The 72,089-nt window shown below is 45.8% G+C and overlaps 1 protein-coding gene across 1 annotated transcript; it reads left to right on the forward strand.

Moving 5' to 3' along the window:
• The first annotated feature begins 14,682 nt into the window (after positions 1-14,682).
• Positions 14,683-34,565, forward strand: SLC39A13 (solute carrier family 39 member 13). Its single transcript, XM_040409212.1, has 10 exons — positions 14,683-14,832; positions 18,153-18,373; positions 20,167-20,280; positions 22,097-22,230; positions 24,976-25,068; positions 25,154-25,243; positions 29,446-29,496; positions 29,576-29,708; positions 31,218-31,317; positions 32,916-34,565. Exons 2-10 carry the CDS (start codon positions 18,154-18,156, stop codon positions 32,989-32,991), a joined length of 1,011 nt encoding a protein of 336 aa, XP_040265146.1. The 5' UTR covers positions 14,683-14,832; position 18,153; the 3' UTR covers positions 32,992-34,565.
• Positions 34,566-72,089: the final 37,524 nt, after the last annotated feature.

Below are 72,089 nucleotides of genomic sequence, written 5' to 3' on the forward strand. Positions count from 1 at the left end.
GTGAGACTGAGCACATGTAGCTCTTCTCATTTCCCCAGCTAACACTATAAAGACCTATAATGAACTAGGTGGCGGACATAAGTCCATCGCCTAGCCTCCTACAGGGACAAAGTCAGGATTGTTAACCCTGATGTATCCATACAAAACTATAGGGGTAATACATCAAAACATTAAACAGCAATAAAAATTTGGAAGTACCCTGTTCTGGGGTACTGCATTTGTTGTGAGGGTATTTTTTTATTTTCAAGAAATAATTGACATTTGCAATACTAAATTAAGTACTGATTGGTTCTTTCTCCTTTAATTATTTTATATTACCTTGTATATTCCTTGTAATATAGAGATTTATGGATTTTTAGTTAACATATACAAAGCCATTAATCTGTGTCAGATGACCACCAGGCCACATTCCACAGTGGTTAACTCACAAGACATACATACTGCACACTGGACATCCTTGGGAGGAGGGGCTGAAAGGTATAAACTTTTGTGGAAAAAGACAACGAATACACCTCGAATGAGAACATCCAGGTAGGATGCTGTAGGTCACTATCTTTCTAAATGTTAGGTATATATATATATATATATACAGTAGCAAGAGAAAGTATGTGAACCCTTTGGAATGATATGGATTTCTGCACAAATTGGTCATAAAATGTGATCTGATCTTCATCTAAGTCACAACAATAGACAATCACAGTCTGCTTAAACTAATAACACACAAAGAATTAAATGTTACCATGTTTTTACTGAACACACCATGTAAACATTCACAGTGCAGGTGGAAAAAGTATGTGAACCCTTGGATTTAATAACTGGTTGAACCTCCTTTGGCAGCAATAACTTCAACCAAACGTTTCCTGTAGTTGCAGATCAGACGTGCACAACGGTCAGGAGTAATTCTCGACCATTCCTCTTTACAGAACTGTTTCAGTTCAGCAATATTCTTGGGATGTCTGGTGTGAATTGCTTTCTTGAGGTCCTGCCACAGCAAAGCCATCACGTGTTACAGAGGCACTGATGCACCCGCTGGCCAACACATTCACCCCCAGTCTTGCCAAAATCTCAACGTGTGCTAATAAGCAGCAGCAGGAGACTAACCAGTTGCTGCTACAACACGTGATGGCTTTGCAGACAGCAGGAGCAACTCTGAGCGTCCATGATGCCTGGAAAGCAGGTCAAATACCGGTCTGGATTTTAAGTGCCGGTCCGGGTTTTGGCAGTACCTGGCTGTCCTTAAATAGGCAGCTGGGCTAAGAAGCCATGTCTCTGTGTTGGGATCTGGGAGCCTTGTGTCTGGATGAAGGCTTGCTACCTGTTTGGCGTGAAAACAGGTTGGTGCCGCTATCAGCAAGGACTCTTTAAGGCAGAATTGCCACATGGTGTGAATTATTACCAACACCGCAAGGTGACCTTTTGTTTGAATATGACTGCTTGTTTTGTAACTTGCCTGAAGTGTGAATAAAACACTGAACTGTTTGATCAAAAGAACTTGTTGTTGCCTTTATACTGCGTCCGCTAATCCTGTCTACCAGAGCAAGTCTCCACAATATATATATATATATACAGTGCCTTGCAAAAGTATTCACCTCCTTGATTTTTTTGGTATTTTGGTGCCTCACAACCTGGAATTAACATGGATTGTTTGAGGATTTGCATCATGTAATTTACAGAACATGTCCGCAGCTTTGAAGATGTTTTTTTTTTTTTTTTTTTATTGTGAAGCAAACAACAAATGGGACAAAATAACAGAAAAGGTCAATGTGCAGAACTATTCACCCCCCTAAAGTCAGTACTTTGTAGAGCCACCTTTTGCGGCAATCACGGCTCCAAGTCGCTTTGGATAAGTCTCTATGAGCAGTCGCCACATCTTACCACTGGGATTTTTGCCCATTCCTCCTTGCAGAACTGCTCCAGCTCCTTCACGTTGGATGGTTTGCGCTTGTGAACAGCGATCTTTAAGTCTGACCACAGATTGTCTATTGGATTGAGATCTGGGCTGTGACTCGGCCATTCCAACACATTTACATGTTTCCGCTTAAACCAGTTGAGTGTTGCTTTAGCCGTGTGTTTGGGGTCATTGTCCGGCTGGAAGGTGAACCTCCGTCCTAGCCTCAGATCACGCACACGGTGGTACAGGTTTGACTGAAGAATATCCCTGTATTTAGCACCGTCCATCTTTCCCTCAACTCTGACCAGTTTCCCAGTCCCATCCCCCCAGCATGATGCTGCTACCACCACCATGTCTGTGGGGATGGTGTTCTTTGGGTGATGTGATGTGTTAGGTTTGCAAATAGCGTCTTCTTTGATGGCCGAAAAGTTAAATTTTAGTCTCATCGGACCGGAGCACCTTCCTCCATACATTTTGGGAGTCTTCCACAGGCCTTTTCGCAAACTCACAACGTGCCTTATTGTTTTTAGCTGAAAGTAATGGCTTTCTTCTGCCCACTGCCATAAAGCCCAACTCTATGGAGCGTACGGCTTATTGTCGTCCTATGTACAGATACTCCAGTCTCTGCTCTAGACTTCTGCAGCTCCTCCAGGGTTACCTTAGGTCTCTGTGCTGCCTCTCTGATTAATACCCTCCTTGCCCGGTCCGTGAGTTTTGGTGGGCGGCCGTTTCTTGGCAGGTTTGCTGTTGTGCCATGTTCTTTCCATTTGGTTATGTTATATTTGATGGTGCTCCTGGGGATCATCAAAGATTTTGGTAATTTTTTTATAACCTAACCCTGACTTGTTCTTCTCAACAACATTGTCCCTTACTTGTTTGGAGAGTTCCTTGGTCTTCATGGCAGTGTTTGGTTAGTGATGCCTCTTGCTTAGGTGTTGCAGCCTCTGGTGTGTATATGTAATACCAGGTCATGTCACACTTAGATTGCACACAGGTGACATCATTTCATTAATAATGTGACTTCTGGAGGTAATTGGCTGCACCAGAGCTTTTTATGGGCTTCCTAATAAAGGGGGTGAATACATACGCACATGGCAATTTTCTGTTTTCTATTTCTAAACAATAGTTTTATTTATATATTTTTCTCATTTCACTTCACCAACTTAGACTATTGTGTTCTGATCCATCACATAAAATTCAGATTAACAAAACATTGAACTTAATGCTGTAATGTAACAAAATATGAAAAAAGTCTATTTTTATCACTTAGCCTGTGTATTTATTCTCAAAATAGATTTTCAGAACAGCTGGCTAGAGCGGATTTGGCAGTGAATCTGCGGCATGTCCACAATAAATATGTGCAGCGAGAACCTGAGGAGTCAGAACCAAGGATGGGCGCGGTAGTAGTTCCGAGGATGATGTGTCACGGTGTACTGCCTTAGGCCATTGCTCCCTGGGGTCGTGCAATGAAGAAGGGGAACCCTGTAGCTGTGGGCTCCCTGCCTGATGGTGGTTCTGGGGTACCATTGATGTTGGTGGTTGTATGGGTGCTAGGCAGGGCATGTAATGGTGTAGTGGCCAACATGTGGTGTTGTAGGAGTCAGTAAACCAGGTCAGGTTTAACAAAAAAATGTTCTTCATTTGAATGCAAAATAGGAGTTGTAGTACATCCAACAACAGTCTGTACACCGTGCAAATCCTTTTCCCAGATGACATTGCATGGGTTAGGCAATGCTGGAAACTTTAGCCCTCTTTACACACTCTCTTGCTAAAGTTTCTCTACAGAATCTCAGTCTGGCAATTACTGTAAGCAATTGCAAAATGTCTGTAATTAGCATGGTGGTGTGCAGATCCAAATGAGACCACTGGCCCAGTCGTTCCTGAAGTGCATAGGGTGTCTTAACATGTTTCCTCTCCATGGCAGCAGGGTCTGAAAAGTTTTACACAGGTTACCTTGCTGACTGACTCCTCACATGGCCATGCAGATTCTCTATCTTGTCAAGGAGTTGGCAGAGATACAAGTGGCCCCAGGGACCTGGAGACCCGGAGGAGAGGAGCACATTGAGTCTGCTCCCTACCTCCTTGCTGTCTACCCCAAACTTATTAGAATCCCCTAAAACTCTCTAGCCAGGGGGTGGGGTCAGCTCACACCCTGAACTCCTAAGAGGGCCAGGATTATTAACTCTAGCCATGCCTACCTCAAGCATAGACACACTGGATGTGCATTACATAAAGTGCATAACATGACATAACATGAAGTTACACCACTAACAATTGCAGATACTTCCTGTACTGGAGTACTGTATATGCAACAAAATCATCATCTCTTACTTGTAGAGTTGCTGTACCGAAGGTCTGCAGGGTATGAACATACCCTCACAGTTCTGTGGCTTTGTTCACACTATGTTGCAGTGTACATTCAGCATATTTACCAGAAACTTCTTGACAACAGATGATGCCAAAGGCCATATAAACGCAATAGATGCAAAAAAGTGTTCTTGAGGCCTCTGCCAGGCAGTTATATGTTTGTGTACCTTTATTGACTGACCATAAAGGGTGGTCTACAACACCGTGTGTCAGTGCAGAAAGGCATACCTCGCCTTCTACATTTTTTTTAATATGGGGCCTATGGATGACATATGTCACTGTCTGGTATAATATCATGGCATAATTCAGGGCTAACATTTGCTTACTCCAGGAAATCTCCCAGGCATATCCACCAACCATAAAGCCTGAATGCATTGTGAGTAGGGTTGCCACCTGGCCGATGTTCCACCAGCCAGGGCGGTATTTTGCTTAGATTGCCAGTACCAGTAATTTTTTGTTATTACTATTGCCGGTAATTTCATCAGACAACTTCAATGGTTCCTCAGTCAGCCGCTTCTAAGCCCCTGACTGAGGAAGTGGAAGGAACAGAGCCCAGCACATCTTAGGAGGAAAACCAGCGTGCAGACATCGTCAGCTGCTTAGGAGTCCCTGCTCTGACGCCATGTATGGCTTAAGAGTCCCTGCTCTGACTCCATATATAGCTTAAGAGTCCCTGCTCTGACTCCATATATAGCTTAACAGTCCCTGCCCTGACTCCATATATAGCTTAAGAGTCCCTGCTCTGACTCCATATATAGCTTAACAGTCCCTGCCCTGACTCCATATATGGCTTAGGAGTCCCTGCTCTGACTCCATATATGGCTTAGGAGTCCCTGCTCTGACTCCATATATAGCTTAACAGTCCCTGCTCTGACTCCATATATGGCTTAAGAGTCCCTGCTCTGACTCCATATATGGCTTGGGAGTCCCTGCTCTGACTCCATATATGGCTTGGGAGTCCCTGCTCTGACTCCATATATGGCTTAAGAGTCCCTGCTCTGACTCCATATATGGCTTAGGAGTCCCTGCTCTGACTCCATATATGGCTTAGGAGTCCCTGCTCTGACTCCATATATGGCTTAGGAGTCCCTGCTCTGACTCCATATATGGCTTAAGAGTCCCTGCTCTGACTCCATATATGGCTTGGGAGTCCCTGCTCTGACTCCATATATGGCTTGGGAGTCCCTGCTCTGACTCCATATATGGCTTAAGAGTCCCTGCTCTGACTCCATATATGGCTTGGGAGTCCCTGCTCTGACTCCATATGTGGCTTAAGAGTAGGGTGGCCACTGGCTTCACCTCAGAAAGCTGGACCTCAACGACCACGCCATCAAACTAATAAACGGCTACCCCCATGAAGCTACACACCCCCATTGTCAGCCAGGAAAAAAAAGGGGGGAGGAGAAGGAAGAAGTTTCTGAATGGAAGGTGAGCTGGGGGCAGCCGGGGTGCTTCTATCCCCCTCAGTCAGCCACAGGGAGCCATGTCTGCAGCTCTAGTGACTGACTGGGGGTGAGAGAAGCATCAGTCAGTTGCTGCAGCTCACGCTCAGACAGCGCATTGCTGCTGTCTGAGCGTGAGCTACTGAAAGGGTGGACATCCCTGTATCCATCCAGGCCCTGCACCGGACGGAGGACAGGGAGTCTGAAAACCGGACTGTCCGGACTAAAACCGGACGTCTGGCCACCATACTTAAGAGTCCCTGCTCTGATTTCATATATGGCTTGGAAGTCCCTACTCTGACTCCATATATGGCTTAGTGTAGTGTCCCACATATGTGTGTATGGGCCACTCCAAATTGCTATATGCCCTTTCATGTCATATTGCACTAATCACTGTCATTTCCTTTGTAAATGCTGCTAAATTCCTCACTGGCTGTTAGAATGCATTACACACTACCAACACTAGAGGTCACTATAGCATCGTTTATATAGGTCAGCCACAGTTGGGAAAAGAGTTGAGGGAGGAGAGGAGTCTAGGAGACTGACTTGTTCTCCTAGGGCAGGGGTAGGCAACCTTCGGCTCCCAGCTGTTGTGAAACTACAACTCCCAGTATGCATACTTGCTCTGCTCTTCTAAGAACTCTCTTAGAAATGAATGGAGCATGCTAGGAATTGTAGTTTCACAGCAGCTGGGAGCCGGAGGTTGCCTACCCCTGTCCTAGGGGAGTTAATCTACTTGAATTTGTGGAGATTAGAGCAGTCCCAGCTTATGGACTCCACAGCACCAAGTAACCGGAAGAAAGCACCTGGTCACCGTCTGACAACTAAGTACAAAGTTGTTTGTTACCATTTCTTTATGGATCATAGTTCAGACAACCTTTTCAAAGAATGGAGCAGAGAGTTTGCCTGCCATGAGGGAGACGGCCCTTGGGTTGTATACTATTAGTACCAGAGGATCCATATTATTGCAAGACTAAAAAGCCTGAACGAGATCAGGAACCAAGTAGAGTATTTACCACTCTTGCATAAGTTGAGCTGGGGCCTATATACATTACCTCTTAGAGCCTGCTGATTGGGATTTGCAGCTTTATAATTTTTGTCAACTTCATGTAACTCAAAGTACTGATATCCATTGCTATTTACTACAAGACTGCAACTGACCAGTAAAGTTCCTGTTTGGTTCAACTACTGCCTCTTTCATCATTCCATTTCATCTCCTCATTGCACCTCACGGTGCTGACGTCACGAACACAGGGACCCAGCCACCAAAGCACCCTAAGTGTTACCCAATTACCATCAAGGGCACCTCAAGCAAACATCTGGCTGGTGTTCCCTGCAACAGAGAGTGCCCTGGAGGATTTAGTGCTGTCTTTCAATCCACTACACACCGGCCCAGGGGACAACTAAACTGTGAGTACTACTACCCCCACTCGGCACATCATCACTAGTACACTCACCACCATACCCCTAGGGTATCCGGACGCTGCATTAGGAGACCCTGCTCTATGTCCATATATGAAGTCAGTGCTATGAGGATGAAGGGGGTATCCCCAGCTTGGGGACACCCTGTGTATTTACGTTTTATTTAGCCTTTATCTTAAGTGTTTCTGCCTGGTTTTGAACTCCCAACCATCTACAAAGGCAAAACCCTTAACAAAACCCTTAACGACTGAGCAATACAGCTCAACGTTAATAAGTAAGGCTACTTTCATACCTCCGGTGTAAATTCCGGCAGGCTGTTCCGGCAGAGAACAGCCTGCCGGAATTCACTGGATCTGGTACTGCCGGATGCGGACGTAATGTCCGCCGGCCCCATTAAGTATAATGGGTTCCGGGGGAGATCCGTACGCATTTTGGCAGACAAGCGTAGATTCGGTTGGACACAAACCGCTGCAGTCTGCCTTAACAGCCATACCAGAGCTGTGAAACTACCCTAAGCGATATATTCTGGCTAAAAATCTCAGTAGTAGTTTCCCATGTATTATGTATTCCTATATAGTAGAAGTATATATATATTTTTTGTTTATTAGCCTTGAGTTCTATAGCTCAGTGGTTAAGGTTTTTTCCTTTAATGTAGATGGAGATGAGTTTGAAACCGGCCAGAAACACTTTAAAAATAGAGGCTAAATAAAACTTAAATACACAGTGAAAAGTTTGATTTTATAAAAAAAAAAAAAGGGGGTGCAAAGCCTAAATTATGATCAAATATCACCCAGTTTTAAGCCACGCCCCTAACCACACACCCTTTTACCTGTATAAACTTGGCCAGTAAGTCTTGTTGGGAAAGGTGGCAACTAGATATGAGCAAAGCGAGCTACGGACGTTACATACGAATTCGCTTAGTTCATAACTTCAGATTAACCACCTCCGGACCGCCTAACGCAGGATCGCGTTCCGGAGGTGGCAGCGCTGCGCACAGTCACGCATATACGCGTCATCTCGCGAGACGCGAGACTTCCTGTGAACGCGCGCACACAGGCGCGCGCGCTCACAGGAACGGAAGGTAAGAGAGTTGATCTCCAGCCTGCCAGCGGCGATCGTTCGCTGGCAGGCTGGAGATGTGTTTTTTTTAACCCCTAACAGGTATATTAGACGCTGTTTTGATAACAGCGTCTAATATACCTGCTACCTGGTCCTCTGGTGGTCCCCTTTGTTTGGATCGACCACCAAAGGACACAGGTAGCTCAGTAAAGTAGCACCAAGCACCACTACACTACACTACACCCCCCCCCCCCCGTCACTTATTAACCCCTTATTAGCCCCTGATCACCCCTAATCACCCCTGATCACCCCTGATCACCCCATATAGACTCCCTGATCACCCCCCTGTCATTGATTACCCCCCTGTCATTGATCAACCCCCTGTAAAGCTCCATTCAGACGTCCGCATGATTTTTACGGATCCACTGATAGATGGATCGGATCCGAAAAACGCATCCGGACGTCTGAATGAAGCCTTACAGGGGCGTGATCAATGACTGTGGTGATCACCCCATATAGACTCCCTGATCACCCCCCTGTCATTGATTACCCCCCTGTCATTGATTACCCCCCTGTAAAGCTCCATTCAGATGTCCGCATGATTTTTACGGATGCACTGATACATGGATCGGATCCGCAAAACGCATCCGGTCGTCTGAATGAAGCCTTACAGGGGCATGATCAATGACTGTGGTGATCACCCCCCTGTCATTGATTACCCCCCTGTAAAGCTCCATTCAGATGTCCGCATGATTTTTACGGATGCACTGATAGATGGATCGGATCCGCAAAACGCATCCGGACGTCTGAATGAAGCCTTACACGGGCGTGATCAATGACTGTGGTTATCACCCCATATAGACTCCCTGATCACCCCCCTGTCATTGATCACCCCCCTGTCATTGATCACCCCCCCTGTCATTGATCAACCCCCCTGTCATTGATCACCCCCCTGTCATTGATCACCCTCTGTAAGGCTCCATTCAGACATTTTTTTGGCCCAAGTTAGCGGAATTTATTTTTTTTTTTCTTACAAAGTCTCATATTCCACTAACTTGTGTCAAAAAATAAAATCTCACATGAACTCACCATACCCCTCACGGAATCCAAATGCGTAAAATTTTTTAGACATTTATATTCCAGACTTCTTCTCACGCTTTAGGGCCCCTAGAATGCCAGGGCAGTATAAATACCCCACATGTGACCCCATTTCGGAAAGAAGACACCCCAAGGTATTCCGTGAGGGCCATATTGAGTCCATGAAAGATTGAAATTTTTGTCCCAAGTTAGCGGAACGGGAGACTTTGTGAGAAAAAAATTAAAAATATCAATTTCCGCTAACTTGTGCCAAAAAAAAAAAATTTCTATGAACTCGCCATGCCCCTCATTGAATACCTTGGGGTGTCTTCTTTCCAAAATGGGGTCACATGTGGGGTATTTATACTGCCCTGGCATTCTAGGGGCCCCAAAGCGTGAGAAGAAGTCTGGTATCCAAATGTCTAAAAATGCCCTCCTAAAAGGAATTTGGGCACCTTTGCGCATCTAGGCTGCAAAAAAGTGTCACACATCTGGTATCGCCGTACTCAGGAGAAGTTGGGGAATGTGTTTTGGGGTGTCATTTTACATATACCCATGCTGGGTGAGAGAAATATCTTGGTCAAATGCCAACTTTGTATAAAAAAATGGGAAAAGTTGTCTTTTGCCAAGATATTTCTCTCACCCAGCATGGGTATATGTAAAATGACACCCCAAAACACATTCCCCAACTTCTCCTGAATACGGCGATACCACATGTGTGACACTTTTTTGCAGCCTAGGTGGGCAAAGGGGCCCATATTCCAAAGAGCACCTTTAGGATTTCACAGGTCATTTACCTACTTACCACACATTAGGGCCCCTGGAAAATGCCAGGGCAGTATAACTACCCCACAAGTGACCCCATTTTGGAAAGAAGACACCCCAAGGTATTCCGTGAGGGGCATGGCGAGTTCCTAGAATTTTTTATTTTTTGTCACAAGTTAGTGGAAAATGCTTATTTTTTTTTTTTATTTTTTTTTCATACAAAGTCTCATATTCCACTAACTTGTGACAAAAAATAAAAACTTCCATGAACTCGCCATGCCCATCAGCGAATACCTTGGGGTCTCTTCTTTCCAAAATGGGGTCACTTGTGGGGTAGTTATACTGCCCTGGCATTCTAGGGGCCCAAATGTGTGGTAAGGAGTTTGAAATCAAATTCTGTAAAAAATGACCTGTGAAATCCGAAAGGTGCTCTTTTGAATATGGGCCCCTTTGCCCACCTAGGCTGCAAAAAAGTGTCACACATCTGGTATCTCCGTAATCGGGAGAAGTTGGGGAATGTGTTTTGGGGTGTCATTTTACATATACCCATGCTGGGTGAGAGAAATATCTTGGCAAAAGACAACTTTTCCCATTTTTTTATACAAAGTTGGCATTTGACCAAGATATTTATCTCACCCAGCATGGGTATATGTAAAAAGACACCCCAAAACACATTCCTCAACTTCTCCTGAATACAGAGATACCAGATGTGTGACACTTTTTTGCAGCCTAGGTGGGCAAAGGGGCCCACATTCCAAAGAGCACCTTTCGGATTTCACAGGTCATTTACCTACTTACCACACATTTGGGCCCCTAGAATGCCAGGGCAGTATAACTACCCCACAAGTGACCCCATTTTGGAAGGAAGAGACCCCAAGGTATTCCGTGAGGGCCATATTGAGTCCATGAAAGATTGAAATTTTTGTCCCAAGTTAGCGGAACGGGAGACTTTGTGAGAAAAAAATTAAAAATATCAATTTCCGCTAACTTGTGCCAAAAAAAAAAAATTTCTATGAACTCGCCATGCCCCTCATTGAATACCTTGGGGTGTCTTCTTTCCAAAATGGGGTCACATGTGGGGTATTTATACTGCCCTGGCATTCTAGGGGCCCCAAAGCGTGAGAAGAAGTCTGGTATCCAAATGTCTAAAAATGCCCTCCTAAAAGGAATTTGGGCACCTTTGCGCATCTAGGCTGCAAAAAAGTGTCACACATCTGGTATCGCCGTACTCAGGAGAAGTTGGGGAATGTGTTTTGGGGTGTCATTTTACATATACCCATGCTGGGTGAGAGAAATATCTTGGTCAAATGCCAACTTTGTATAAAAAAATGGGAAAAGTTGTCTTTTGCCAAGATATTTCTCTCACCCAGCATGGGTATATGTAAAATGACACCCCAAAACACATTCCCCAACTTCTCCTGAATACGGCGATACCACATGTGTGACACTTTTTTGCAGCCTAGGTGGGCAAAGGGGCCCATATTCCAAAGAGCACCTTTAGGATTTCACAGGTCATTTACCTACTTACCACACATTAGGGCCCCTGGAAAATGCCAGGGCAGTATAACTACCCCACAAGTGACCCCATTTTGGAAAGAAGACACCCCAAGGTATTCCGTGAGGGGCATGGCGAGTTCCTAGAATTTTTTATTTTTTGTCACAAGTTAGTGGAAAATGCTTATTTTTTTTTTTTATTTTTTTTTCATACAAAGTCTCATATTCCACTAACTTGTGACAAAAAATAAAAACTTCCATGAACTCGCCATGCCCATCAGCGAATACCTTGGGGTCTCTTCTTTCCAAAATGGGGTCACTTGTGGGGTAGTTATACTGCCCTGGCATTCTAGGGGCCCAAATGTGTGGTAAGGAGTTTGAAATCAAATTCTGTAAAAAATGACCTGTGAAATCCGAAAGGTGCTCTTTTGAATATGGGCCCCTTTGCCCACCTAGGCTGCAAAAAAGTGTCACACATCTGGTATCTCCGTAATCGGGAGAAGTTGGGGAATGTGTTTTGGGGTGTCATTTTACATATACCCATGCTGGGTGAGAGAAATATCTTGGCAAAAGACAACTTTTCCCATTTTTTTATACAAAGTTGGCATTTGACCAAGATATTTATCTCACCCAGCATGGGTATATGTAAAAAGACACCTCAAAACACATTCCTCAACTTCTCCTGAATACAGAGATACCAGATGTGTGACACTTTTTTGCAGCCTAGGTGGGCAAAGGGGCCCACATTCCAAAGAGCCCCTTTCGGATTTCACAGGTCATTTACCTACTTACCACACATTTGGGCCCCTAGAATGCCAGGGCAGTATAACTACCCCACAAGTGACCCCATTTTGGAAGGAAGAGACCCCAAGGTATTCGCTGATGGGCATAGTGAGTTCATGGAAGTTTTTATTTTTTGTCACAAGTTTGTGGAATATGAGACTTTGTATGAAAAAAAAAAAAATAAATCATCATTTTCCACTAACTTGTGACAAAAAATAAAAAATTCTAGGAACTCGCCATGCCCCTCACGGAATACCTTGGGGTGTCTTCTTTCCAAAATGGGGTCACTTGTGGGGTAGTTATACTGCCCTGGTATTCTAGGGGCCCAAATGTGTGGTAAGGAGTTTGAAATCAAATTCAGGAAAAAATGACCTGTGAAATCCGAAAGGTGCTCTTTGGAATATGGGCCCCTTTGCCCACCTAGGCTGCAAAAAAGTGTCACACATCTGGTATCCCCGTACTCAGGAGAAGTTGAGGAATGTGTTTTGGGGTGTCTTTTTACATATACCCATGCTGGGTGAGATAAATATCTTGGTCAAATGACAACTTTGTATAAAAAAATGGGAAAAGTTGTCTTTTGCCAAGATATTTCTCTCACCCAGCATGGGTATATATAAAATGACACCCCAAAACACATTCCCCACCTTCTCCTGAGTACGGGGATACCAGATGTGTGACACTTTTTTGCAGCCTAGGTGGGCAAAGGGGCCCATATTCCAAAGAGCACCTTTCGGATTTCACAGGTCATTTTTTACAGAATTTGATTTCAAACTCCTTACCACACATTTGGGCCCCTAGAATGCCAGGGCAGTATAACTACCCCACAAGTGACCCCATTTTGGAAAGAAGAGACCCCAAGGTATTCGCTGATGGGCATAGTGAGTTCATAGAACTTTTTATTTTTTGTCACAAGTTAGTGGAATATGAGACTTTGTAAGAAAAAAAAAAAAAAAAAAAAAATCATCATTTTCCGCTAACTTGTGACAAAAAATAAAAAGTTCTATGAACTCACTATGCCCATCAGCGAATACCTTAGGGTGTGTACTTTCAGAAATGGGGTCATTTGTGGGGTGTTTGTACTGTCTGGGCATTGTAGAACCTCAGGAAACATGACAGGTGCTCAGAAAGTCAGAGCTGCTTCAAAAAGCGGAAATTCACATTTTTGTACCATAGTTTGTAAACGCTATAACTTTTACCCAAACCATTTTTTTTTTACCCAAACATTTTTTTTTTATCAAAGACATGTAGAACTATAAATTTAGAGCAAAATTTCTATATGGATGTCGTTTTTTTTGCAAAATTTTACAACTGAAAGTGAAAAATGTCATTTTTTTGCAAAAAAATCGTTAAATTTCGATTAATAACAAAAAAAGTAAAAATGTCAGCAGCAATGAAATACCACCAAATGAAAGCTCTATTAGTGAGAAGAAAAGGAGGTAAAATTCATTTGGGTGGTAAGTTGCATGACCGAGCAATAAACGGTGAAAGTAGTGTAGGTCAGAAGTGTAAAAAGTGGCCTGGTCTTTCAGGGTGTTTAAGCACTGGGGGCTGAGGTGGTTAAGGGTGCATTCACACGTCAGTATTTTTACCTTTCCAGATAAACGTTCCTGAGGATGCTTTTAGCATGTCATCCGATTTTTTGACGGATCCATTGACTAGAATGGGATAATGGAACGCAAAATAGGACAAATAGTAGGACAGGGTATATTTTTTTTCCAGGATCCGAATAACGGAACCCACGGAACGGAATCGCGGAATCGGAGAGCACCATGAGTGCTCTCCGATTATTTGCGGATTCCATTGAAAATGAATGGATCCGCATAACGTTCCGTTTTTAATCGGAACGGATGCGGAACACCAAAACGGATGTGTGAATGGACCCTAATACTGTACGGAGATCTGTCTCATCACAGTATTAGAATGTATGGGCTCTAATGAGCCGAAGTTAGTTATTCGCGAAGTCACGCGTGACTTTGTTGAATAACTTCGGTTATTAATTTTTAAAATGGTAAACCACTTTCAAACTTGAAACCGAACTAGGGTTAGATACCAGTCTGAACCGAACCCACGTTCGGTTTCAAGTTTGAAAGTGGTTTTCATCTCCAGTGGCAGCAGAGCCTAGTTTTCTTTATAGAAGTTATAAAATCTCATTGTGGGCTTCATAGCGTTACATACTTGAAGAAGTGAAACATAAAAATAAAATAAAAATGTATATGTACAATTTTTTTCTCATTAGAGAGCTACGAAAATAAAAGCGATGCAGTTCACATACTGTCCACAAGATGTCAGCAGCGTGCTCAGACCTCCTGACTCGATGTGTTTCACATTATTTACATTCCCCCATGGCCTTGTTTTTTTTTCAGGCGGAAGTGCTTTGATAAGAATGCTTTCCTCCGGGCGCAGAAACTCTGAAGCAATGGTTCCGGGGGAGGTGACACGTGGCTCCGGCAGAGGGGCGGGGAGTGAGGCGTAGGAGGTCGGGAATGGCAGAGGATGAGAAGACAACGGAGAGCCGTTACCTGATTTATTTTGGTATGTATGGAGGAGGAGGAGAACTGGGGCCGGGGCATCGATTCTAGCAGTGCTAGCCTATGGACGACTACTGAACAGAGTTATAGCAGAAAAGTTGCTGCAGTGCATTCCTTGGGGAGGGGGGTTAGTGCATTCCACAGGTGTTGTGGGACTACAAGTCCCAGCGTGCCTGGCATACTTTACATAGCATCCACCACAGGCCATGATGCACCCCCCTGCTGTTGTGGCACTACATGTCCCATCATGCCTGACAACAACTAGAAAGTTCTGTGCGCTTCCCTCCTATTTTTTTCTGGAACTACAACTCTCAGTTGGGCATCAGCCACTGTGGAGCTGCAGGCCCTTGAAGTCCTAAGCTGTTGTGGAACTACAAGTCCCATCGTGTCTGGAATACTTTTACAACGACCTTAGAGATAGGTAAGTCGTTTTGCATTCTCCAGCTGGTGTGGAACTACAACTCTCAGCATGCCTGGCACACCCGGACACCAACCCTGGAGCCACGGGTATGGACTGAAATAAAACTCGCTTTGCGGACCGTAAGTCAGGACGGGATGCTTGGACTTGTAGTTCTACAGCCAGTTGGGCATCCCCCTTGTGCCGGTGTATCGAGAATCTGCATTCTGCCCGCCACGTATGGTGGAAGCGCACGGAGCTGGCATAGGTGAGACTCGCGAACTGTGAGGGCTAACCTCTGGCAATCCAGATGTGGTAAAACTACACGACTCCCAAGATGCCTCCCTTCCTTGGCTGTTCTCAGAACTCCATAGGAATGAATGGAGCATGCTGGGAGTTGTAGTTTCACCACAGGTGGAGTGCCGGAGGTTAGCCATCAGTGCCCTAGAAGTTGCTGGGATGTGGCAGCTCGGGAGATGAGGAGGTGGTTGGAGACAGTGATGACTTCATGCTCCACGGCCACGTGGATTCCTCCTCCTAACATTCTTCTGAGGACAGGCATTGGGAAGATTTTCCCACAGCAGATTTTTATTGCCCCCTCATGGAATGTGGCGGGGGGTGTAATACTGGCTGGGAATGGCCATTTGTTTGAGCAAAAATTTTAGTTTCTACCGAGGTTATGTGACGTCTAGGATGTGTGGTTAGAGGGTGTCCTGTCTGATCTGTGGCTAAAGTTTTTATATATATCGTATTTTTTAGAGGATTGGTGTCGTATAGGGTCCGTAGCTTTGTAGGATACACTTTTGTGTCAATGTTCTAAAGTTCTGGCTAAGAGGGTGGGTGTCGCCGGAACTGCCTGCCGGATCCGTCAAAACGCATGCAAACTGATGGCATTTGCCAGATCCATTTTGCCGGAACACTCGGGGCCAGATCCGGCATTAATGCATTTCAATGGGGAAAAATCACGGCAAGTGTTCCGGATTTTTGGACGGAGATAAAATCTCCGTCCTGAAAAGGCAAAAAGACTGAACTGAAGACATCATGATGCATCCTGAACGGATTTCTCTCCATTCAGAATGCATTAGGATAAAACTGACCGGTTCTTTTCCGGTATTGAGCCCCTAGGACGGAACTCAGTGCCGGAAAAGAATAACGCAAGTGTGAAAGTACCCTTATTTAGTGAAAACACTTTGAGGTGACAGCTTAACTATCAGACAATTACCTGGCAGTCTAGTCAGAACCAGTGAGAAAAGTGTCCGTGCAGTCACTGCCCCAGGAGTGTGACCTGTGCTGCACTGTGGAGGAGAGTGCAGATCTCCACCACTAATAGGCAGCGTATGTGTATCATCAGCTGTTTGTAGGGAACAGGAAGTTTTAAACATTTTGTTAGGCTCCTGGTCTTTTAATACACTAATAAAAGTAATTTTTTAGGGTTGTATTTTGATCTGGGTCAAGTGAGGTAATGAGCCTCTGAGGCCTAACTGTGGTTTCTTGTATTAGTACACCTCTGCCCAGATCTGGGTCCCCCCCGCCCCTTTTTTTGCTATTATGGCTGGCTGTAGGTGTGTTATATAAGGTTTATGGTTGGCCCTAGATCCTAGAGGGTTGGTGAGATAACCCGATGAGTCCTGACTGGAATTACAGCAAGCACGTAATTTTAAGTGGCTGAGCTGGCGAGCCCGGGGGTATTATTTCAGAGCAATTACTCTTGGTACTGGGTGTGCACCGGTATATTAATATATCAGACGTATATTTTAATGCCCTGAAGGTGCATTCCCTGAGCTTTGAACCGGTTTTGTAAGATTACAGCAGGAAGTACAGTCCCCGGAGTCTTGTTAATGGCAGATTTTTGGAAGACGGATTAGGGAAGGTGCGTTTATAAATGGGATCTTGTGCTGTCGTCGGTATAGCCTGCAGATACTGGCAGTGGTCTGTGCATCCTCGGGTCTGAACCTTTTCTCCATTTCTCCCTGTTCTCCTTCCTTCTGTTATGGAGGAACAGTCTCGCTGTCCTTTTTAGATTACCGTACATCAGTTCTCTGCGGGCTCTGGGTATCCTCAGAGTTCCCAGTCTGGTTTGTTTTATTACTACGTCCCTGTGTAATATTACTAGTGATTAGAATGGGCTGTGATTGTGTATTAGGATTGTGTCTGTTGTGCATTTGTAGTATTTCGGGGGGAAAGTCCAGACTAGGTGACAGCTTTAGCATTGCGCTTTCTTTTTTAGATCCTGAGTTGTACAAAGTTGTTTTCTGCAGTCTTTATCAGAAGATGAAGCTGCTAAGACTGAGCACTGCAGAGTTGTTCAGGGACTGAGATTACGTGCCGTGGGGTCTCACGAGTGCTTAGGCTGCACCCCGCTGGGTTACTTAGAGGCAGAGGTTGCGGCCCAAGGGCTTGCTCAGGGACTGTGGATTGCTCCCCTGGTGTTATCTGACTGCCGAGCTTGCACCCCGCGGGGTCACCCTGCGGCCGAGCTTGCACCCCGCGGGGTCACCCTGCGGCCGAGCTTGCACCCCGCGGGGTCACCCTGCGGCCGAGCTTGCACCCCGCGGGGTCACCCTGCGGCCGAGCTTGCACCCCGCGGGGTCACCCTGCGGCCGAGCTTGCACCCCGCGGGGTCACCCTGCGGCCGAGCTTGCACCCCGCGGGGTCACCCTGCGGCCGAGCTTGCACCCCGCGGGGTCACCCTGCGGCCGAGCTTGCACCCCGCGGGGTCACCCTGCGGCCGAGCTTGCACCCCGCGGGGTCACCCTGCGGCCGAGCTTGCACCCCGCGGGGTCACCCTGCGGCCGAGCTTGCACCCCGCGGGGTCACCCTGCGGCCGAGCTTGCACCCCGCGGGGTCACCCTGCGGCCGAGCTTGCACCCCGCGGGGTCACCCTGCGGCTGAAATTACTCTTAAATTTTTGTTTTTTTCCCACGTAGGATGATGTGGGACAGGATTGGAATCTGTCTGCTCTTTACGTGTGTGGGGTTCCACTTTAGCGCCGCCTGTGTCCCAGGAAGTCGTACCTGTGAAACTGCCAACACTACCTCTCTGGATGCCTGGATCTGCTCTCTGATTGGCACTTTGTTGGTGGGACTCAGTGGGGTCTTTCCACTCCTGGTGATTCCTGTTGAAGCAGGCGCCACGCTCAGATCTGAAGGTACAGTCAGTTTGGAAGCATTTCTATGTTCCATGTTGTCTCCAGATTTATTTTTATCATACAGAGCTGTAATATGGCATCTATAGAAGTCTATGAGGCCCCGGACAGTACATATGGCTTCTTAGTACATGCCGGCCCTGTGCACATGACTCTGCTTTGTGCATAAGACCTTACCCTGCTACGTAGGGCTTTCTTCAGGGGGCCAAACACCTAACAATGTCTGTTTGTTCTTCTGACTTATGTCTATTTTAGCCGTCTGTTTATTCACAAATTTCCAGGAGGAATTACAGAGGTACCGCACAATGCAAAGTTCTGAGAAAAGATGCTCCAGAATTATCTTGTAGAGGTTTTAAAGTGTAACTAAGAACTTGCTGTTAAAGGCGTTATCCAAGACTGAATAACCCACCCTACAGTGCCCAGACCCTGGACACTTGGCATACCTACCTGGTCTCCAATGCAGATTTTTTTCCTGGATCGCTCCACGGCTGTCTTCGCATCTACCCTGCCTGCAGAAAGCAGCATCTAGGGGAGGGGGGCCTCTGCGGTGACCTGCGCCCTTGCATCACATGTGCCATCACGAGTGACACAGGGTGGCAGGTCACCGCTGCGGCCTGCTTTGGCTGCAACCCCCTCCCTATGCAGGGGAGTTGCAAAGACAGCAGTGGAGCGATCCGGGAGGAAGCCAGCATAGGAGACGTCACGGGTCCGGGCATTGCAAGGGGGAGTTATTTAGTCCTGGATAACCCCTTTAAGCGATTTCAAATGGCCTAAAAATCATTTTTGTAATCTATTTTATGGGTTGATTTTACTTCATGTCAAAAAAGGCCCCCAAAGAAAGTGAAATATTGGTGACCTTTCCTCACGATAGGTCATCAGTATCAGACTGGTGGGGGGCGGACTCTTAACACTCCCACCAGTCATCTGTTTGAAGAGACCAAGGTGCTTTGGTGAGCGTTGCGGCCTCTTCCTAGGCCATTGATGTCACATTCATCAGTCACGTGGCCCAGGTGCTGCTCAGTCCCATTCTAATAAATGGGGCCGAGCTGCAATACCAAGCACAGCCACTATACAATGTACAGCGCTGTGCTTGGTATACTCTGAGGAGGCCACAGTGCTCACCAGACCTCTTCAAGTAACTGATCGACTGGGGTATCGGGGGGGTTGAACCACCACAAATCAGACATTGATGACCTGTCCCTGGGATCAGCGTGCTTTGGTTCTCCAGCTGCTTTGAAACTACAACTCCTAGCATGCACACTCAGCTGTTCTTGTAACTCCCATAGAAGTTGAAAGGAGGACTCTGGGAGTTGTAGTTTCAGAACAGCTGGAGGTTGTTGATCCCTGACCTATTCCGAGGACAGGCCATCGGTCATAACTCCAAGAAAACCCCTTTTAAAGGATATTGTGGTTGTTTAGGACCTGGGTAGTTATTTACTTCCAAGCCGTCTCCGATATGGTGGGATGCAGAGACAACCTTCACCTCTGCCTATAGCTCTTGGCTGGTTATCACAGGGTGAAATATAACCCATGTGCTGTGGACGGCCCTAGGATAGCAAAGAAAACATAGATCCTAGAAAGTTAATGCGATCTCTAAAATTCTCATCCAGCAGAATAAAAAAACGGCCAGTCGACGTCCCTGTATATAGCATTACTCGAAACCATGACCCCCGACTAATCTGTCGGATTCACACTTGTAAAAAACCTCTATTACGAGCGCCGTCAAGTCTTTTGCTATGAGTACCTCCATTCATACACACAGAAGAAGGGTATTCATTCAGTTTTTCCATTTCCAGAGGGCTCCAAGAGGCTGAAGCAGCTGCTGAGTTTTGCTATTGGTGGTTTACTGGGCGATGTGTTTGTTCATCTTCTGCCGGAGGCCTGGGCTTACACCTGCAGCCCCACAACAGGTAGGTACACGCTCCGGCCTGCTCCATGTCTCCTGCCTATAGGTAAATTGTTGCTTTTATTTGCAGTAAATTTAAGAGTTTTGTGAACCTTTACAACAGATGACCTATTCTCTGTATAGGTCATCAGTATCTGATCGGTGGGGGTCTGACACCCGGGACCCCCACTGATCAGCTGTTTGAGAAGGCACCGGCGCTCGCAGTAGCCCTACGCCTTCTCCCTGCTCACCAAGCACAGCACCGTACATTGTATAGTGGCTGTGCTTGGTATCGCAGCTCAGCACCATTCACTTCTATGGCACTGAGCTGCGCCTAGGCCATGTCACCGATGAACGTGGCGTCAAGGGAAAACCGAGAGAAGGCTGCGGTTGTAAACTCTTGCAAAACCCTTTTTATGCCTCTTTATGCCAATACATAAAAGCCAACTTACTCATTTTAACAAGTTCTCTTAGCTTAGCGGAGCAGGCAGAAGCAGGAGGCTGCACCGCTCAGCTAATCCTGGCCTAAAGAAGTTATCCTATGTATTCACAGGATAAAATGAATACTTTTCAGCATGCTGAGAGTTGTAGTTCTGGAGAGCTACAAGTTGGTGACCACTAGTAATGAGCGCTGCCCATTCATACATTTCCATACTCCGTACACCGCTGAGCTGTCAGCGGTGTACGGAGAACTGCGTTTTAAGCGCACAGGGAATGGTTCTCTTTAGGGATGTAAAAGAGTAAAAAAAAATAAAAAATTGAATAAAGTATATTAGGGCATTAGGGACATCATATAAAAAATTGTTATAAAGGTTTAGTTTTCTTTAAACATTTGCTTTCTTCTACAAAGTAATTGTTTCATAGTGTATAGTCAGTACAGGCGTGTGCAACGTGTAACTGCGCGTTTGTGGCCGGTCTGGGCTGGAAAGAGCGTGTGCAAGCGACAGGTGAGAATGTGTGAACGTGCAGCACGCTAGTACCAGGTGGTGACTATGGGGAATATCCTCACGGGGAAGGATTTATACACTAGCTTCTTATCAGCAGCCTTGTGTCGTGAAGAGGGGCAAAAGTGCCAGTGATGTGTCAGGTGCTGGTGGCGCTGCTTGTTACTAGGCAGCAATCCAAAACTACATCCTATACTTGCAACCTTAGGCCCCATTCAGACGACTATATTTTTGCTCTGCATATTTTGCGGATTGGATGCAGATCCATTCATTTCAATGGGACTGCAAAGAATGCGGACAGCACACCGTGTACTGTCCACATTACTGTGTCCGTTCTGCAGCCCCACAAAAAAGATAGAACATGTCCTATTCTTGTCTGTTTTGCGGACAAGAATAGGCATTTCTACTATGGGTTTGCAAGAAAAACACGGATCCCGTCCTTTTTTTTTTTGCAGGTCTACGTTTTGCAGACCACAAAATACGGTCGTGTGGATGCACCCTAATGCTCAGTGTATACGGCCTCTGAGCACCACGTTTGGAGTGTATGCAGGAACACACATTATATGTATACATAGGGCTCCATTCAACCGGGTGTCAGGGTGGGATGTGTCTGCACATGTATAGGAAAGCACATTAGGCTGCATGTTCCTATACAGAGGGCGCGCAGAGAAAATAAAGGTCACCTTGTGGTGCACAAAAAGACAACACCCAGTGTGCATATAGACTTACGAGCACAGCATTTGCTAAAATGCTTCATGAGGTCCTGCCAGATTCCTAATGATCGTTACAGTCGGAAAATCTGTCCTTCCTCAGATATTCTATGTCGCCTCATATTTCATCTTGTATAGTAACTCCTGTGCATGTTCCTGTATATAATATGACTTCTCATCACTGCAGGGAGCTCTCAGTCCCTCCAGCAGCAGCGTCTCCTCGGCCTATGGGTTATCATAGGATTCTTCACCTTCCTAATTTTGGAGAAAACGTTTTCCAGTGGGAAAAATGAAGAACAGACGGCAGTTAACTCTGTTCAGGTGAGTGACACATGCCCAGTAAAAGACTTTAGTGACCTGGTCATAGACATAGACCTGTATAGCCAACGGCAGCTTTCCCTAGGGATCATATTAAAGGTGTTGTCCTATGGAGGCAGCTTATCTCCTATCCACAGGATAGGAGATAAACGCCTGATCAGCGGGGGTCCGACCGCTGTGGCTCCTACCGATCACAAGAACAAGGGCTGTTCTCCCCAGTTTGAATGGAGTGGTGGTCACGCATGTGCGCTGCCGCCCCATTCATCTCTGTGGGGATGCCGGAGAGTATGCCGTACATTTGAATGGAGCGGTAGGCACGCATGTGTGTCTGCAGCTCCATTAAAATGGGCCCCTGTTCTCGTGATTGTCAGGGATCCCAACGTCGGACTCCTGCCAATCAAACACTCATCCTCTCTCCTTCGATAAGAAATCAGTTGTCTTTGTGGTACAACCCCTTTAAAGGGGTCATCTATAATTAGAGCAAAAAAAAGTCACTTATTCTATAGGTAGCAGCACATGAGAGTTGTACGATCATTGGACCACTAAGCACACCTGGCTATTTCCAGACACGGCTTCACCAGCCGTCTTCCCACCTCACCCTCTTATATGGACGCTTTGTAGCAGACTCTTTGTAACCTGAGCCCTATGGTATGAATATCTTAGGATTCTGCTGAATCGGCTTCACATATCTGAGAACCAGTCATTGTAAAGCTAAAGAAGTTATCCTATGTATTCACAGGATAAAATGAATGCTTTTCAGCATGCTGAGAGTTGTAGTTCTGGAGAGCTACAAGTTGGTGACCACTAGTATACAAACAGACTTGAGAGCGGGGCTGGATTTTTCATGATCCCCCTCGGGGCTTTGTGTTGTGCTTGGTGATAATTCAGTAAATTTAAGATAATGCAGCTGGTCGATCTGCAGCTCTTTGTAAAACCACTATTCGCACATTGTATCGTCACAAGGAGTTGTGCAAAGATGCATATACACACAGACTGAAGGCGATGGCTGGGCCCGCCCTTGTATACTGTGCTGGAACCGGTCGTCTTCTGCACTGTACACATAATGTCGTAGAATAGCAGGACCTTCTTCGGGTTATTGCAGCATTCATCACCTCTAAGAGATACCTCTTTGCGTATTATTTTCCCATGGAGCATTGCTGCTAAGTCTCCATACACAGCTGGTCTCCTTAAAGGGGTTGTCCAGTGTGCATCAATCCCCTTTCATTTCACCTAACGTGTCCCCATCTTTCACTTTAGAATCTATTTTAATTGGCCTCATACACACGACCGTATGTATTTTGCGATCGGCAATTTTGTGGATCCGCAAAATACGTGTTGCATTTTTTGCTTATCCTCTGCTTCATTCGGTCTGTGGTCCGCATTTTGCGGCCACCTATAGGATGGGACATGTTCTGTCTTTTGTGCTTTCTGCCTCCGAATGTCCGTTCGGCAAAAAGATGAAATACGTCAACAGAATGCGGACTACGGGCCCTTTGGAGTCAATAGGTCCGCAAAAAATGTGGATGTAACACGGACCACTTCCTTAATTTGAGAATCTGTGATTTGCAGACCGCAAAACGAATACAGTCGTTTGCATGAGGACTTGACTGAATGCACAATATCTCCCGATCCAGGAATGCTGTCACATGACCCTGTCCGCTTTTCTCTCTGCAACCTCCTGTGGCGTCATGTCCACTTGCTTCCAGCCCAATCATCTGCTCTCCTCTGTATCCTTTAGTAAGAACACCCATCTAATTAGTGTAAGCGGAGCGCCTCAATCCTCTGTAGCAAAGCAGAAAAACTTCCTGCGGATGCGCATCACTAGCAGACTCTGAAACAGGGAACAGCCAGTGCCCGTGCAGAAGATCATAGGGCCCCGCCGTCTCCTCGGCCATGCTGATTAGATGGGTGTTCACATTACGGGACACAGCAGAGAGCAGAAGACCAGGCTGGAAGCCAACGGGGTCATGTGACTGCATTCCTGGATCTGGAATTCGCATGCATTTGGGTAATTACAATGTAAAAGATGGACACACATTCGATTTGATGAAAGGGGGTTTATGGAAACTGGAAAAGCCCTTTTAAGAAGAGCCAGTAAGCTACCTCCAAGGCATCTCACCTGCTCTGTACTATTGAGGATATTTGGCTTTCCTATTTTCCCTTGCATGTTCCAAGGCTTGATAAAAAGTGACTCGTAGGGAGACCCTTCCAGTAGGAGGTATATACCTCTCAACAGTCCTAAAAAATGCTGCGCCATCTAGTGGTTTAATTCAGTCAGTAAGTGGGCACAGCGTACAATCGCCAGTTTTGGAGACTGTATACCAGGGATGCTCGACCTGCAGCCCTCCAGCTGTTGTAAAACTACAACTCCCATCATGCTCGGCTGTAGGCCGATAGCTGTAGGCTTTCTGGGCATGCTGGGAGTTGTAGTTTTGCAACAGCTGGAGGGCCGCAGGTTGAGCATCCCTGCTGTATACAAAGTGGACTCTGAGCAAGTGTTGGTTGCAAAGATCCATATTCTTGATTCGTCCTGGACAGACTGATCGTCAGCTGGGCCCCCAGGCTGTACCCATCATGGAACACTTTCCACCCGCGATAGTCATGTTACATATCACCTGGAGGCCGAGGGGATTTTGGCAATGCCTGTGTGGCCAGTCTGGCTTTCAACTACACCACACAACTACTAGGTGCGTACTTTAATTACGTGGATGCGGTTTTAATGTTTTTTTGGGTTTTTTTTTGTTTCAGAAAGTAGCTCCCAGCAGCTTGATGAATGGAAAGCATGGCGTGAACAAAAAGCAGCGCTCTGTACAACAGAGACCTAAAAGTGACAGTATTAAGGTCAGGACCTAATAGGTAGTGTATATGAAGAGTACATTGAAGAGGCCGTCCGGCTGTGCTTTAATCAATGGCTTATTCATTACAGGTCAGTGGCTATCTCAATCTGCTGGCCAACACCATTGATAACTTCACCCATGGCATGGCGGTGGCGGGCAGCTTTCTGGTCAGTAGAAAGGTAGGTGCTACTTTTTTGCTTTAATAAAAGCCAAGTCATCCTGGTTAGCTGAACCCACTGATGATTCAGCATTTCATACCATTGGCATTCTTGAAGTGTTTAACATTACTTTTTAAAAGGACCCGTCCCCCGTCCTGACATGTCTGTTTTAGTAGCTATTTGCATTCCCCATTGAATAACAATTCTGGAACATCTATTCTTATGAGTTCATGATGCCCCATTCCTGTATTATTCCTACTTATGAATGAAGTACTATCAGTTTTGCAATGGAGGTCCAGATGAGTGTTACCAGTTTGGTTGTGTGTCTCTGCACAGTCTGGCACTGACTGGATATACTGTGTAGTCAGATGGACCTTTTTTGCAAACTTCTGACTAATGTATTCAAAATGTATTCAAAACGTCTTTTAGGAATAATAGAGGAATGGCACAACATAGTCATCAGAATAGATGCTCCAGAATTTTTATTACAAGGGAAATGCACCTAGTTAATAAAACTGACATTTCAGGTGAGGTGACGACGACTTTTTAAAAAGGACCCGCTCCTGACATGCCTGTTTTTAATAGTTTCAGGCATTCCCTATGTACAAACCGGATTCCCAAAAAGTTGGGACACTAAACAAATTGTGAATAAAAACTGAATGCAATGATGTGGAGATGGCAAATGTCAATATTTTATTTGTAATAGAACGTAGATGACAGATCAAACGTTTAATCCGAGTAAATGTATCATTTTAAAGGAAAAATACGTTGATTCCAATTTTCACGGTGTCAACAAATCCCAAAAAAGTTGGGACAAGTAGCAATAAGATGCTCAAATTTACTTTTTCCAGCCTAACGAAGAGCTGGAAGACCAATTAACACTAATTAGGTCAATTGGCAACATGATTGGGTATAAAAAGAGCTTCTCAGAGTGGCAGTGTCTCTCAGAAGCCAAGATGGGGAGAGGATCACCAATTCCCACAATGTTGCGCAGAAAGATAGTGGAGCAATATCAGAAAGGTGTTACCCAGCGAAAAATTGCAAAGACTTTGCATCTATCATCATCAACTGTGCATAACATCATCCGAAGATTCAGAGAATCTGGAACAATCTCTGTGCGTAAGGGTCAAGGCCGTAAAACCATACTGGATGCCCGTGATCTCCGGGCCCTTAAACGACACTGCACCACAAACAGGAATGCTACTGTAAATGAAATCACAGAATGGGCTCAGGAATACTTCCAGAAACCATTGTCAGTGAACACAATCCACCGTGCCATCCGCCATTGCCAGCTGAAACTCTACAGTGCAAAGAAGAAGCCATTTCTAAGCAAGATCCACAAGCTCAGGCGTTTTCACTGGGCCAGGGATCATTTAAAATGGAGTGTGGCAAAATGGAAGACTGTTCTGTGGTCAGACGAGTCACGATTCGAAGTTCTTTTTGGAAATCTGGGACGCCATGTCATCCGGACCAAAGAGGACAAGGACAACGCTCAGTTCAGAAGCCTGCATCTCTGATGGTATGGGGTTGCATGAGTGCGTGTGGCATGGGCAGCTTGCATGTCTGGAAAGGCACCATCAATGCAGAAAAATATATTCAGGTTCTAGAACAACATCTGCTCCCATCCGGACGTCATCTCTTTCAGGGAAGACCCTGCATTTTTCAACAAGATAATGCCAGACCACATTCTGCATCAATCACAACATCATGGCTGCGTAGGAGAAGGATCCGGGTACTGAAATGGCCGGTCTGCAGTCCAGATCTTTCACCTATAGAGAACATTTGGCGCATCATAAGGAGGAAGGTGCAACAAAGAAGGCCCAAGACGATTGAACAGTTAGAGGCCTGTATTAGACAAGAATGGGAGAGCATTCCTATTTCTAAACTTGAGAAACTGGTCTCCTCGGTCCCCAGACGTCTGTTGAGTGTTGTAAGAAGAAGGGGAGATGCCACACAGTGGTGAAAATGGCCTTGTCCCAACTTTTTGGGGATTTGTTGACACCATGAAATTCTGATTCAGCATATTTTTCCCTTAAAATTGTACATTTTCTCAGTCTAAACTTTTGTTCCGTGATTTATGTTCTATTCTGAATAAAATATTAGAAGTTGGCACCTCCACATCATTGCATTCAGTATTTATTCACGATTTGTATAGTGTCCCAACTTTTTTGGAATCCGGTTTGTAATAACAATTATGGAGCATCTAATCTTATGGCTCTATGTTGTGCCATTCCTTTATTATTTCTACCAGAAGTTGTGAATGAATTGCTATTAGCCTTCAGTAAGGGTACAGAGGGGTGTAACCAGTTGGGGTGGGGGGTGTACCTGCTCACTCTATCCAATCAGTGCTGCCATTTTCAGACTGTGCAGGTACACACCCAACGTATTACCACCCCTCTGTACCCTTACTGCAGACTGCTAGTAATTCATTAATAACTTCTAGTAGAAATATATAAAAGTAACGGCACAACATAGTCATAAGAATAGATGCTCCAGAAGTGCTATTACATGGGGATTGCAAATAGATACTAGAACAGACATGTCAGGAGAGGGGACAGCAACTCTTTAAGGGCCTTTGTTCCATATGTGCAACCCCTTTTTCGATTAGTTGTAACCACCAGCAATCAGTGATCGCCAGGGAAGCTGCGCCACCCTCTGAGAAATGTGCTATTACGTTCTGCACATTCAAATAAATGGGCTATAGTCATGCTGCGTCCTCCAGAGCAGGAATTACAGCAACTCCCCCATAACGAAGACTTAAAGGGATATTCCGGTTTAGAAAGAGTTATCCCCATAACCTGTGGAGCCCCCCTCCTGAAATGGATGGTTGGTAATGCATGCGCCTCTCTATTCATTTCTCTGGAAGCTCTGGAGATAGGGGAGCGCTGCACACTGCTATCTCCGGGGCTCCCATAGAAATGAGTGGAGCGGCCATGCGCATTCTGACCAGCCGCTCTGTCCATTTTTCTACCTCATTAAGACCCCCTTAACGATATAGACAATTTTCAGTTTAAGGACCATCGCTTTTTTTTTTTACAGCTCAATATTCTCTCATCCATAACTTTTTATGTTTTACTGTGCTGATTGAGGTCTTGTTTTTGTGGGGCAGGCTGGAGACTTTTTAGTAATAATTTTGGGGTGTATGTACCGTTTTCTTCAGACTATAAGACGCTCCTGACTATAGGGCACACTCTGGGCAGTTCAGGCAGGGTGTTAGAGGGGTGCTGGGAGATAGTCAGTGAGCCTTTCAGTCTGTAGGCACTTGCCCTACTGCTTCACTTTTAGTCCATCGCCACACGGCATCCCCAGTGTGCTTCAGTGCATTGTGTGGGAAACGGGGACCCTGCTGCCCTTTAGATGCAGACAGGCTGGCCATTAGCAGCAGTCGCTGCAGAGGACTTCAGCGCAGGGTTTTAGTCCTTCCCCCAGATCAGCGTCTCAGGCTGGTACCATGAGGAGGCTTTTCCAGCACGCGAATCCCCAGAGTATAACCAGGCCAGCCTCCGACTCTGAACGGGATCTAGACAAGGAATTGCCAAAGTGCATTTGTTGCCCAGACCGAGGTTACGTGCAAGTCAGGGTAGCACCACGATTTTAGTGCAACTTGTTGACAACCCCATGTTCCTCTGGATCCCTTAAAGGGGTTGTCTCATCTCGCTGTTACTAAGGCGAGTTAGACACAGTCCCGACCACCTCCCGACCAGGACACAGCAGAGCGCTGGAGCTCTCTGCTGTTCCCTGGCCAGAAGATGGTCGGGGCTGTGTCTCATCTCGCCTTAGTAATGGCGAGATGAGACAGCCCCTTTAACAATTTTTAAAGAGGGCCTGTCGCTTCTCCTGACATGTCTGTTTTAGCAAATACTTGTATTCCCTATGAAATAAAAATTTTGATTTACCAACCCCCCCTAAAACTTTGTATTGGTTCATCTGCTATTGCTCCTAGGAAATTCTGAACACATTGATAACAGGACGTTACCATTATTCTTGCCAAAGTAATGACCCTGACGCTGGTTGTGTGTCAGACGGTGTAGGGACACACTCAACTTTTAAAACCCATGTATACGTTTCCAGGAGGAATAGCCTAGGAACCTCACAATGTAGAATTCGATAAAAACAAAAAACATGACCTAGGATTGTTACCTCATGCGAATCACAAGTGGTGAAAACAGACAAAAATGTCCTATTGTAAGCGCTTGTTTTGTTAAATATTTTTTTTCTCCTAGGTGGGAATTCTCACAACTGTGGCCATCTTATTACACGAAATTCCCCATGAGGTCAGTGGAGTGCTCCTGTTTGGCCGACCCTTTGTATTTTCTCTCATCCGTCACTTCTCTAATGCTGTCACTCCTACAGGTTGGGGATTTTGCAATTCTCCTCCGTGCTGGATTTGACCGCTGGAGTGCAGCTAAGATGCAGCTGATGACTGCCATGGGAGGCATCCTCGGCGCGGGCTTTGCTGTTTGTGCGCAGTCACCCAAAGGGGCCGGTAAGTATTTAACTACCAGATTTACTATTTGTGTTGTTTGGGGAATGAAGGCTTAAATAGCAGTATCATCAAAGTAGCTTGTTCAAAGGCCCCTTCACACTGGGCTATTATCAGGAAGGTGCATTCCTAGGAACTCTCTGTCCCCATAATTGCTCTGTCTAAAGGTGCTGCCGATCACCTGATAAACTAGCAAAAGCTTGTTTAGGCTTATTTTAGACTAGCTTGTCCGCTGTGGGAAACGCGACGTGTGGGATCCTGATTTCCCGTTATGGACACTTCTGTGACAGGACCGCATGGCATTATAATGAAGTGTGTCTCTGCCCGACCTCCGCTATACTGATCTGCATTATGTGAGTACAAATCATCCTGGCAGAGGTCGGGCATGGACACACAGCATTATAAATCATTATAATGCTGTGCGATCCTGTCACAGGAGAAGTGTCAGTAACAGGAAATCGCGCTCCCACACTGACAGTGTTTCCCGCACAGGACACGCCCCGTCTGAAATTAACCTTAACGGGTGAAAGCATCACCAGTGTGGTCACTTGAAATCATCATTTCTGAGTAGCGCATCGTGCTGTGCAAACAGGGATCTGCTGCCCAGAAACGATGAATGCGTATCGAGAGAAGCGATCACTCGTCCCCAACAGCGAAGGTGATTGCTCCATGTAAATGCAGTTTTCACCTCTTGCAATTATCAGGAGCGAACATTTCAACTCGTGTAAAACAGCCTTTAGCAAACAGAAGGATCTGATCATATAGCAGGGTGGATTCGAACTCCCAACAGCTTCTCTCGTCAAACATCAAGCTATTTTAAGCCTGTGGCTTGTTTCCCATTAGTAGACTTTGGGCCAGGCATCAGCAACCTTCGGCACTCGAGCTGCTGTGCAACTACATCTCCCAGCATGCACACTTACTCAGCTGTTCTTGTAACTCTCGTAGGAGTGAAAGGAGGATTCTGGGAATTGTAGTTTCAGAACAGCTGCTGATGCCTGCATTAGGCTGTCCTAAACAGTAGTCTGTAGTCTGCTCATAGATCTGCACACACTTGCCTGCAACTCTGCCTGTGTGTTGTTTGAGCGGTGTGTTCTTTAAAGTAAGTGCTTCTGATGTCATCAGGATAAATATATCATCAGGTGCAACCGTTGGTGCAACTTGTGCAGCTGGTAAGTGTGCCCGCTGTCACCTTAAAGCAGCTTCTGAACGGTTTATTAGGTGGCATGTAATGAATTTCATGGCTAACCGTGCTCAATGATAAGGTATAGGGATAGCAAATGGCTCATATACTGTTCTTGCACGGGGGGCCCTCAGTTATCTGTGTCAGCCCCTGGGGTGAAACTACAACTCCCAGCAGGCTGCATTCACTTTGAAGGGTGTTCCAAGAAAAGCCAAACACGTATGTATACTGACATTTGTAGTTTCTCAAGTGCTGGAGGTTGCCGACTCCTGGATTAGTTAGAAATATGGATGTTATAACCATACTTATATTATCTTTCATTACCCTCACAGGTGAAGCAGTGGCTTGGATTTTACCCTTCACATCAGGCGGTTTCCTGTACATTGCACTGGTTACTGTGCTCCCTGACCTTTTGGAAGAGAAAAATACAAGGTAGGCACCGCTTCATAGGAATGTGAAGTCCAGTGGGTTCCATGGTGATCAATGACTTGCCATCCAGCCGCTGACTAGTTCTGTCCCCCAACGCCAGAATATGTTATTTCCAGAGGAAAGGTGCAGTCTGAGATTGCTTCGATGCTCTGTCATTATAGACTGTGGAGATAGGCAGGACTGGAGTCCAGTTTTACAGGGAATATAAACTGAGATGAGGATGTGGTCTTCAGATGAATGTGGATCCATTAAGGGATGAATGAGATTCTAAAGAAGTGAATTGAAAAGGAAGAAGAGATGGAAAAACAACAGTACTGAACAGTCCCACCTTATTTAAAGGGCTTGTCCCAAAATGACAGCGTATCACCAATCCACAGTGGTCTGCCTTGTTGTCTTGTAGAAACAGTAATCGTGACCGGGCTGCAGCTCCACACTGGAAATGCAGCCTGGTCACCATCGCAGTTTCTACAAGCCTGTTCACTTACATTTTTTTCCTTCTCGGTGCCAAGGCTGCTGTAATCACAGTACTTTATTAACTGGCCAGTCCCCAATGCAAAACGCACAAACAACTTGTAATTTCCTAATCGGAAAGGATTTGTCTATCTGCATCCAGGAGCTTCTCCCTATTGTGCCCTATGTTGAAACAAATGGAACAAATGGACTGTTTAGCCTGGATATTCTCAGCTATTGAACCTTGAATCAAGAGCCTTTCAGACAGTCAGGGAAGCTGAGCCTCGGGGCCATTTAGTGCACTCGCTAGTTCAGTTTTCATAGTACATTGTATAAGTTTCCCAGTTGGAAAAGAACATAGGCACCATTACCACAGCAGGTATCCGTTCTCCATGCAGTTTGCTAAGCTTAAGTGTATAAAATTAGGAGATTGATTTTTATTTTTTATTTTTTTTTTTTAACTTGAGCAACAAGTACAAATAAGTTTGTGCACCCCTTGTCTCCTTTCCTGGAAAATCAAATCCTGCCCCTTTTTTAAAAAGCATCTGTCAGCAGATTTGTGCCTATGACACCGGCTGACCTGTTACATCTGCACTTGGCAGCTGAAGACATCTGTGTTGGTCCCATGTTCAAATGTGCCCGCATTGCAAAAAAATAAATAAATGAAGTTTTAATATATGCAAATTAGCCTCTAGGAGCAACAGGGGCGTTACCATTACACCTAGAGGATCTGCAACTGCCGCTCCCTCTCCACTTTGATTGACAGGGCCAGGGTTGATGACTTTTTAAATGCCTGGCCCTGTCATTCATAGTGCAGAAGATGCAGCAGTTGCAGAGAGACCGGAGTCTAAGGACAACGCCCCCGTTGCTCCTAGAGGCTCATTTGCATATATTAAAACATCATTTTTCTCAGCAATGCGGGCACATATGAACATGGGACCAACACAGGTGCCTTCAGCTGCCAAGAGCACATGTAACAGGTCAGCCAGTGTCACAAGGACAAAACTGCTGACAGCTGCCCTTTACATGGATGAAATCAGCATTGATGTGATCTACGTGATGGTCTCTCATACACTTGCACCCTTCTCATTTGTTTGTCACCTGTAAGTCCAATGTTATAATTAAACTCTACTATCTATGTTCTTTCACAGAAATTCTCTCGTCCAAGTCCTGCTGATTAGCTGTGGCATTGTTGTGATGACGATCCTGTCCTTAACCGTGAAGTGACTACAACCCATCCAAGACGAGACGACCCTGCAGGACCTACCTGCACAAGAAATGTCCCCCTTGGGGCAGACCCGTGTGCACGACCGTTCCTGGTTTCCAACGTCGGACATGGCACCCCTTCCAAGTCGCCGATGTTTAATTCCTTTTTTGTTTGTTTGTGGGCTTGGCCTTTCTATTGCTGGTCTTGTGTCTGCATATGTGGCCAAGTCTTCTTTGTGCAAGCCTGTGTGTCGCCTGCATCTTCAGTATATCCTGCTGCTTGCCTCGTCTGTCCTCCTATAAGGCCGTGCGTCCACCCTCGTCCAGCGTTTTATATGTTTGTGTACACATACCGTGTACTTCTGCAGGTACACTAAGAAGAGACGGGCTTTCTGTACCTTCTACTGTGCAAGAAAGTATTATTCTACAGCTTACAGGTTAAAGACCTGATTGCACAAACCTGAAACTAACTTTAGCTACTGTTACCAATTGTATTCATAGACACCAGAACCACTGATGTTTTTTAACGGTTTATTCTACTTCTCGGAAAGCAATAAGGATATAGAAAGAGGGGTCTTGTTTCTGTGCTGTAGCGGATAATTTATTCACCTGGTTGGGGTGAATGCTCCCCTCACAGTACCAGCAGGGCGGTATATAAATCATTCTAGGCTAGCCTTAAACGGAATCTCCACCTTCTGTCGTCATGTCAATTTTATGTCGACAGTTCTGCGCTGATTTTATATATATATTTTTTTTTAATATAGCTTTTATTGTGATCAGAACTCCAAATCCCATGCATGGACATAAAGTTAAAGCCTGTGGACATCTTCTGGGCACATTTTATGTTTGCATTCTAGTCCTTTTTGGCTAAAAATACAATTTTTTTAATAGGTCTTTATTAAAAATGTTCAGCCATTTCTGTGTTACAGGGTTAAAAAAAACAGTCTGTTTCCAGGCTCGAACTTCTTGTTCCTTTTGAATCCTTTCTTTCATGTGTAGCGCTTATCTCTGATCTCCTGACCTCATAAAGACATCATAGCTCAATTCCTATTCAACAGATAAAGAATATGGCTTGAATAAGCGTTTACGAGGTCAGGAGATCAGAGGTAAGAGCTACATATAAGCCATCAGATGATGGGATTAAAAGAAAACAGAAACTGCCTGAAAACAGACTGATTTTTAACCCTGTATCTCAGAAACGGCTGAACATTTTTAATAAAAAAAACTATTGAAAAAATTATCTTTAGTCCAAAATGAGCAAATTGCAATCATAAAGAAATGCCCCCAAAGGTGTATGTAGGTTTTATAAGATAACATGCAAACTTTCTGCAGCCACCACTAGGGTGAGCTTAGAAACTTACCACATACTGTCTCTGATTTATTAATCGTAAAGATGGCGTAAGGTTCGACAGGTTGTCTAGACCTGCACCCGTTTTGTCTCAGGCTGGATGATAAATATGGGGCAGGGTCACTTTTTAACTCTATACCAAGTATTGGTTGTCTTACTTTTTACACCAAAATTGTAAATTGGTGCATCTTTTACAACAAAGCTGTCCCTTCTCTCTAAGTAACGCCTCTTGATGAGCATGTTGGGGGGAAAAAAGTGTAGAAACCCTTGGTTTGCCAATTGGCTCCACTTTTTAGACAGGTTTTTGGCACACAATAGTAAATCTGGGCCACCGTGTATTGAACTCTGTGTATAACAGTGTGCAGTTAGCACCCTCTAGTGGCCAAGAATGGATCAGTTATGGTTCCAGCCATCAAAGAATTAGTTGTGGGCCTCCTGGCTGCATGATGTGCTGCATGCAAATACCAGACCTTCTGTCTTGAAAAAGGTCGTTTTCTCTAGTACAACAGCCCAGATGAAGACGTGCAGGTCCCAGTCTTTGGACAAAGTCATGGTGGGACAGGCATTTTTTTTTTTTTTTGGAGAGGCGTAATTGCCAACCAAAATGATCACCCCTGTACTAACATGCATATGCTATATATGGAGAGCAGAGGCGTTAGAGGCTAGCAGACACCTTTCATGCCAGTCATAGAGGGAGGAACAGCTTTGAACCCAGCTCATGTCTGATGTATTCACCCTGAGAGTGGGCACCACAATCCTCACTTAATCAGCAAATCCTGGCACAATTTGGGGGATACACTGCCACCACTTTGATGCATATGATCAGATCGATGGGGGTCCAACACCCTGCACGTCCATTAATTAACCACTTTGACCAACCACCAGAGGCAGAAATTGCACAGTGGGCAGAGCAGAAGGCGCAATCCGTTTTGGCGTACTGCAGCTTAGCTTCCTTTTATTTGAATAGGAACTGAGCAATAGTACCCCGACACGGCTAATATACAGTGGTCCGGTGTCAGACCCCCACACATCTGATATTGATGACCTATCCTGAGTATAGGACATCAATATCTAAGTCCTGGAAAAAGGAAATATCCATCCTTGAATATTTTTTTTATCAATCTAAATGGGTTCATTGTTGGTTTAATATTTTTTTTTTATAATTACCTAACTTTTCTTTAAAGTGGTCAAAGCTCCATTTTTCCAAAACGAAAGCTGTGCCGCGACGGCTGGCGACAGGCAGCAAAGACCGTTTTTCTTTAGACCGTTTCATAAATCTGCACCTTAGATTTAAAATATAATATTCTGGCTGCCTGCAGCCACCACTAGAGGGAGCTTAGGAACGTTAAACAAATAATAAGAGGGTTTACAGTGAGCTCCAAAGCTTCCCCTAGTGGTGGATGCCGGTATTTATCTGTTAAATCTTTATGCAGAGGAATTGCAGCTCTGTATCAGAAAAATTGAGCACTGACCACTGTAACGATACTTTAAGGTTTTAATCGGCACCGAATTTTGGACCTAAAAAATAACATTATGATAAAAAGCAGAAAATTATATTGTTTTCCCCTCTAGAGGAAAATGCAGTGGCTGAGGTTGGAGAAACAGCCAAGCGGTCTGTGCTACGCCGATTCCATAGCTCCAATTCACCTTCATTGGAGTTAGGAAAACTGCACAGCCCTTTCAGCTTTTTCCGTCATCCCTGCCACCTCTGACCACGGCGTACGATGGGTATTTTGATCTTGGCCATGAATGAGTATGCATTTTATATACTGCCATAGGTTGCATTGTGCATCAGACAAAGTAGGAGTTACAGAGACGGACCCCCTGTTACAACCCGGTCATATAGATATCTATGTGTATATATGTATAGAGAGAGATGGTTTTTACAAGAGTTGGAATAGATCTAATTTTGCATACCTCTATATGTTGAGAGAGATTTATATTCTTTTGCATGATATCTTAAAAATAATAATAATAATTAAAAATGTTTTCTATTTATTCATGATAAATAAGCCTGGCCTCCGTTTTCTTGCTTTGTCTACTGTGAATATATACGAAATACGGGGTTTTCGGCAAATAAAATATTGATGTCCTATTCTCAGGATAGGCCATCAATGTCTGATCAGAGGGGGGGTCCAATTCTCAGAACCCCGCCAATCAGCTTATTGAAGAGGCAGTGGTGCTCTGGTGTGAGCGCTGCGACCTCTTCCTAAACCAGTGGCGTCATGCGCATCGGTCACATGGCCTATTTGCAGCTCTGCCTGACTCAAGTGAATGGACCTGCAATACCAAGCATAGCCACTATGCAATGTACAGCGCTGTGCTTCCGTTGTGCTGTCACTGGAGCACCGCGGCCTTCTCAAACAGCTAATCGGTGGTGGTCCCCCACCAGTTACAAATTGATTATTGACCAATCCTGAGGATAGGTCATCAATATTCTACTCCATGAAAACCCCTTTGATGTCATGTTAGCAGGCAATGGATCAGCTCCTAATGTTCAAAGGTATGCGTGGAGGTGACCTCATGAAGACCAAAGTTAAGACACAGTAGACCATATGGGACATCGTTCATCGGGCTGGTTTCACACTAGCACAATATGGGTGTACATTTGCACCCATATTATGGACGCAAATCCCAGCCAGTCTGATTAACTTCTGGGACGATTTATTTTGAGTACTTTTGAGTTTTTATTTTTAGCTGGACTCCATTTTTTATCAAGTTCATGCCCCACTGTTTACTACATCCAGTGCCACGTTCCAGATACCAAATACTGAGAAACAACACTATGTCTTACCCGGTATTATATATGCCATTGTATGCCCATACAGCGGCGTATGCCAGGAAAGAGAGCTCTAATGTGATGTGATCAGAGCTTTGATTGGGCAACCAAGTGCCTGTACTTTCACAGTATTTCATTTTATAGAGAATGGTGTAAATAGGACATTTCTAAATCACTTCATTTAAAAAATCTGCCACCATCCACCTAAAAAAAAAATGTTAAAGGGGTTCTGTCACCCCACTAAACTCATATTTTTTTTTCTTGGGGTACTTATAATCCCTATACTGCGATATATCTATACATTATGTTATTAATCATTTTCGTTCAGTAGATAATGCAAAAAACACACTTTTATAATATGCAAATTACCTGTCTACCAGCAAGTAGGGCGGCTACTTGCTGGTAGCAGCCGCAAAAAACCGCCCCCTCCTCCTGTTGACTGACAGGGCCAGCAGCGATCTCCTCCTCCGGCTGGCTATGTCTGCATTTCAAAAATCGCGCGCCTGTCTTGATTCGGCGCAGGCGCTCTGAGAGAAGGACGCTCGCCTCCTCAGCACTCCCTCAGTGCGCCTGCGCCGATGACGTCACCGAAAGAGAAGACGTCATCGGCGCAGGCGCACTGAGGGAGTGCTCTCAGAGCGCCTGCGCCGAATCAAGACAGGCGCGCGATTTTTGAAATGCAGACATAGCCAGCCGGAGGAGGAGATTGCTGCTGGCCCTGTCAATCAACAGGAGGAGGGGGCGGTTTTTTGCGGCTGCTACCAGCAAGTAGCCGCCCTACTGGCTGGTAGACAGGTAATTTGCATATTATAAAAGTACGTTTTTTGCATTATCTAAACGAAAATGATTAATAACATAATGTATAGATATATCGCAGTATAGGGATTATAAGTACCCCCCAAAAAAATGAGTTTAGTGGGGTGACAGAAGCCCTTTAAGTCATGGCCACTAGGGGTCTCACTTCCACCTAATTTGCAGTCCACTGCCTGTTGTCAGGCAAGATCCGTCTGAAGATCACAGGAGCCTCCTGCCTTTCTGTGTGAACTCCCCCTCCTTATCTGCTCTGTGAGCTTCGGAGCTGAAAACAAACATAGTGGGAAGTAAGAGAAAGGATGTCACAGCAGTACAGTGCTGGCAGATTCCACAGAAGAGAGACGGCCGCTGCTTCTGAGAGAAATGTATCTAGCTGTGCAGCTGAAACGGAATAATAGGACTTAAAAAGACATCTCAGGGACAGGACTCATCTCAGGTTAATTTGCATATGTATCAAATAGGTTTTTTTACACAATGAAAGCACACAGAGCTATGGGGACTGGGTATTGCGGATGTGCTAGCGTTCATCTAGCAACCCATGTCCTCAGCTCTATACACAAAATCCCGGTGACAGGTTCCCTTTAAAAAGGCAGAGAACTCTGTCTAGACTGTGAAAGAAGCAGCACTTTCTGCACCTCTCCCAGCAAGATGTTCCAGCCGGATCTCAGGCACCAATTTGCTACGAGAGAAGAAAAAAAACATGGCTGCTTTTCTCCAGTAACAGCGCCACACCTGTGCAGTTGTGTGTGATATTGTAGCTCGGCTCCATTGAAGTGAATGGGGCTGAGCTGCAGTATCGCACATATCCTGTGGCCAGGCGTGGTGCTGTTTTTGGAAGTAAGCAGCTATGTTCTAATCTTGTATTATCCTGTATGGTTTTGCGTTTTAAACTATTTATAACTATTGTCATTTTTTTTATATTTTTTTGTTTTCATCTTTGTTAAAAATCAATAGATCTCAGTTTTTGAAAAGTCCAGGTTCACCTCCTTGTATTTATTGTACAGTGCAGAAATCTTTTCTTTTTTCCACCGCTCCTGAAAGGTCATTTCTGTGCTGTCGTAGTTGCAGGCTGGTTTATAGAATATATCTAGTCATGGAGTCAAGGTTTGTATGATCAGTTTATAACAAAATTGCACTTATCCCCCCCCCCCCCCCCCAAAAGAGAGATTTTTCAGGGTTTTAAGGGAAGCTTTTAAAGAACCTCGTTCTGCACTGTTAAAGCCTCAAAATATATTTACCTTGAAACCTTTTATCCTTTTTTTTGTTTTGTTTTAGTTTTGGTGCAGATGTTGGACACATGATGTAACAGAACAGATAGATATACAATGTAAGCTTTGTATTCTTTGTTACTATGCTGCAAATTTTTTCGTATCAACTATTATCAGGCTGCTGCTTAGCAACAGTGGGTGTGGCCAGAGGGTGACCACTCTTGTTTAGTAGAATCATGCACATGATCTTCATTGCCAGTCCTGGTTTCTAGGGGTAGGAGGATGGTGGCTTACTATTTAAGAATCATTTTTGGGAAAACTGGAAATGCTTTTAGAAATGTTTCTCTATGTGAACACCTGCCATAATTACAGACCGTGCACCCATCAGCAGTGTCAGCAGACTGCTGCCCACAAATAACACTGCCTACAGAATGCCCCTAATAAATAATACTGCCATCAGAATGCTTCCCATCACTCTGCCATAGAATTAAAGGGGGTCTATCAGCAGTTTTGACCATGCAGAACTCCTGACAATGCCAGATTGGGACAGGAAGAACAGGACAAACACCTTCTGCACAGCATTTATTATCAAGTGTATTGCAAATATGAAGTTTTATTCTGCTAGGTTCTTCTCCTGCAATTGCTTAGCAGGCAGCGCTTTCCTATGAACGGCGCACTACATTGAGAAGCTACACAACCCCTACCCTCTACGCTAAATGATGGCTGCGGTGGTCTCTCAGTTGGATGCTACAGCTGTCACTCAGCAGAGAGGACGGGCTGTGAATCAGCTCGATGCAGAAAGCACTTCACAGCAAAGCTCCGCATGCTGGGTCCTTGCAGGAGCAAAATCTAGCAGAAGGAAATCTAATAGTTACACTACTTCTGATAATAAAAGCTCTGCAAAAAGGTATGTTTGTCCCCTGCCCGCTATCTAGTGCTGTCAGCAGTTTTGCATGGTCAAGAACTGCTGACAGACTCCCTTTAAAAGAAAAACTGCTTTCAGCCACCACAAGGGGGAGCTCACTGCATACATATTTATATAGCTCTTATTGAACACAGCAAGCTCCCCCTAGTGGTAGTCTCTAGAAGTAGTCTTTATAGGGAGATACTTGCTTGTCTGGAGTCCCAGAGATCTCCCAAATATATCCAATGGAAGGCTTTGATATAGGCATACCATTTTCACCCATAGTTTTCCCATAGTAATAGAAAGCTTTATACCATAGGCTGAATTAGTGCAGTCTACTATGTTATTCTATAAAGTGGTAAGAAGGGTGAAGAAAGTACATTTTTGACATATGCAGAGTGAATGGGGCCCTATCAAGAAATCTAGAGTACGGTAACTTGAATGGACATTAAAACAAGCAGGTGCTACTGCGTCCGATCAACTGCAGATATTCTGGTTGCTACAAGAGAACACACGCTCTATGTCAATAAGCACAGACTTATCATCAGCAAATCAGAGCTGGAAGGTGATGCAAGCATGCAGCAAGCTGGGAGGCAATGTACAGTTGTGTTCAAAATAATAGCAGTGTGTTTAAAAAAGTGAATAAAGCTCAAAATCCTTCTAATAGCTTTTATTTCCATACACACAAATGCATTGGGAACACTACACGTTCTATTCCAAATCAAAACATGAAGAAAAATATATCAAATTTGTGTTGTTCCTCTAAAAAAAAAGTAAAGAAAAGTGAATATTGGGGTACTTTCACACTTGCGTTGTCTGGGCACCTTGGACCCTAATTAGCATAACATAAAAATCGCTTTTACATCAAAACTACTAAACGAAATAAAGTAAAAAGAAGAGTCCTGAAAATAAGCTACTTTAGTCAACATAGCGATGGTGCCAGCTTAAAATCGTAAAAGGAGGTGACAGAATCCCTTTAAGTTCAGCAGAAAGGAAAAGTTCCTATTTAATCCTGTCAGCACAGCAGAGCTAAAGAGTAGCAGATGTAGCAAAGCTGAGTGTGTTCGCCTGCAAGAATTTATGCCAAAACCTGCTGTTGACCAAGATAAAGTTAGAAAATTGTTTCTGAAGCAAGTTTATTCAAGTAAAGCTACTGTTCAATGTTATACCAAGTTATTTCATCATCCACCCATTCAACTACCCTTTTCTGCAGTGGGCGGCCACCCTTGGGGTTCCAGTGTATCCAGGTAGGAGCACCGTGACAAGTGCTAAACCACTCAGGGACATTAGGCCACCCTACACCACTCTGGCATTCCTGGGTACCACCATATCTACTAAAAGGGGGACCCTGCCCTTCATTGCTGAAATGCAACTGGCGTCACAAAAAACCTACTTATACCATCCTAAAGGGACCCCTAGCGCTGTAATTCCTTCCGCCTGCCGAATTTTGCGTCACAAACAGGATTCGGACATTACTCATTATGGACTGCCTCTGAGGACATTTAAAACTAATGGTTCTTATGTGACCTTGTGTTAGTTTAGAAAGCCTAGGCATTGTATTTTATTGTTGCTACACAGGGAGAACCAAGTGGTAAGTCACAAGCAGGTCTGGCAACGAAGGGTAACCCACTGCAAATATGTTTTTAGAGGGAGTAATTAACCCTTAAGGGAGTTTCGGGAAAAAAACGGTATCTCATCCTCCTAATTGGTACCTTGTGCTTTGCCAAGGTTAAGTATGTCCTAAGGCCTTGCATGCCGCCTTAAAGGGAACCTGTCACCTCAAAAATGCATCTACACCTGCCAGCAGTACCTCATAGTAGCCCGCAGCCTGTTAATAATCATAAGTTTCATCCTGTTGTCCGATTCTGCGTAAGTTAAAAAAAAACTCAGTTTTATTCTCAATCAGCGCTATAGTGCCGGCCAGCTTGAAGTCAAGGATGCAGCAGCCTCCTTGCTTCAAGTCAAGTAACCACGTCCCATAACCGTCCCCTCTTGCCTAAGAGTGACAGCCGGCAGTGCGGCTGCGATTCCCCAATTCTCACGCATCTCTGTAGTAATGCGCTATCCCATCTCCATGCAACAAGCTAAGAGGTAATGTATAAAAAAGAAAATTTGTGTAGCAGCACAATGATAAAAAAAATAAGTGGTGGTGCCAGCAGTGTTGGGTGCCAGTCTGAAGCTCCCCCAGCAATACGTAGAACTTGTAAGGAGACCGCAGCACTCACTTGTCTTCTATAATCCAAACTTTATTCACCAACTTTGTGCACTAAGTTGGTGAATAAAGTTTGGATTATAGAAGACAAGTGAGTGCTGCGGTCTCCTTACAAGTTCTAGGAGGTAATGTAAGCATGCAGCAAGCTGGGAGGTAATGTAAGCATGCAACTGTTTGGGGGTAAAGTAAGCACGCAACGAGCTGGGAGGTAATGTAAGCACGCAGCAAACTAAGGCATGCAACAGGTAATGCGCACATACAATAAGCTGGGAGCTTCCAAGTATGCAGCAAGCTGGGAGGTAATGTAAGCATGCAACTATTTGGGGGGTAAAGTAAGCAAGCAACGAGCTGGGAGGTAATGTAAGCACGCAGCAAACTAAAGCATGCAACAGGTAATGCACACATACAATAAGCTGGGAGCTTCCAAGTATGCAGCAAGCTGGGAGGTAATGTAAGCATGCAACTATTTGGGGGTAAAGTAAGCAAGCAACGAGCTGGGAGGTAATGTAAGCACACAGCAAGCTAAGGCATGCAACAGGTAATGCACACACACAGTGAGCTGGGAGGTAACGTAAGCACGCAACGAGCTGGGAGGTAATGTAAGCACGCAGCAAACTAAAGCATGCAACAGGTAATGCACACACACAATAAGCTGGGAGCTACCAAGTATGCAGCAAGCTGGGAGGTAATGTAAGCATGCAACAAGCTGAGGCATAATATAGGCACTCAACATGCTAGGAGGTAATGTAAGCACGCAATGAGCTGGGAGGCTACGTAAGCACACAACAAGCAGCAGTAGTGAAGAGAATCAGGAAACCTTCCAAGGCTGCTTGCTTCCTGATGGGATGACACAGAGACTATAACGGTGATGCATCACTTTGACGGGAGGTCCAGAAGGATGATGACAACTTTATCTCACATATCTCCCACTCTCCACGAACATCATCAGATATAGGTGTGAATGATATCAGCATGTCGTCCTATAAGCTGCATTTTCAGAACTTGCTCATTAGCCACCATCGCTCACTTCTGCTTCCGTCTGTGGAATTTCTCACGGCAGCTTAAAAAGGTGAAAATTAATTTACTCTATAAGAAAGTGGAACGATGGTGAATGCAACCGGTGAGCAGCAATGGCTTGTTTTACTTTGCAAAATGAATATGCCTCATACTAGCAAAAGAGAAATGAAGAATATAAAAAAAAGTCCAAAAATGTCATGGGTAGTCCAGTGCCTTTATTTCTGCATGATAAATTTGGTGCAGGTGTAACTTAAAGGGGTATTCCAGTTATATCAAGTGACCCCCTATCCTCAGGTCTTCTCTGCTTCTCAAAGGAGCTGTTGAATGCGATTGCAGTCTCACTCTCTTCGGCCGCGATTCCCTGCTGTGTTCATTGCGGTAACAGTTTTTTGCCACAGTTACCCAAAAACACTTTCCTACCTTTTTAATCATCGAAAAAAACTAAACAAATTAAAAATTACCAAAATGTGTGAATGCAGCTTTCTCATTTGCTCATCATCTCCCCTGAGACGCAGCTTCAGAGGTGGCCGGCTCACCACAACTGGGATCCCTTTCTGAACTTACGGAGGGTAAAGCAAGACTGAGCTTGCCTGTCCACCTTGCCACATTTACTGAGGTGGACACAGAAAGGCAGCTCCTTAGAAACAGCAGGTGGCGCTGTGCTCACATTATTCCTGGAACATCTTGCGGATATCAGCATTCTTTTTAATAAGTGTAAATGTAGTGTCCCACTAGGTAAATGTGGGCACTACACAAGGGTCAATTGGGCCACCTCATACTCCACCTCCTGTGGAACAGTGGCATTGCATTGTATACCACATTTTAATGTGTATTTCTATGCTTTTATGTGTATTTCCCTGTTGTATCTGGGCCTGTTAGGGTGTAATTCCTCATCCAAGACGTTAGAGGGAGCTAGGGAACCCCTAATATAAATAGTCAGGTCCTGTTCAGGGAAGGGAAGTGTAGAGTCAGAAGGAGTGAGGACTTTAGCTAGGCAACAGCTGAAGGGAGCTTCTGACATGCAACTAGACAGCCCAGGTTTCTAGTTGACACCAGGAGGCTAGTAAATGTGGTCCAGCCTGCCTGAGGATAATGAGCCAGAGTTAGCTCAGAAGTTTGTCAGGGGAAGAGTTGCCTCCTGAGAAACCAAATTCCCATAACCAAGCAGAGCAGATCCAGCATTCCAGCTAGACAAGAGACCTGAAGGGCAGAGGAGTCCATTTAATGCAAGGAGATATATACAAGAGGAAGTTTCTTTACCAAGGATAAAGCCACCAATAGGGCATACGGGCCTTGGGATAAAGTCAGCCGGGAGTTCTGTGGAATAGTGCACAGGATTTCTGAGGAAAGGTGCAGCCTGATCTGTAAGTGTGTTTAACCCTCTGAGTATCTTGCAAGAACATTGTGCCTGCCACATATATACATATAGCCTGCTTATAACTGCTGCTGTCATATGGAACTTTACCAAAGACTGTATAAAGTTAACTGTTTCCAGTAAAGGAAGTTTTGGTTCACCGCAACAACGTGTTCCTCAATTATTCCTATTTTCAACCGGTGTGCCACTGTTACAGGCACTGGCGTCACGAACCTTAAAGGGACCTTGCCCCCCCGGCACATTAAACATCTGCAACATACAGGGCACCTCACCCACCATCAGGCCTGGTCCCTATACACTGAGAGTGCCCCAGAGGACTTCTGTGCCATCACTGCTTTACGCCTGCCCAGGGTCTACCTACAAACTGTGAGTAACCAAGAGCAACCCTCGTTTTGCCTAAGTAACCGTGACCTCACTATCGCAATACCCTGCAGGGCTGCGTACTGTATAAATACAAAGGAAGATTTAGACCAATTATGATCTACATGTGGCTATAAGTAATATTCTTCATGGGACAACCCCTTTGACAAGGGTGCTTCCCTTTAAAAACCATTCTGCAATGTACAATGGCCTTCACAATGGTGGTTTCTCCTGGTGACCTAATAGAGGAGAAGGAAGGGTCTAAGCTGAGGTCCCAATGTATGATTCATAACAGCACCCCCCACTGCCAACGGCAATACCCCCTATGTGCCAATACTCAGCACTTCCCTACTGTTGGGAATAGGGAAGCAGGGGCGGATTGGGAACTTAAAGTGACCCTGGAAAAAAAAAACTAAAAGTGGCCCCATGTTGTAGGTGGGTTCAAACTGACAAAAGATGGGCCAAAACAAGTAGGTGGGGCTAGAAATAGTGTAGTGCAGCACAGAATACCGCCTAGCAGAACCAAATACCACAGGGCAGCAGAAAATACTGCCGCCCTCATCATAGTATTCAACTGTATCACCATCATGAGGACGGTAATACAGTTGAGTTCAGGAGGGCACCTGCAGCCGTTGAGCGTCAGATCATTATGTACCTGGCCTGCGGCCATCAAGAAGGCTTTCGTGGCCCCCTGGGCATCGGCCCAACGGGAAATTTCCCTGTAGGGCCCCCTTGTCGGGAAGTGATAAAATATTGGCCCATAGGGGGCATTGTTATTGGCAGTGACTTTTGGCTAATGGCTGGTACTTGGGGGCATTCTGTCAGACGCTGGAGGTCTTGAACCATGTGGGTAACACTAGGTCTGTGGTCTTGTTAGCAATGGAGAGCCTTCTGCCTTACTTCTTCGTGCTGACTGTGCCTCCTTGGGCCTGTGATTGCATCATTGAGCATGCAGTATATATCACATACGTGAATCATTCTCCAAGTAATGAATCCTAGTGACAAGTGATAGGCTCCAGAGTCACCTCCAAATGAAACTGTCTTCTGCTGGACCTTTGGGCCCATTATGGTGCCATTGCCTGGGCCCACTGGAGAATCCTCGTACTCTGGTCAGTCTTACCCTGCAGTTGCATTATCCCCCTATATACACTAAATTCTCCCCTCTTTTTTTTTTTTTTGCAATAATATCCAGACCTGATTGTCTTTTAGCGCGTTCAGGTTTTTGTTAACTTTTACCCTTAGAACTTGTGTTTGTGTAATTGTGAATCGATCCGATCGATGGCATTAATTGCTAACCCCTTCAGATTACAGGAGCCTAAGTGTCCCTACTACAGATCTCATCACAGTGATTGATTTTCCAATTGTCTGCAGTTCACGTGAGCATTTGAGCTGCAGTTAGCAATATACCAGTCTCGCAAATCTCATTACAAGGGATAACGGGGCATTAAAATCTGGGTAAATGCGTGTCAATAATAATTCTGTGAACCCTTTAAGTGTTCTGCCTATGACTACTAATGAAGTGATCTACAGGTAGGTTCACATCTCTTTACTGCTAAATAGTCCAGGTGACTTACATTCACGGGTCATAAGGGGTCATAAACTTGGAAATGATCATGGTGGGCATGCGCGTTTTCTATGATCTTCCTGCGGTTTGAGCCCCTGCAGTGTCCCAAATGTCTGTGTCGATTAAAGGGGTATTCTGGTCATTTAAAGTTGTCCCCTACCCAAGTGCTGCCTCACCTATCTCTGGCAATCCCATAGTGCACATGCTCCGTTCATTTCGGGGGACATTGCGAGGTATTGACCCCTTGTGGTCGGGGGTCCTAGTGGTAGGACCACCACTGATCTAATAGTTATCCCCTATACCAATGATGGCTAACCTCCAGCACTCCAACTGTGGTGAAACTACGACTCCCAGCATGCTCCATTCATTTCTATGGAGTTCTGAGAATAGCCAAGCAAGTGTACATCTTGGGAGTTGTAGTTTTACCACAGCTGGAGTACCGGAGGTTAGCCATCACAGGCCTATATTGTTGCTAAGTTCCAAATCCATTGCTTTCATTTATACATATAAATGATGAAATTCTCGCCACCTGCAGCCACCACTAGGTGGCGATCACTGTATATGCATCTACAGAAAATGAGGTGATTGACAAATCCAGATGTATATTTTGGAAGGAATCCGTGGAAGAAATCTAAGGCTGACCCTTTTATTTCTACTGTGAACGTGCAGTGGATCCGCATGACAATTAGCACCATTATCCTTCAATGGGGCTAGTCCATATCTATGCATGATGCACGTGCATGGGGTATTCCATAACTTATTCACGCCCACTGGAAGCAAGATGTCGGCGGATCTGATTAGGATTTAGACACAGAATCCGCACCTAATTCCTCATCAAATCCTGAACGCGTGAACCTTAGAAACCTTGTTTACTAGCAACTATAGCACCTAAGTGGTTTCACAGAGGTAGGGGGTCCCCTCTGTCACTCCATTAGCGCCCCTGCATGTGGTTGATGGGTTCCTACTGCAGTTAGTGGTCTCAGAAAGTTATTGAACTAGGAATATGCTCATGCAAAAGCTAAAAAAATGGTGCATCCTAAAGGTCCCAAATAGGCTGATTCCATAGGGAGGTTAATAAGAAAGCCACCACAGAGATCAGCCTCTGATTCTGCAGAAGACTCTGGCAAACTGCAGAAGTTGCTGTCAGCTGCTTATTTCCTCTGCAGCGGCCACTACAGGTGAAATGTAGTATTACATTCATGTCGTACATGGATGGTCCATGAGCAAGAGGCACTGCTGCTAGGAGCTCTCCGCCCTGGTTCAAAGAAGAGGTCGCAGGTGGGGACTATTGGTCGTGCCAAGTGTGATAGGGGACAAGAGTCTGAAGGGTGGTGGGGCCATATGAATGGAATGGTGGCTGAGCTCAGTGCATCCGAGTAGGCAAAGAACCCCCTTGTACTCAATCCCATAGAGATGAATGGAGCGGCAGCGTGCATGCTCAACCCCTGCTGCATTCATACCGGTACGCACATGACCCTATTCTCATGATCCCCCATCAATCAACAGATCAGTGATCAGGGAATTAGTTTAAAACTTGGCACAACCCCTTTAAATATTGGATCAGGCCAGGGGTGCACCTAGCATTTCTGCTGCCTGAGGCGAAAACTGAAACGGCGCCAATTTCTTAACCTAACCCCCTACCTCCAGCCCTACTGTTAAAGACATACTTCGAAAACATTACATATAGCGCTACAAAACATACAGGGTAATGCCGCACCACATACTGTGCCCATTGTGCTTCCTAATACTATACTGCAGAACAGATAACCCCCCTTCTGCTGCCCCCCTCTTGACCCTACCTTTTGCTGCCTCACCTCGCCTCATTGGTGGTGCACCCCTGGATCAGGCAGACACCTTTGCAGAACTTTCTCACTGAGGGCCAGGACAGTTTGATTCTTGTCTCTGGGACAGACATCAGCCGTATTTCAGGACTACTTTCCCGCTGAGGGCGTATGAATTATTTAGCGCGTGCTGATAAATCAGCTCGGCGATGTCAGTGCCGAGACAAAAGCTGACAACACTTAATAATCAACTTATATCTCAAACTTGTCTGCAGGGTCTGACATGTCCTGTATTAAAGGGATAAATCAATGGAGGCCAGCGTCATCTGAGACAAGTGGCTCAGGCTGGGTTCACGCAAGGACATATAGAGAGACGGAAATGCACCAACCATTTAATCCAAGCTCCGGAATTACGTTTTGGCAGGAATGTCCCGGCAGGTTTGGGAATTTTTCCCTATTGAAAGTCAGGAAGAGTCAAGGCAGTTTCCTAGGGTGCCATTGGGAAATGGTGCAGCAAGGCCGAGCATTACAAGGAGAGATAAAGGGGTATTCCGATTATTTTAGTTATTCCCTATTAGATCAGTGAGGGTCCCAATGGCTTCACTTCAATAGGAGCAGTCACTGACTTCTGATCAAACAGCTTATTGGTGGGAGTATGGGGCGTCAGACCCCCGCCGATCAGATATTGATGGCCTATGCTGAGGATAGGCCCTCAATAATAAAGTCCTGGACAACCTCTTTAACTACCCAACAATCTATGTGTGCTAAATGTGAACTCTCAATTTTAAAGTGAAGGGGACATATTTAAAGGGCAGTGAGGCCCGATCCTTGTTCCCAATGTGTTGCCCTGCGATTCACATAAATGTAGGTGCACGGTCCCAATTAGTATTCTGGAACCCATGGGCACCCTAAATATACGATATGGGCAAGTGACCATAACAGGCAGTTCAGGGACCATGAGCATTGATCTGTATAGGGCCAGGTATTTCTAATAGGGTCACTATGCTGATAATCCTCTAGAACCCCAATGTTTTCATCATGAACCCAACCTATAAAGTGCCTTACTTATACAGTGAGGAACAGAAGTATTTGAACACCTTGCGATTTTGCAAGTTCTCCCACTTAGAAATCATGGAGGGGTCTGAAATTCACATTGTAGGTGCTTTCCCACTCTGAGAGACAGAATAAAAAATAAAATTCAGGAAATCACATTGTATCATTTTTAAAGAATGTATTTGTCTTGCACTGCTGAACATAAGTATTTAAACACATGAGAAACAGCAAGAATTCTGGCTCTCAAAGGCCTTTAAAAAGTCCACCTTTACTCCACTCAATAATCTAACTTAGTAGCACCTGTCTGAGCTCTTTAAAGACCCCTGTCCACCCCACAGTCAGTCAGACGCCAACTACTACCATGGGCAAGACCAAAGAGCTGTCAAAAGACACCAGAGACAAAATTGTGGACCTCCACAAGGCTGGAAAGGGCTACGGGGCAATTTCCAAGCAGCTTGGTGAAAATAGATCAACTGTTGGAGCAATTGTTAGAAAATGGAAGAGGCTAAAGACAACTTTCAGTCTCCCTCGGACTGGGGCTCCATGCAAGATCTCACCTCGTGGGGTATCACTGATGATAAGAAAGGTGAGGAATCAGCCCAGAACTACAAGGGAGGAGCTGGTCAATGACATGAAGAGAGCTGGGACCACAGCTTCAAAGGTCACTGTTGGTAGAACACTACACCGTCATGGTTTCAAATCATGCATTGCGCGGAAGGTTCCCCTGCTCAAGTCATCACATGTCCAGGCCCGACTGAGGTTTGCCAATGTCCATCTGGATGATCCAGAGGAGGCCGGGGAGAAAGTCATGTCGTCAGATGAGACCAAAGTAGAACTTTTTGGTCTAAACTTCACTCGTTGTGTTTGAAGGAAAAAGAAGGATGAGTTGCATCCCAAGAACACCATCCCTACTGTGAAGCATGGAGGTGGTAACATCCTGCTTTGGGGGTGCTTTTCTGCAAAGGGGACAGGACGACTGCACTGCATTAAGGAGAGGATGAATGGGGACATCTATTATGAGATTTTGAGCAACAACCTCCTTCCCTCAGTCAGAGCATTGAAGATGGGTCGTGGCTGGGTTTTCCAACATGACAACGACTCAAAGCACACAGCCAGGATAACCAAGGAGCGGCTCCGTAAGAAGAATATCAAGGTTCTGGAGTGGCCTAGCCAGTCTCCAGACCTAAATCCAATAGAACATCTTTGGAGGGAGCTGAAACTCCGTGTTGCTCAGCGACAGCCCCGAAACCTGACAGATCTAGAGGAGATCTGTGTGGAGGAGTGGGACAAAATCCCTGCTGCAGTGTGTGCAAACCTGGTCAAGAACTACAGGAAACGTTTGACCTCTGTAATTGCAAACAAAGGCTTCTGGACCAAATATTAACACAGATTTTCTCAGGTGTCCAAATACTTATGTTCAGCAGTGCAAGACAAATAAATTCTTAAAAAATCATACAATGTGATTTCCTGATTTTTTATTTTTTATTCTGTCTATCAGAGTGGGAATGCACCTACAATGTGAAATTCAGACCCCTCCATGATTTGTAAGTGGGAGAACTTGCAAAATCGCAGGGTGTTCAAATACTTCTGTTCCTCACTGTACATTTCACTCCCGAACGGCTACAAAGTGAAAAAAAAATGCTGCCTTTCAGCTAAATTTACGCTGGAACTGTCCACCTGCAGGCAGATATCTATTATTTCTATGTGCCCAGGGTTTCCTCCTCATAAGGTGGCTCTGGGCATCAGTAAAGAATCACTTGTTAATTTGCACGCTGTGCCCCCTTCTTTCCTGTAGTAATACAATTCATTTCTGCTAGTGCTGTCACTGAAGATAAATCATCCACCTTTAGTGCCTAGTACTGCATTATTTTATATATTCCACAGAACACAACTGACATTATAAAAAAAAATTAAAAGGGGTTCATAAGGATTCCCAGTTTTCTGTAGTGGGATTTCCAGCAAGTACAACACTGACATCTACAGGCAGAGGGAGGTATTACTCTAATCCAATAAATACTACAATTATAATCATTATATTTCTTTCACCCTGTACTGTCTTCTCTAGTGACTCGGACCCAGGTCCACCCACAGCTCTTGTGTCCGCATGTGTGCTCCCCATGTCTTATATGGCCAGTGCGTGCACTCTAATCTTCACCCCCAATGACTGGCAACCGTGGGGTACTTGAGGCACTTCCCCCCTGTGGAAGGTGCCTGAGCAATATCTTATTCTAGCTTGTTAGTTCCTGCAAAGGTGTACTGTTTTGTTTGTCTGCCAGTTTACTGACTCCTGCCAGATTCCTGACTCTGATTCTCAGCTGCCTGACCCGACCTGTGCCTTATTACCGTGCTGACCCTATGCTACCTGCCTGACCTTGGACTATCTATCGGATGGCTAATAGTGCCTACCCTGACCTCAGCCTGTCCGTGAGTATGGTTTTGCCTAAACCCTTCCATGCTTTGCATGGGTATCTCTGACACCCGTGGGTAAGCTGCCAACCAAACCGCGACTACTTCAAGAGTTAAAATCCTGGTGGATTTCCTGCAGCAAAGTCCAGATCCCTGTATGGGGGTTAAAAGGTGAAAACCAGAGGACTGCCAGGTTAACGCCCTTAGGTTAAGACCTAAATCAAACCAATTGGTTGTAATAGTGGAAACACACCCTCTGCTTGTGACACTTAGTTATACCTCTACTAGATTTGCTGACTTGTGTGCCAAAACTTATCTGCCATATCAGATCCTCAGATGAGACCCCCATCAGACCTTCATGTTAGACCCCCCCATATCAGACCTCAGATCAGACCCCCTTTAGACCTCCATATCAGACTCCCATATCAGAAATTAGATCAGACCCCAGTTTCAGATCAGACCCCCATTAGAACTTCATGTCAGACCCCCCCCCCCCCCCTTCCCAATATCAGACCACAGATCAGATCCCCATTAGAGCTCCATGTGAGACTCCTATATCAAACCTCAGATCAGGACTCCATATCAGACCCCCTTTAGGCTTCCATGTGAGAACCCCATATCAGACCTCAGATCAGACCCTCTTTAGACCTCCATGTGAGAGCCTCATATTAGACCTCAGATTAGACTCCTTTTAGACCTCCATGTCAGAGTCCCGTATCAGACCTCAGATCTGGACTCCATGTCAGACCCCCTCCCCCCATATCAGACCGCCATTAGACTTCCATGTCAGACCCCCCCAAATATCGGACCTTAAAATAAATAAATGAACTTACTTTTCCTTCTCTGCCGCTCCTCTCCAGGTCTGGCGGTCTCCCCTGCATTCTTCCATCGCTGATTGTCTCTGGGCCCGTGCTGCACCGTCACCTGACTGCCTGCAGGGTCAGGTCATAAAGTGCACATTACATCCTGGCGCTGTACGCAGTCAGGACACATCAGCTTGGGCCAGGAGGAAGACCAGAGAGGAACGGTGAGTATAGCGCTTTACTCACCTCTCCTGAGCCTCCTGCAGACTAGTTAGTGCTTCCATAATGGAAAAGCTCACTAGTATTCGCTTGATAAGACGCACTGCGTCTTATAACATGAAAATGCAGCACCGATGCAAGGGGGGCCCTGTGGACCCCCCGGCTTAGGGGCCTAGTTGCAACTGCGACCACTGCGAACCCTATCGCTACGCCACTGACTCCACCTATCCTGTGGATAGGTGATAGATGTGGTTGGTGGGCCAGTCGCATTAAGTTGCCATTATTAGCTGCAAACACAATGAAAGCGCATAGGAAACCTAAACATATTACAGTCATAATGTGAAGAGCAATACACACAAGTGATGCACCGAAGCTCCTGCAGATATGATATTAATTTTTTTGTCAATTCTCTTTTTATTGAAGAATTATAACATGTTAAATGTACAAATCACATTTAGAAAACTTTAGCAAAAAACAACAATGCACTGGAAATCGTAGATGTGGAAAAAGAAAAAGGTGAAAGTAAGTGCTGATTCTTTTTAATTTTTATTTACAGACTCTGTACCATAGACTGGGGAAAGTAATATATGACTTATGAGATAGTCATGTAAACCTTGGGTGAGTGGCTTTTAGAAAAGGATCATGAGTGAGAAGTGTAGGTATCTTTTATACGGGATACGGAGGGGGGGGGATCTCCCTGTGTTAAAGGTGTCTAGTATCTAATTTGATAGTCTATATGGGGTGTATCTCACACCGAGAGCGAGAGTGTCTAGTCAGTCCGAAACTTTCATGTGTGTCTATTCAGTTGGAGTGAAATAAAGAGGTTTGGCAAGCCAAGAGGAGTGCAATGTTTTTAAGGTATCAACCTTATTAGTCAAACATTCTAAAGGTTATCCACGGGCCCCAGGTCTTCAGGAACCCTGTGCGATTGTGTGTCTCCCAGTGGGCAAGTTCCTCAAACCGGTATATCTAGTCTACTTTATCTATCCAAGCTGATATGGTCGGCGCTGAGTTACTCTTCCATAAGTATGGAATTAGTAGACGAGCTGCTGTGATGAGCATGGTTGGAAAGTTACTATTCGAAGGCTTAAGGGACTCATTTGGGCACCACAATAAGATCAGCTTGGGGCCCAGGGTGAGTTTTGTGTGGCAAATTTGTGTGATCATTGATCCAATCTCGGACCAGAAGGGAATTATGCGTGGACAATGCCACCATATGTGGGAGAGGGAGTCGACATCCACCCCACACCTCCAACAATGGGCGGAAATCTCCGGATTGAGCCTATGTAGAAATTCTGGAGTTTATACAAGTTTTTTTTGTATTTTAATGCATCTATTAAAACCATGAGAGTTGGTTAGAATGAAGGCCTTTTCAGGGTCTGTGAGGCTAACTGTGAGCTTGAGCTTCCCCTCCCACGCCTCTAGGAAGTATAGGTTTGGTGGCCAGTTGGTTAATGATAGTTTATACGTTAAAGAAAGCAACTTTCTGGGAAGTTGAGGTACATCTAGTAATTTCTCCAACCAAGATAGGGTCCTGTTTTGGGTATGGGGTAGTAAGATATGCCTGATGTCTCTACGAAAATCTAAGAGAAGTAGGAAGGGCGCTTTCTGAACCTTGGGGAGGTCTAGAAGTTTGTTCCAGTTTAGCTTACCATCGGGTTGAGATATCTCATGCAGATGGTGGTTTGCCAAAAGGGGCCAAACCCCCGATGGCTCTTCCACACTAGAATGTAATTGGGATTGCAATAAGTCCAATGGGGTGTTGGGATGAGGGAACTGAAGTTCCTGAGTTTTGTAAAGCTTAGACCACACATCAAGAGGGTGTGTCTTTGTGTAGGGACGGTCGAATTCCCCAGAGTAGCAATCTCTCCTTAGAGGTTAAGAGGTGTCTCTAGGTTCTAGGTCCGAGCATAGGTTTGGGAAAAGAGGTGAAAGTAAAGTTAAACCTTTGTTCCCTTGCACTGCCTTGTAGTATAAATGTATGTCTGGTAATCCAAAGCCACCAAATCTCTTTTCTCTTGTCAGAATAGAATAGGCTATTCTGGAGGATTTCCCTCCCAAAGGGAATTGGGGAAAAAGTTTGCGGATATCATGAAAATACGAGGAGGGAAGCCATATAGGAAGGGCCTGTAGCAAATACTATATAGGTATAGCTATATAGGTTTTTAAAGAAGTTCTTTCTACCTATCCGTGAAATGAAAGGTATTTTTAGGGATTTGAGTTGTGCTCTTACAGAAGTGGGACGTAGTTAAGGGTGAATAGCTCAGTTAGATTAGCCGGAATATGAACTCCCAGGTACTGAACACTCTTAGACGCCCAGGTGAAAGGAGTTTTCCGTTTCAGTGAGGAAACAGTAGAGGACGGGCATGATACATTTAGCGCCAATGATTTACTATAGTTAATTTTGAAATTAGATATGGTTCCAAAGTCATTAAAAATGGACTGAAGTCTTGGGAAGGATGTCAGTGGATTATACACTCACCTAAAGAATTATTAGGAACACCTGTTCTATTTCTCATTAATGCAATTATCTAGTCAACCAATCACATGGCAGTTGCTTCAATGCATTTAGGGGGGTGGTCCTCGTCAAGACAATCTCCTGAACTCCAAACTGAATGTCAGAATGGGAAAGAAAGGGGATTTAAGCAATTTTGAGCGTGGCATGGTTGTTGGTGCCAGACGGGCCGGTCTGAGTATTTCACAATCTGCTCAGTTACTGGGATTTTCACGCACAACCATTTCTAGGGTTTACAAAGAATGGTGTGAAAAGGGAAAAACATCCAGTATGCGGCCGTCCTGTGGGCGAAAATGCCTTGTGGATGCTAGAGGTCAGAGGAGAATGGGCCGACTGATTCAAGCTGATAGAAGAGCAACGTTGACTGAAATAACCACTCGTTACAACCGAGGTCTGCAGCAAAGCATTTGTGAAGCCACAACACGCACAACCTTGAGGCGGATGGGCTACACCAGCAGAAGACCCCACCGGGTACCACTCATCTCCACTACAAATAGGAAAAAGAGGCTACAATTTGCACGAGCTCACCAAAATTGGACTGTTGAAGACTGGAAAAATGTTGCCTGGTCTGATGAGTCTCGATTTCTGTTGAGACATTCAAATGGTAGAGTCCGAATTTGGCGTAAACAGAATGAGAACATGTATCCATCCTCTGATGGCTACTTCCAGCAGGATAATGCACCATGTCACAAAGCTCCAATCATTTCAAATTGGTTTCTTGAACATGACAATGAGTTCACTGTACTAAAATGGCCCCACAGCCACCAGGTCTCAACCAATAGAGCATCTTTGGGATGTGGTGGAACGGGAACTTCGTGCCCTGGATGTGCATCCCTCAAATCTCCATCAACTGCAAGATGCTATCCTATCATTTTGGGCCAACATTTCTAAAGAATGCGATCAGCACCTTGTGGAATCAATGCCACGTAGAATTAAGGCAGTTCTGAAGGCAAAAGGGGACAATTGTGGACTTAATGAATATTTAATGAGTTATTTAATTATTCATGGTTAATATTATCATTATTATTATATTATGTAACCCTTAATAAAGGACCACGGCCATTTTTCACCACAATTTGGTTTGTATTTATTTTAGATAAGGATCGGTAAAGTAATTGTTATGGTTTAAGTTATTGCTCATATGCTCCATGTATTTTCGTTACCCTGTTCTGCCAGAGATAAACCCAACTTGTTCCTGATGAATAATAGTGGGGAGAATTGCTTGGAGCCGTTGAGCTAGTATTTTTCGCCCACCATTTGACATCCGTGTTTAAACGGGATATTGGGCGGCAGCGTCCACAATCGAATGGGTCTTTCTTGTCTTTGTATGGTATTGTGATATTGGGGTGGTGGGGTGTCCCCTTTGAAAAGAGAATCACAGCTGCAGATATCATATTTAATCTCTATTAAGTCTTAATCGTTTTCTTCCCATTTTTAAACGCCTTTCAAGTAGGCAGAATCCTTTATACAGTACAGGCTTGTCGTTACCGGATTACATCGAAAAAAATGTCACGCCGCCGTTTACTTGGCTGAGCACGTCTGTTCTCCTGTCCTGCTTTGTATTTCTGTAAGAGCATTTCAGGAGGCTCAATATATGCATTTAAAGGGAAAGGACACTAATGTTCCGTCAGCTAGACATGACAACAAATGAACATCTAGGAGCCATGACTGGCGGATTGGCTGTCTTATCACTATAGCAGGGATCAGCAACCTTCGGCACTCCGGGCTGCTGTGAAACTACAACTCCCAGCATGCAAACATGCTCTGCTGCTCTTCTAACTCCCACAGAAGTGAATGAAGCATTCTGGGAGTTGTAGTTTCTGAACAGCCGGAGGTTGCTGATCCCTGCACTATATATAGCATGGGCACACTGGCACAGCAGTGGGCCTGAGAACAATCCGAATCCGTTTTTTTTTTCCGTTTTGATTTCACACAACCGCATCCTAACGGAAGGGATGTGCAAAGTCAAAACGGATCCGTTTACCTCCGGTATTGAGATCCTCAATAGCGCAATTAACAATGCAAGTGTGAAAGTAGCCTTAGGAGGCATCAACCCTATGATGACCTAGCTCAGCGTTGCACCTTTACATGCCAACTAACCCTTTACATGCCAACATTACACAATGCAGTTTCTCAGTATATACAGTGCAGTCCCAAACTCATGTCTGCAGCGCCCATCAACATTCTGTCCACAGAGGGCGCCATCCCTGCCTGACTGGCAACCCGTGACATCATCACTCGCCATACACATCAGACGCATCAGGGTGATTAACCCATATTGGTGCATACATCTCACAGTGACATAAGGCACATACATGTGGCGTGTCATACATTGCATGTCACATAGAGGTCACATGACTGGCATTTTTTTCACAGTAAAGCCGTCGTGTAACGGTCCAGCATGGGTGGTATTAATACAGTAACAAGGTCAATGGTAACCCATGGCAACGGAACAGGAATTGTGTAATCGCCAACTTATACATTGTTAGGCTACTTTCACACTCACGTCTTGGCTTTCCGTTTGTGAGATCCGTTCAGGGCGCGGTCCAAAACGGATCAGTTTGCATTCTGAATGGAAAAGGATCCGCTCAGAATGCATCAGTTTGCCTCCGTTCCGTCTTCATTCCGCTTTGGGGGCGGACACCAAAACACTGCTTGCAGCGATTTGGTGTCCGTCTGACGAAACTGAGCCAGACGGATCCGTTTTCTATGACACAATAGAAAACTGATCCGTTCCCCATTGACTTTCAATGGAGTTCATGACGAATCCGTCTCGGCTATAGAAGACATAATACAACCTGATCCGTTCATGACGGATGCATGCGGTTGTATTATTGTAACGGAAGCGTTTTTGCTGATCCATGACGGATCCGCAAAAAACGCTAATGTGAAAGTAGCCTAAGTAATAGGGGGATTAGAGCCTTTTCCTCCCTTTTACAAGCCCCTTCATGCTGAGTCTATGGAAACATTTAAAGGGGTATTCCCATCTCCCATTCACTTGTATGGGCGCTATACAGAGGCAGTGCAGTACCCTTAGGCTCCATTCACACGTCTGTGGTGTGTTGCGGACCCGCAAATTGCGGATCCGCAACACACCTGCCCGGCACCCCTATAGAAATGCCTATTCTTCTCCGCAAGCTGCGGACAAGAATAGGACATGTTCTATCTTTTGCGGAGCTGCGGACCTGAAGATCGGGGCCGCGCTCCGCAAATGCGGATGCTGACAGCACACTGTGGGCTGTCCGCATCCATTCCGTCCCCATAGAAAATGAATGGGTCCGCACCCGTTCCGCAAAATTGCGGACCCATTTGCGGACGTGTGAATGGAGCCTTAGCTGTTTCTATTGTTTCGACAACTCCTAGCTGTCGCATCCAGACTGGAAAAAGTTAAGGTCCCGTTCTAGATATAAGTGTGGGGTCCAGTGAAGGGTCCCACATCCATTAGACATTTACGGTATATCCTGTGCCAATATTTGAGATGGTTACCCCTTAAAGGGATTGTCCAGCTTTTAATAAGCAATGGCCTATCCTGAGGATAGACTATCACTGGCTGATCTGACACCCTGCCAATCAGCTGTTTGGGTGTGGCTCTGTCACAGCGCCATCCACCGTGTAGTGGAGGGAAGTGGTTATTACAGCGCTGCAACCATTGAAGTCAATGTCAGTGACGAGCAAAGTTTCACAACCCCTTTAAATTGCAAAATCTGTATCAGGGCCCTGATATATTACCGTGTCTTCTTATGTGGCAGAGGGCATTTGGGTCCCATCGGGCACCGGGGCTCCAATGTGACTGCTACTTCTACACCTCCTATAGCAGTACCTCCGGCACTCCAGCTATGGTGAAACTACGACTCCCAGCATGCTCCATTCATTTCTATGGAGTTCTGAGAACAGCCGAGCAAGTGTGCATCTTGGGAGTTGTAGTTTTACCACAGCTGGAGTAATGGAGCCATCACAGTCCTATAGCTACGACCCTGTACGCGTCCTAAGCTCAACTAGAGGCAATTGTCTTACCATTGTCGGCCAAATCAGCTCTCATAGGACTAGATTCTCTGTCACTGGGTCATTGCAGAGTCGTCACCATCATCTCTCTGTAGCCTATGATACAGTGGTCTGCAGCCTGTGAAACTACAACCCCCAGCATGCCCTGGCAGCCTGAGTTGTCACGGTGCATTGTCGAGGAGAATGATGTGACAAATTCAGCTCTGCTACATCGATATTTTTTGCGATAAGGTGAACCCAGCCATCATCGCCTTTGTTGGTCATTATCTGGGGACGTCTATCTGCTGGCTGTAAATGTCACGCAGGACCATCAGCCCCATCATCTGTGGATTAAGCCCTTCACAGCTGGTCATAAATATCACAGTTCTCCGCTTTATGGCAGCGGCTCCTCATTTGAATGCTGCACCCCGTCTGCGCCTCCAGAGACTGATTCAGCTTGATTACCTTGTAATGAGGCCCAGGGAATCCCAGCTGCTGTCAGAGGGGATACAAATGCTGCATTCGGCTCCATCTGTCCAGAAGAGGAGACATTTTACCTTATGGATAGAAGCAGAATAATCGCTGTGTTCCCTGGTAGGGATCATCGTCATACTTGGGACTTACAGGTTCTCAGGTGCTTTGTCTTGGCCTCTGCTCCAATCTTCCAATTTCAAGGTCTCAATGACCCTACAAGGATTTCCAGTTTAAGGGATACAAAAAAATTGAAGTGAATGTCCACCCTGAATGTAGTTTGAGTTTATTAAATCTGAATATATTTATAATTCAGTGCTAATCTATTTTAATATAAATTTGCAGTGATTGTAAGTCCATTTTTTCTAAAGCTACACATCCTCTGCATGGATACAGTTTTAACAAGATAACATGCTGATTACCTAGAGCCACCACTAGGGGGAGCTTACATTAAAAGACTGATACACTGAGCTCCCTCTAGTGGTGGCTGCAGGTAATCAGCATGTTACCTTACACTGCTCACAAAATGTTAGGGATATTTGGATTTCGGGTGAAATTAATGGAAAACGTAAAAAGTTCCCGCTCCAGTGATATTATATCATGAAAGTAGGGGATTTAAGTAGAAGCAGCAATGGAGATTTCCTCATCTCGAACTATTTATTGAAACAAAAGCCAACCCCAGTGCTGGGTATACCGCCACAAAAATGTCAGGGTCTCAATAACTTTTCTTGTGGCCTTGAGCATCAATTACAGCTGGACACCGACGTCTCCTGCTGTTCACAAGTCGACTTATTGTCTGCTGAGGCATGGCACCCCACTCTTTTTGAAGGGAGGCCCTCAGGTCATTGAGGTTCTGGAGTACAGAGTTACGAGCCTTCTACACGGTGACTCAACTGATCCCATAGGTTTTCAATGGGATTCAGGTCTGTAGAAAGTGCAGACCACTCCATGTGAGGTCCCTCAGTCTCCAGCAGCCGTTCCCTAATAATATGACCTCGATGAGCTGGCGCATTGTCCTCCATTAAGATGAAATTAGGCCTGTGTTGTTCATGCAGAGGCACAATGACTGGATTAATGATGTTCTTCAAGTAGTATGGGCTTGTCACTGTACCATTCACAAAGTGTAGGGCAGTTCTGTATTGACTAGACACACCTGCCCACACTGTAACACCACCACCACCAAAGGCTCATCTGGTGACAACAGTGGCTGATGCATAGCGCTCTCCTGGATGTCTCCAACGTCGTTGGTGGCCATCATTTCTGCTCAGCGTGAATTGACTTTCATCAGTGAAAAGCACTGAGGCCCACTGGTCCTTCATCCAGCGTAGATGCTCCCTGTCCCATGCAAGACGATGACACCTGTGGTCAGGTACCCTTGCAGGTCGTCTAGAACACAGACCACGCTGATGTAAATGCTTTTGAATGGTCTGACGTGACACTTGGGTGCCTCTCACCTCCCTTAAATGTGCCTGGAGTTGTGTGGCATTTATCATCCGGATCTGCAGGGCATTGTTCACAATGAAGCGGTCATCAGTGTGGGATGTGGCCAAAGGACGTCCACTTCTATGTCTTTCTGTGAGTCTTCCAGTCTCCCTGTATCTCTGATACAACCTCCTGATGACACTCTAAGCTCAGTGGCCACTGTCTGAGAACATCCTGCTTGAAGCCTCACAATGGCGAGGTACTGTTGACCAATTGTTAGGTGTCGTCTTAGTCTCATGATGTCAAAATGTGAACAGCATGATGAGGGGGACTGTTGAAATACCAATTCTAATTAAAGCAGGAAATTTATTGGACGATTCATGGATCAAACACCTGTTGTGAATTTTGCCGTTAAGCTCCTTGTTAGAGAACAGCAAGTTGTGCAAAAAGGACTGAAACACTGAACAGTTGGACATTTGCATTCAAAAGGTCACATTAAATTCACCTGTAAAGGTTAGAGTGCATTTTAGGTTCATCCTGAAATTTCACCCACAAGCCAAATATCCCTAACTTTTGGTGAGTAGTGTATGTCTATGGTTTGGATTAGGCTCTGAAGATTCACGTTTGGTGCAGTTGCTATAAGCTACGTTTTTAGAAACTGAGTGATCCTTTAAGACAGGACTCCAGTGCGGCTACTGATTGTCGTGTCATGCTAACCTATTTTAGAGCATGAAATAGCATTTTGTGCTGATATTGATGCAATACATAATGATAAGATCAGTCTTGCTGGCTGCAGCCCCCACTAACAGGGTAGAGTCTGATGCTAACCCAATATGTGATGAAACATACATCCTAAAAGTTGACTCTTATGGTTCCTCCAGCGATAAGCAGTGTCAGTCATGTCTGGTAGCTGCTTATCTCCATCTGCTCTTTGGAAATCCCACGTGCATGGATGTCATATGAGTCTTTTCAGGTGGGGATGTCCTGCAGTAATGCCCGACCGGCTTCACCAATGGCCGCTCCCCCCCCCTCTCTTTGTGCTCTTTGTTATCCTGCCCACCACTTCCACGCTGCCCACGCGAGAGGCGCCTCGGCTGCCTGCAATACGCGCAAAACAACAAAGTCTGTGTTCAGTTTGGATCATTTAGTAGGAAGGAGCCGGCCAATGGGTCATCACAGCCGCATCTTATAAAGATGCAGGGGTTTGACAGACCCTCTCTTAGGCCTCATTCACACCATCACGTATCAGAATCCATCCATATTCGGACTCCGGAATACCCACAGATTTCGGATGATATGCCATCCAGACTGTCATCAGTATTGGTTCAGTAATTCATCCGGATTTAGGGTACATTCACACGGCTGGAGGCGTTACGTGCCTGTATTGCGGACCGCAATTCATGGGCACTAACCGCTTCAATCCCGTATCATGAATGTGGACACATTGACTTGAAAGGGTCCACAATCCTCAAGTTATGTTACGGTGCAGAGCGGATCAGAAGCCCACAGAAGGGCTTCCGTGGGCTTTTTGGTCCGTGCCACCCCGCCGCAATACGGAATTCACGCGGCCGGTGCAATTTGCGGTCTGCTTTACGGGCGGCTTATGTTCGTGTGGATGTACCATCTCTGGTGGCCGGGGCCATGGGAGCTCACATAGGCCGATGCTTTTTTCTACAGTGTGCAAGCACGACCACCGCTGCTGGATTACAGGGTGGTCATAACCATGGAAACGAGCAGTGTATAATGTGATGGAAAAATGAATCCAGCCAGCAAAGGAAGCAATATGGACAATCACAATACATTAGTAAGTGCCTTAGTAAGGGTTTTCTTGTAAAAAGTATTTTTTTAGCAAGTTCCTGCAGCATGGCCCGAAACAGAAGGTTCATACTTACCTGCATCGTGCCACTCCGCTCCTCCTCGCTGCCTCTGCTCTCTCCATGTTCCAGTTTCAGCACCGTTTCCATCCGGATGACTATGGACATGGTCACATGCACCTCTCCAGCCATTGACTGGCTTCAGTGGTGACGCGCTGCATGTGGCCACATCACTGCTGAAGCCAGTCATTGGCTGGAGCTCTGCATGTGACCATGTCCATGGCCAACCGGATGTAAACAGCGTGAGGACCACAAGACGGGGACAATGGACTGGAGCGTCATGGAGCAGGTAAGGTATGAATCTTCTGTTTCGCGGACATGCGGCAGTAATAAATTTTACTGGAGACCTCCCTTTAAAGGGGCCTTCTGGGAAATGTTCCACAGGGAAATTCTTAAACAAGTAGCTCAGCTGAATCTAATGATACCTTCATTACTTCATTCTGGAGAAAAGGACTTTTTTGCGTTATGCAAATGAGCAGTTACGTGCACTGAGGGCGGGCCCAAGCCACTCTGTGCACCCTCGCTCCTCCTGCTTCCTCTGACAGCCCCTCCCTCTCCTTCATGATTGACAGGGCCTGGCGAAATGACTATGTAGGAGGAGCAAGGGTGCTCTGAGTGGCTTGGGCCCGCCCTCGGTGCACTTAACTGCTCATTTGCATAAGGATTAAAAGCACTTTTTATTAGATCACTAAGTGAAAGGTATCATTACATTCAGCGTCACATTGTGCCTGGGTTAACAGTGAATTTCCTACTGACAAACTCCCTTAAAATATTGATGGCCTATCCTCAGGATAAAAGTCATCGATATTTCATCACTGGAGGTGGGTGTTGGAAGGAGCTGCGACACCCTGTGACATCACATCCATCAGTCATACCGCCATGTAAATGGGACTGAGCTACAATACAAAGCATGGTATCTAGTATGAAAAGGCCACAGCGCCCCCGCCGAGTGCCACGTACCCTTCAAACAGCTGATCATTGGGGTGTCGGGAGTCGGACCACCACTGAATAGATATGGTTGCCACAAGGGCCGGATTAAGAGCATGATGGGCCTGGTTCTGCAGCTCCATCCGCCCCTATGTTAATCCGGCCCTGGTTGCCACTGACCCAAAAACAATGGCACAAAAATAACCCTCAGGGCGACTTGTACACTGCCTGGCGACGCATTCATGATCCCCAGGTGATGGCGCCAGCCGCAGTTACCGATAAGCAGACATTGCTGAATGTGGCGACGTATCTTCTGCATTAAAGTGACGCAAACCTGAGTCTAATCTGAATTTCTATGTAATTCTCTGAGGAAGCCGTCCCCATATCTGGTGCAGTTCTCCTCGGCGCCTTTATGGAACGAACGCTATAATCAGCGCATTATGGCACGTACTCCAGCGCGCTCCTTATAGCGTGGAATCGCCTCGGTCCTGGCTGTTTACTTTGTGATCCTGATAATATTTGATATGCAAACCATGTATGACATGATCTTAGGCGGTGATTATGTATTTATTGAGCTGGCACACAAAAGGAAGACGGCGTCCCGAATTCCTCCGTTGGCTAAGGCGCGATGCCGTCCTTATCCCTTCATCACTTTTTATATATTCGTCTATCGCAGGCTTGGTTTCCACAGCGACCAAAACGAAGCGTTTAACAAAACAAGCTAAAAAAAATGTAATAAAATAAATAAACCCGCAGGTTGGTGCCCACAGCTTCCCTCCCCAGGTGCCCACAGCCTCCCTCCCCAGGTGCCCACAGCCTCCCTTTCCCTCCATCCAGGTGCCCACAGCCTCACCCCCCAGGTGTCCACAGCCTCCCCCCTGCAGGTGCCCACAGCCTCCCCCCCTTCAGGTGCCCACAGCCTCCCCCCCTTCAGGTGCCCACAGCCTCCCACTCAGGTGCCCACAACCTCCCCCTCAGGTGCCCACAACCTCCCCCTCAGGTGCCCACAGCCTCCCCCCTGGTGCCCACAGCTTCCCTTTCCCTCCCCCAGGTGCCCACAACCTCCCCCCCCAGGTGCCCACAGCCTCCCCCCTGGTGCCCACAGCTTCCCTTTCCCTCCGCCAGGTGCCCACATCCTTCCCCCCCAGGTGCCCACAGCCTCCCCCCTGGTGCCCACAGCTTCCCTTTCCCTCCCCCAGGTGCCCACAACCTCCCCCCCAGGTGCCCACAGCCTCCCCCCTGGTGCCCACAGCTTCCCTTTCCCTCCCCCAGGTGCCCACATCCTTCCCCCCCAGGTGCCCACAGCCTGCCCCCCAGGTGCTCACAACCTCCCACCCAGGTGCCCACAGCCTCCCCCCTCAGGTGCCCACAGCCTCCCCCCGCAGGTGCCCACAGCCTCCCCCCTCAGGTGCCCACAGCCTCCCCCCCGCAGGTGCCCACAGCCTCCCCCCCGCAGGTGCCCACAGCCTCCCCCCCGCAGGTGCCCACAGCCTCCCCCCCAGGTGCCCACAGCCTCCCCCCAGGTGCCCACAACCTTCCCCTCAGATGCCCACAACCTCCCCCCAGGTGCCCACAGCCTCCCCTTCCCTACCCCCAGGTGCCCACATCCTTCTAGCTCAGATGACTATGAGAGCCATTTATTGCCATCTATACGGTGCTCCTTGTGGTTCCTATAGAAATGTTCATACATAGCATACGGCAATTCTGTCAATCTCCCAGCCCCTCGCTGTCATGTACGCCGTGTGTGCCAGCATTACGTCACTCTCTAACCCTACACGGTGCTTGGCACAGAAAACTGTAATCTCCGCAGTCGTATGCATGGCTGGTCGGGTACTCCAGGGGTTAACTAAAGGGAACCTCCGAAGAGACTTGAGGTTTGTCACAATGTGACAACACACAGACACAACACCAAGCGCTGGCAATGATTGACAAGCAGCGGCAGCTGAACACACCGCCATGTGCCGTCACAGTGTCACCAACCTGCAATGCACAGTCAGCGAGCACCCCCTCCTCCTCCCCCCCACTTTCCTGGGCTCAGTTATGGGGACAGATGGCATTCTCACATCTCCTTCGCCTCTTTATGTGGGGACTAATACACTGCAGACTGCCCCCTCCCCCCTAGACATTTTCCGGTTTAATCATAAATCTAAATTTTGGGAAATAGGTAGGAGGAGGGGGAAGGCGTAAATAAAGGTGGGGGGAATTGTAAGCCTGAGGACAGCAGACAGACAACAATGGGTTAATATAAGTATTTATAGACGGCATGTTCATAGAGGATCACGAATCATTGGGGGTTGTTGTTACGTCTGCCTTTGCACCAAATTTATTAACTGGTGCTCCTTAATAATATATGTGGCGTGAGCGCAACGTGGATTACAAAATCAAGAAAAAGACCCTAAAATTTTGATATTTATTATAATCCTCTAAAAAGACCTATCGATCAGGTCATATACATAGATGTACAAATCCCAGTCAGTGACGAAGAACGATAAACACCATAGGGGAAGGTAGTTAGGCAGAGTTGGGGGAGTATTCAACGGGTGGGGGTATCTTTCCCTAGATACACCCTATTGCTCCCCCCTAAAGCCTACCGTGCCTACCCCAAATACCCTAAACAGACCCTCATATAGGGGTTTCCCTCTACCCCAACGCGTTTCCCCCTACAGGGTTCATCAGGGGGCACGTCTGGAAAACGGTGCCACTTAAGACAAAAAGGGTATAAAACACCAGTGTAAGAATAGATAGAATGGTGAAGAAAGTAGCCCGCTACACAGATCGATACTCAGGGATAGCCGAGGTACACTAGGCGAATTTCAAGGGTATAAATGCCCCGATGGACCTGCAACCAAAGAAAACAAAGTCTCAATGCCAAAAGCTTAGATACTGTTAGCATCAAATAACGATGCCACAGATAATTACTCACGTGTACCGCACCGCAGGTCAAAATCCGCGCGGAAAAAAATCTGCATCGTGTGCATTGAAAATTTCAAATTCTCATAGAATACAATGTACATGTACCGCACGCAAATCCGCACGGAAAATCCGCACCCAATCCTGATTGTGTGCATTTAGCCTTAGGCATCTGCCTTTCCGATATGTGATACTGGGATACAGGGCTGGGACAAGGTCCACCACCAACAGAGGCTGAGCTGCCCAAGTGCCCCCCCCCCCCCCCCAAACTTGTGGAGTCTTTACCAAATACTTGTAATCACACATAAATATGCACAGTTTCATGTACCAATTAACTATAGCTGTAAACAAATGCACAACCTCTTTAGATCCATATAAAGATAGAAATAAAGTGGAAAAACAAGCCCGAGTGCTCCCAAAGATAGGCGGCTCCGTGCAGGGCCAGACTGGGGATGAAAACCAGCCCTGGAAGGAATTACATACCAGCCCCATAGCATTGCCTAATTATACCAGCACAACGGCAGCGGCCGGTGCGATTGCGGACCTGGTAGAGTCTGCGTCGCCGGCCGCATAGAATCTAACAGGAAATAATATTACTGTATTTTTCGCCCTATATGACGCAACTGCCCATAAGACGCACCTAGGTTTTTGAGGAGGAAAATAATAAGAAAAAAAATATTTTTAACCAAAAGATGCTTTGGGTGGGTTTTGAACTAATGGGGGGTCTGTGAATGAGACACTGTTATGGGGGATCTGTGGATGACACACTGTTATGGGGGATCTGTGGATGACACTGTTATGGGGGATCTGTGGATGACACTGTTATGGGGGATCTGTGGATGACACTGTTATGGGGGATCTGTGGATGACACTGTTATGGGGGATCTGTGGAGAACACTGTTATGGGGGATCTGTGGATGACACACTGTTATGGGGGATCTGTGGATGACACTGTTATGGGGGATCTGTGGAGAACACTGTTATGGGAGATCTGTGGATGACACACTGTTATGGGGGGATCTGTGGATGACACACTGTTATGGGGGATCTGTGGATGACACTGTTATGGGGGATCTGTGGATGACACTGTTATGGGGGATCTGTGGATGACACTGTTATGGGGGATCTGTGGATGACACTGTTATGGGGGATCTGTGGATGACACTGTTATGGGGGATCTGTGGAGAACACTGTTATGGAGGATCTGTGGATGACACACTTATGGGGAGATCTGTGGATGACACACTGTTATGGGGGATCTGTGGAGAACACTGTTATGGGGGATCTGTGGATGACACACTGTTATGGGGGATCTGTGGATGACACTGTTATGGGGGATCTGTGGATGACACTGTTATGGGGGATCTGTGGATGACACTGTTATGGGGGATCTGTGGATGACACTGTTATGGGGGATCTGTGGATGACACTGTTATGGGGGATCTGTGGAGAACACTGTTATGGGGGATCTGTGGATGACACACTGTTATGGGGGATCTGTGGATGACACTGTTATGGGGGATCTGTGGAGAACACTGTTATGGGAGATCTGTGGATGACACACTGTTATGGGGGGATCTGTGGATGACACACTGTTATGGGGGATCTGTGGATGACACTGTTATGGGGGATCTGTGGATGACACTGTTATGGGGGATCTGTGGATGACACTGTTATGGGGGATCTGTGGATGACACTGTTATGGGGGATCTGTGGATGACACTGTTATGGGGGATCTGTGGATGACACTGTTATGGGGGATCTGTGGAGAACACTGTTATGGAGGATCTGTGGATGACACACTTATGGGGAGATCTGTGGATGACACACTGTTATGGGGGATCTGTGGATGACACTGTTATGGGGGATCTGTGGATGACACTGTTATGGGGGATCTGTGGATGACACACTTATGGGGGGATCTGTGGATGACACACTGTTATGGGGAGATCTGTGGATGACACACTGTTATGGGGGATCTGTGGATGACACTGTTATGGGGGATCTGTGGAGGACACTGTTATGGGGGGATCTGTGGATGACACACTTATGGGGGGATCTGTGGATGACACACTGTTATGGGGGATCTGTGGATGACACTGTTATGGGGGATCTGTGGAGGACACTGTTATGGGGGGATCTGTGGATGACACTGTTTTGGATTGTGATTCACAATGGATATTGGGGGCCAGCAAATTACAAGGAAGGCAGCGGTGGGGGGTGGGGGATGATGATTGATAACATACATATCTAAATGGCTGGGGGGGGGGGGGTTAAGGGCTTGACTTACTGATCAGAGTATTAGAATTGCAGGAATAAATAACATCTAAATGTCTGGTGGGGTCGATGGGGGGGGGGGGGTACGGGTAGATGGGGTGGTAGGACAAGGGCTGATGGGGGAAGGGGGGCTGGGTTAGATCATCTAACCCCCCTCCCCCCACCAGCATTCGATCTTCCTGCAGATTTATTCCTGCAGCTCTGATGCTCTGATGATCACTGATCAGTAGATGACTCAAGTCAAGCCCCCCGCCATTTAGATATGTATGTTTGTTATTAATCAGACATCAGTGCCAAGTGCTCACTACTCCCTCCGTCCTCCAGCGCGGCCGACAGCCCGGCAGGGGCGGCAGCAGCAGCGACGTGGTCAGTGGCCTGCCTGCCGCCCAGAGGCTGGGGAGCTGGCCTGCGCCCTGAGGCTGGAGCCTCCCCAGCCTCTGTGTCGGCCCGGCCCTGCTGGGATAGGTAGTAATGGCATTCGACAGATCAGGGTCCATTTGAAGAATGGGACCAAACTTATTGAGAATAGTTCTGGTTTCCTCATTGGCTCTGTCATAGGTGGAGATTAGACGGATCGGGGATGGTGTCGTGGACAATGGTTTAGGAGTCAGTAGATTGACTCTATCCTGTGCGTGTACTTCTTTAAACACCCGCCTCAATATATTTCCTGGATATCCCCTATCCAACAATCTATTCTGTAACTTTTTGGCCTCAACATGAAAATCTTCTGGTTTGGAGCAATTTCTCAGAACGCGTAGATATTGGCCCCTTGTTATCCCCCTTTTCAATGCCGGAGGATGGCGACTATTCCAATGTAAAATAGAATTTGTGTCCGTCGACTTTCTGTAGATGGTGGTCGTTAATCTCTCGCCTTGTTTGTGTACTTTTACATCAAGGAAGGTAATGTGTTCCTCCTGGATCTCCTGAGTGAACTTCAAACCAATTTCATTAACGTTCAGGCTATTAATTAATTTGATAAATTCATCCCTGCTGCCCTTCCAAATCACTAAAATATCGTCGATATAGCGTGTCCAGAACCGAATCTTCTCGTTCCACCAGGTGTGGTGGTCGGGAAACATGATATTGTCCTCCCACCAGCCCAGGAAGAGGTTGGCATAAGTGGGGGCACATGGGCTCCCCATTGCCGTCCCCCTGAGATGGTGGTAGAACCGTGAGTTAAATAGGAAGAAGTTATGCATAAGAATGAATTCCATTAAGTGGCACTGTTTACCAGACGTACCCCCTGATGAACCCTGTAGGGGGAAACGCGTTGGAGTAGAGGGAAACCCCTATATGAGGGTCTGTATAGGGTAGGCACGAGGACGGAGGGTTTCCACCATTAGGAGATTCCTCCGGGCTTTAGGGGGGAGCAATAGGGTGTATCTAGGGAAAGATACCCCCACCCGTTGAATACTCCCCCAACTCTGCCTAACTACCTTCCCCTATGGTGTTTATCGTATCTATGTTCTTCGTCACTGACTGGGATTTGTACATCTATGTATATGACCTGATCGATAGGTCTTTTTAGAGGATTATAATAAATATTGAAATTTTAGGGTCTTTTTCTTAATTTTGTTTACTGTTGTTTAATAATAGGACTTATGTGTATCTGGCTGTAGAATCACTTTGTCTGTTTTTTCTAAACGTGGATTACACCTTTAGGTCTAAAAGTAGACCAGAGGGTTGGCTAGTGACTTTTGCAAAAGTCGCACATAATAAACGAGACACAATCCAGATATAATCTCACTTTTAGCTCTTAGGCTACTTTCACACTAGCGACAAGGAACTCCGGCGGGTGAACAGCCTGTCGGATCCGTGCTGCCGCTAGTGCGCGTGTGCCCCCGGACTACCGCTCCGGCCCCATTGAATATAATGGGGGCGGGCCGGAGTTCTGGCGGCAGCATGGCAAACATGCCGAGAGGTGGCCGGAAAAAAACTAAATGTTGTAGAAAATGCTACAGCTGCCATGGATTGTGAATTTTTTAGACCACAAAACTGATGTATCTCATTTGATAAATGTCCACCATAGTGTGTGTGTGTGTGTGTGTGTGTGTGTATGTGTGCGTGCGCCTATGTATCGGGGTGTACACACAGTACAGTATTATATACGGATATAGTGTATGCCTGTATCGGGGTGTACACACAGTACAGTATTATATACGGATATAGTGTATGCCTGTATCGGGGTGTACACACAGTACAGTATTATATAGGGATATAGTGTATGCCTGTATCGGGGTGTACACACAGTACAGTATTATATAGGGGTATAGTGTATGCCTGTATCGGGGTGTACACACAGTACAGTATTATATACAGATATAGTGTATGCCTGTATCGGGGTGTACACACAGTACAGTATTATATACGGATATAGTGTATGCCTGTATCGGGGTGTACACACAGTACAGTATTATATATGGATATAGTGTATGCCTGTATCGGGGTGTACACACAGTACAGTATTATATACGGATATAGTGTATGCCTGTATCGGGGTGTACACACAGTACAGTATTATATACGGATATAGTGTATGCCTGTATCGGGGTGTACACACAGTACAGTATTATATACGGATATAATGTATGCCTGTATCGGGGTGTACACACAGTACAGTATTATATACGGATATAGTGTATGCCTGTATCGGGGTGTACACACAGTACAGTATTATATACGGATATAGTGTATGCCTGTATCGGGGTGTACACACAGTACAGTATTATATACGGATATAGTGTATGCCTGTATCGGGGTGTACACACAGTACAGTATTACATACGGATATAGTGTATGCCTGTATCGGGGTGTACACACAGTACAGTATTATATACGGATATAGTGTATGCCTGTATCGAGTTGTACACACAGTACAGTATTATATACGGATATAGTGT

Source organism: Bufo bufo, chromosome 10 (genome assembly GCF_905171765.1).
Source record: "Bufo bufo chromosome 10, aBufBuf1.1, whole genome shotgun sequence".
NCBI classification, from domain to species: Eukaryota; Metazoa; Chordata; class Amphibia; order Anura; family Bufonidae; genus Bufo; species Bufo bufo.

Coding starts and splice junctions, on each gene's coding strand:
- SLC39A13 (XM_040409212.1), top strand. CDS start 18,154: ATGATGTGGGACAGGATTGGAATCTGTCTGCTCTTTACGTGTGTGGGG. Junction 18,374..20,166: donor CGCCACGCTCAGATCTGAAG/GTACAGTCAGTT, acceptor TTCCATTTCCAG/AGGGCTCCAAGAGGCTGAAG. Junction 22,231..24,975: donor CGGCAGTTAACTCTGTTCAG/GTGAGTGACACA, acceptor TTTTTGTTTCAG/AAAGTAGCTCCCAGCAGCTT.